The 72,089-nt window shown below is 44.9% G+C and overlaps 1 protein-coding gene and 1 long non-coding RNA gene across 2 annotated transcripts; both read left to right on the top strand.

The window, feature by feature from the left end:
- The first annotated feature begins 9,468 nt into the window (after positions 1 to 9,468).
- Positions 9,469 to 40,075, top strand: LOC144893140 (uncharacterized). Its single transcript, XR_013624207.1, has 3 exons — positions 9,469 to 9,542; positions 29,102 to 29,217; positions 39,941 to 40,075. It is a non-coding gene; the product is annotated as an uncharacterized LOC144893140 (long non-coding RNA).
- Positions 40,076 to 46,603: 6,528 nt separating this feature from the next.
- Positions 46,604 to 53,178, top strand: LOC144893359 (tudor domain-containing protein 1-like). Its single transcript, XM_078783929.1, has 4 exons — positions 46,604 to 47,157; positions 50,772 to 50,908; positions 51,757 to 51,902; positions 53,173 to 53,178. The coding sequence occupies exons 1-4, from the start codon at positions 46,604 to 46,606 to the stop codon at positions 53,176 to 53,178; spliced, it is 843 nt and encodes a 280-aa protein (XP_078640055.1).
- The last annotated feature ends 18,911 nt before the right edge of the window (positions 53,179 to 72,089 follow it).

Here is a 72,089-nt window from a genome sequence, read left to right on the forward strand (position 1 = left end):
GGACACAAACACAACATTTGAGAGCAGGGACCGAGAGACATGGAGACATCGAGAGAACTGTGGGAGGGAGAGGGCTTTGGGGGGGAGGCATGGGAAGGGGGGGGGGGTGGGAGAGGTATAAAACATATGGACACTGCCAAGACTTCCAGGAAAGAAGTTGGAATTTCAAACAAGGTGGATCTGGGGTGAATTAGTGGGGGTAGAAAAGATCAAGGTTTTGGATGGGGGAAGATAAGAGATGGTGGTGAACAGCTGTTTTGAAGACCTGGAGGGAGGAGTGTGATTGAAGTGAGTGTGGGAGTTTGTTCCAGAGGCGGGAGAAAAGAGGAATGAAAGAGTGAAGGTGAGCAGAGAGCCGAGATTTCGGCAGTTTAACCATCAGAGGGTGGCTGGCAGATCTTGTGCGACCTGTAGGAATATTTGGGGGACAGAGCACAGAGAGAGCTGGGGGAGCAAGGCCGGAGAGGAGTCGGTAGAAGACAGAAAGACCACCTACCTGCCTGCGGTGAGTGAGTGAAAGGCCCTCAGAGATAGCTTCATCGCGGGAGATTCCAATGATTCTGAAAGCTTTGGATTCAACAGCGTGAAGCCGAGCCAGGTGTGAGGCAGGAGCACCAGCCCATAGGGGAGAACAGTATTCCATTGAGCTGCGGATGAAAGCCTTGTATGTGGTGAGGAGCTCAGGTGTGCCGAGGAAGGACTTCGCACGACGGAGGATGCCCAGTCGGCGACTGGCTTTGGAGGCCAGCTTGGAAATGTGGTTTTCCCAAGAAAGATCATGGCAGATGGTGAGACCCAAAAGCTTGAGCGACAGAACTTCTTGGAGAGGATTGTTGAGAAAGTAGATGGGAGGGTTGTCCAGTCGATCTTTTCGGAGAGACATAGTAAGAGAGTGAGATTTGTCAGGATTGAAAGACATGTTCCACATGTTTGACCAGTCTGTGATTTTGTCCAGGTCTTCAGAGAGTGAGGAGGCTGCAGACTGCCGATCTGAGGGAAGAGGAATGGAGCGGCAGAGAGTGGAGTCATCAGCAAAGAGATACAGAGGATTTTCCAGAGAGTCGGAGAGATCATTGATAAAGACCAGAAAAAGCACAGGGCCCAGCACACTGCCTTGGGGAACTCCAGCCTGAACGGGAAGGGGAGATGAGAGAAATCCATTCAGGGCCACACGTTGACTACGACCAGAGAGGAAGTCCGCAAGCCATGCATGGAGAATTCCATGGATACCATAGGAGGAGAGTTTGGTGAGCAGAGCTGGGTGCCAGACCGTATCGAAGGCACGTGATATGTCAAGGGAGACAGCTCTGATTTCCTGTTTGGCATTGAGGACCTCCATCCATTGTTGAGACAGCAGAAGCAGCATGTCCAGAGTAGAGTGACCTGGTCTGAAACCAAATTGATGATCAGAGATCAAGCCATTGGAGAAGAGGAAAGATTTCATATCCGAAGCAATGATGGATTCCATGACTTTGCTGATAATTGGGAGCAGGCTGATTGGTCTGTAGTTGCAAGGATCTGTTTTTGCACCTTTTTTGTGTAAAGCGGTAATGTTTGCTGATTTCCAGGATGCTGGCAGATGACCTTGAGCAAAAGATAGGGTGAAAAGAACAGAGAGAGGGTGAGATAGAGCGGCAGAGCAGGATTTTAGGACCCGTGGGCTGATGCCATCTGGTCCAGTTGCAGAATCAGAGTCGAGGTTTGACAAAAACTCCTCCACCTTGTCAGGAGAGAAGGTCACAGAGTCCAGGAGCAGTTTGGTTCGACTGGGAAAGGTGGGAACAGAGAGAGATGGGTTTGGGACTAAGGATTTTGAGGCAAACACAGAGTTGAGGCATTCGGCTTTGTCACGTGCGATGTCAACTGTGTGGCCATTTGAGGTAAGGGAGGGGATGGAGGGGGAACAAACACCAGAAACGGATTTGACCAGACGCCATCAGGATTTGGAGGAAGGAGACAGGTTTGAGAGTTCATTCTTGAGTGAGGAGAGATAGTGCTTCCTGGCACTCCTGAGGGTAGACACACACTTGTTCCGAGCTTGGTGGAAGGAACTGAGATTTCCTTCAGTTGGATTAGCCTCCCCCCCCCTGTTCCTTGGCCTTGTAGCCGAACCTGGTATGGAAGTGGCACCAGGTCTGGCCCGGTGGTGGTTGTCGCGCCGGTTGTGACGACGGTGGTGGGCGGGGCGTGGCGGCGGCCACGCGCGGATCCGCCAAACCTGCGCCGTGTTTGGGAGAATCCGAACGCAATGTCACGTGGCGATCCGAACCACTCGCGCCGTGCGCGGCACTGGGATCCACGACGGCCGTGCTATATGCCGGTCGTGGGCTGCGAAAAACTTGTCCGCCTCCCTGGCCAGGGCGCGCGGTTCCGTAATGGTCGAACCGGCCAGCGCGAGCCGTACCTGTACAGGTAGCTGGCGGAGGAAGAGAGCACGGAAAAGGAAATCCGCGTGGCCGTCGCCGAGCAGGGACAGCATGTAATCCATGCGGGCGGACGGTCGTGTGTCGCCGAGGACGGGAAGGTCCAAAAGACGGTCAGCGCGGTCGGCCTCTGTGAGGCCAAACGTGTCGAGGAGAAGTCACTTGAGCGCCACGTACTTGCTCTCGTCCGGCGGGTGCCGGAGGAAGGACATGACTCGGGCGGCCGTGCCGGATCCAAGGGCCGCGACCACGTAAAAGTACCTCGTGTCGTCCGCCGTGACGCCCCAGAGCTGGAATTGGGCATCGGCCTGTAGAAACCAGGTGTCGGCCTGCGCTTCCCAGAACTCCGGGAGCTTGATCGCTACAGCGTTGATGGCCATGGCGCGTTCGGGGAACAGCAACGGCTGAACCAGTGGGGGTCACCAGTGTGGTGCTGGGCACACACGTTAAACAAAGGTAGGCCACAACGCTTTGGGTTAAGTCGAGCTCTTTATTGGTTGCTCACTCGTCAGCACTGATGTGCTCGGGGCTGCGAGCCCGCGTGTATATCCGGAGGCCACGCCTCACCTGGGGCGTGGCCGACACCCACTGGTGCGCGGAATTATGTCACTGCGCCAGCGAGCCATCGTGTCCGCCACAGTATATAAGTATTCACATACCAATTTATTTTGCAGATCCATGTTATATTATCAGCCATGAAAAAGTAAACGCAGTCCTATTTCCTATTCTTTAAATTTTTTAAAGAATGTTAAATTAATATTGATATTTAATACAAGCCGAAACCCATGGAATATCCACAGAAGGGAGGATGTGGTGTTTGGATAGATTGTACCATTATGGATGGCATAGGGGATTTGCTTGTCCGAGTAAGAGTTAGGAAGAAAGATGAGAATGATGAGTGCGTATATGAACAACGTATTTATTACCACCTGATGAGGTTAGCGTACACCGCGATAGACGACACCGGCACAAATGCATGCTCAGGATTGTCCATTCAGTGGACGGCTTGCTGTCGCCTTCGACTGTCCAATCAGCGGACGGCTTGCTTCGCCTTCACCCAGCAGACGCCAATAAGATGGCGTCGTATCGGCAGTTAATCGGATGCTTTTGGGCCCCAACGTCGGCTAATTCAGATTTTTCGAGTATGGCTGTACGTGATAAACAAAGAGCGCGGTTCATAGATCGTAAATCCATGAGTGCCGTGGGCACCGGGTCACTGGGTGCAGCGTAAAAGGGATAACAAAGTCGAGTCCTTACGCTATTATTATATACATTAATATTATTTAATATTTAATTTAATTTATTTAATTATTTAATATTTAATAATATTATTTATTATTAGAATATTTAATTTATTTTATATTATTATTTATTATTAGAATATTTAATTTATTTAATATTTAATTAGAGGGAATTTAATATTTAATTATCAGCATATTTCCTATGAAAATTCCACCTTCCCACTTTATTTTATTCTATTCCGAATTGATTTTAATCCGTTCCAGAGTTGAAAAAGCATTATTACAGGATTGATGAAAGGCCATCGTACGCTGCTTACGGTTATAAAAACCACAGCGGTCGATTTGAATGAAGAAGAGGAATCACATTGCAGCGGTAAATGACATTCGTTTTGGGGAATCGTGAGGGAGCAAAGATGGCGGACAAATGGCTTTAAAAAAAGAGCTTCCCTTCCTATCCAGTTAAATATACACTCAGCTTGGGGTCTTAATTTAACAGGCTTACCTTTGGTCAGCCTGCATTCAGGTTACTCAGCTTGGGGACTTCATTTAACAGGCTTACCTTTGGTCAGCCTGCATTCAGGTCACTCAGCTTGGGGTCTTAATTTAACAGGCTTACCTTTGGTCAGCCTACATTCAGGTCACTCAGCTTGGGGTCTTAATTTAACAGGCTTACCTTTGGTCAGCCCGCACTCAGGTCACTCGGCTTGGGGTCTTAATTTAACAGGCTTACCTTTGGTCAGCCTGCATTCAGGTCACTCGGCTTGGGGTCTTAATTTAACAGGCTTACCTTTGGTCAGCCTGCATTCAGGTTACTCAGCTTGGGGACTTCATTTAACAGGCTTACCTTTGGTCAGCCTACATTCAGGTCACTCAGCTTGGGGTCTTAATTTAACAGGCTTACCTTTGGTCAGCCTACATTCAGGTCACTCAGCTTGGGGTCTTAATTTAACAGGCTTATCTTTGGTCAGCCTGCATTCAGGTCACTCGGCTTGGGGTCTTAATTTAACAGGCTTACCTTTGGTCAGCCTACATTCAGGTCACTCAGCTTGGGGTCTTAATTTAACAGGCTTATCTTTGGTCAGCCTGCATTCAGGTCACTCGGCTTGGGGTCTTAATTTAACATGCTTACCTTTGGTCAGCCTACATTCAGGTCACTCAGCTTGGGGTCTTAATATAACAGGCTTACCTTTGGTCAGCCTGCATTCAGGTCGCTTAGCTTGCGGTCTTAATTCCGCCATTTTGTCTGCTCAACTCAAGTGTACCTTGCCTCAGAACAGGTTGGTTTCTGTACAATAAATCGTCATACCTACGAATGGTGATTTAGCTGATCTTCATACCTACAAATCGCTGTATTCCTGTATACATCACAATGCTTATAAACGCCAGTGTTTGTGCCTATATTTAATTTTTACAAAAATCGAGAATCAATTCACCTGGACTGAATTTAAAATTTCTAACTGCGGAATTGACCTCAGCAGCAGTTCCGATTATTGAATAAGTATTCATTTGTCTAATTCGGACATTGTCAGACATTCCGGGCATCTCAACAATATTGTCTGTTAAGTTATTCTCTTGAGTTGCTGTTATTGTCATCTTTTCTCCCTCACTTTTCTCCTCCTCCCCCCTCTCTCCCTCCCCCCCCCTCTCTCCCTCCCTCTCTCTCAGCACCCCATCCCTCTCCTTCTCTTTCCCTCGCACCAACCCTCCCGCCCGGAGTGTAGAGTATAGCGACATGTGGTGAGGCTTCACTCCCCCGTCCTTTCTCCCCGCTCTGTCTCCCCCATGCCTTTTTCCATCGCCCTCCCTTCTCCCCTCCCTCCCCCTCCCTTCTCCCCTCCCTCCCCCTCTCTTCCCTTCCCCCCTCTCTTCCCTTCCCCTCCACCTCTCTCTCCCCTCCTTTACCCTCCTTCCTCCTCCTCCTCCCCTCTCCCTTCCCCTCATGTCCCCCTACCCTCCTCACACAACGCCACCCTCCTGGAGTGTACAGTATATAGTGACATGTGGTGAGGCTCACTCTCTTCCACTCCCTTCCCCCCTTCCCATGTTCCTCCCCCCACCCCCCCTCCCTCTTTCCCACATGTTAAATTGCACCATGTCTGCACCTGATAGGTTCTGTTCATATTGGGATCAATTGAACAGCATGAGAGAAGGGGGAAGGCTTATACCTGGAAGTGCAATCCTATTTCGCACCCCAGTACCATTGGTGCTGATAAAGGATTAATCAGTGATTGAGACACACTCATGCCCTGCACCCCAAAGATTGAAAACCAAAGGATTCAACACGGTGAAGATGAACTGATGTTCAATTTAATGAGAATGTAATTGGCCTTGATATGCAAACCATTTCCTATCAAACAAACCCTTTTGGGGTCTGCGTTCGTGCCCATGGACACCTTGGGTTCACTTATTGCTGGTCTGGAGAGGGTTGGGAGGAAAACAAGCGGATCAGGGTCTCTGTTCAATTCCAGAAGTTATCATCAGAGGCTATTACTGTATTCGGATTAATGCTCACTCAGTCACTCTCCTTCCAATGTCAGTGGAAACCACTTTTCGCACTTGTGCTGGCATTGAAAACCACTTTCCGCACTTGAGCTACTGTTGTAAACCACTTTTCGCACTTGTGTTAGTGTTGCAAAACCACTTTTCGCACTTGTGTTAGTGTTGCAAAACCACTTTTCGCATTTGTGCTAGTGTTGCAAAACCACTTTTCGCATTTGTGCTAGTGTTGCAAAACCACTTTTCGCACTTGTGTTAGTGTTGCAAAACCACTTTTCGCACTTGTGTTAGTGTTGCAAAACCACTTTTCGCACTTGTGTTAGTGTTGCAAAACCATTTTCCACACTTGCGCTTGTGTTGCAAAACCACTTATCGCACTCGTGCTACTGTTGTAAACCACGTTTCTCACCTGTGTTAGTGATGCAAAACCACTTTTCGCATTTGTGCTAGTGTTGCAAAACCACTTTTCGCACTTGTGTTAGTGTTGCAAAACCACTTTTCGCACTTGTGTTAGTGTTGCAAAACCACTTTTCGCACTTGTGTTAGTGTTGCAAAACCATTTTCCACACTTGCGCTTGTGTTGCAAAACCACTTATCGCACTCGTGCTACTGTTGTAAACCACGTTTCTCACCTGTGTTAGTGATGCAAAACCACTTTTCGCATTTGTGTTAGTGTTGCAAAACCACTTTCTGCACTTGAGCTAGTGTTGCAGAACTACTTTCCGCACTTGAGCTAGTGTTGCAGAACCACTTTTCGCACTTGTGCTGGCATTGAAACCACTTTTCGCACTTGTGTTGGTGTTGCAAAACCACTTTTCGCACTTGTGTTGGTGTTGCAAAACCATTTTCCGCACTTGTGTTGGTGTTGCAAAACCACTTTTTGCACTTGTGTTAGAACTCTACAACCCGTCACACTCCTCTACAACCCCTCACACTCCTCTACAACCCCTCACACTCCTCTACAACCCCTCACACTCCTCTCCAACCCCTAGCACCTCGCTCTCCAACCCTCGTTCCTCTCCCTCCAACCCCTCGCTCCTCTCCAACCCGCCTCACCGCTGTTGCAGCAGCATCCTGTGCGGTTCTCCCGTCTCGTGCGGTCTCTGTGCGGTTCTCGCTACATCCTGTTCAAGTCTGCGTTCTTCATCGACCGTCGCATTCATTTTGTAAATGGAAGTTTCCACGCTACGCATGAATTGTCACGATCCTCAAGAAGAAGTGTCTCGTAATCATCAAATGACAAGTAAATTACATTGTGAAAATTAAAGATTTCAAATAAACCTATTTAAAGTGAATGCGCACATAACTAATTAAAAAAAACGAAGAAATATCTCTCGGTAATTTCCTGAAACATATTTTACTTCCGGATAATAATGTTGAATGGAATAAGAAAGAACGGAGATATATGTCGTTTTTGTGCAGACTGTCATAAAACGTAAAAGTAATAAATGTTAACGGAAAAGAAAAAGCGAATTTTTAATATATGTCGACATTTTCCCCGACTGTTATTTTAGGCGGTGTATTTTCGTGTAGCATCATGGCGCGATTTTTATAAATATATCTCGGCAATTTCCCGTGTATGCGTGAATATTCTCAATTATTTCTGACGTGAGGGTGACTCAATGAATGGGCTTTATTTAACAGGCCTTTGTGAAATCATTTCGTTCGAAAACGGAAACTTTCATGGGACTCTCTTATGCATGGCATATATATATTTTATATGTATACGCATGACCATCGAAGTATGGCGGGAGCTTTGTGCACTCCTTGTACTCACCTGTGCTTTGTCGACAATACCTATACAGTGCAGATTCTAAGGTCTCGTCCAGACTATCAATCATAACTGGCACGTGCTTTGGTATCCAGAGGATGTTTATTGCAAACCATGTTTGATTGGCTATGATTACACCAGGTGTGCGATAAATGAGAATCACGATGTCCAACGAAATATGTTCGATTCCGTTTGGTGGCAATTGGAAAGGTCCATCTAGAAGTCTGACACGTCCATCTCGAAGTCTGCCACGTCCATCTCGAAGTCTGCCACGTCCATCTCGAAGTCTGCCACGTCCATCTCGAAGTCTGCCACGTCCATCTCGAAGTTCGACACGTCCATCTCGAAGTCGGACACGTCCATCTCGAAGTTCGACACGTCGATCTGGAGGTCCGACACGTCCATCTTGAAGTCCGAAACGTCCATCTTGAAGTCCATCTGGAAGTCGGACACGTCGATCTGGATGTCCGACACGTCCATCTTGTAGTCCGACACGTCCATCTGGATGTCCGACACGTCCATCTTGTAGTCCGACACGTCCATCTGGATGTCCGACACGTCCATCTTGTAGTCCGACACGTCCATCTTGTAGTCCGACACGTCCATCTGGATGTCCGACACGTCCATCTGGATGTCCGACACGTCCATCTTGTAGTCCAGAACGTGTTTCGCGTTGTCCCAAACGTACATTGGGAATTCCGAAACGTGTATTTCGAGAGGCTTCACACCAAGCGAAAGTAATACCGTTTTTCGACGAGAACCGCTTTTGCTCCTATGGAAACGGTTGGGCGTAACTGAGCAAAAAATTTCCCTAACGGTCAAGCAGTCTCGGTGAAAAACCGTCGTTCAAAAAACAACAACCTGGAAATATTTAAATGCACACCTGCAAATACAAGGGGGCCAATGTTGGACTCGAAATAAGGAATGGTAAGTTACTTTCTAAACACCTTGGGAACGAGTGGAAATCCACGTGATCATTTTACACAACCACTTACGGCGATGTTTACCGTGACGTCACGTACCCGATCACGTGACCGCGCTCTTTGTTTTGGTTGGGAAAACACCAGCCATGCTTGCCGTCTCTAAGAAGAAGAAGAAGAAGAAAAAAAATAGGGGGCCGAATAAGAAGACCAAAGAAGAAGAAGTGTCAGGCAACACGGAGGTTCTATTTATAACACCGTGTCAGCAAAGAGGTTGCAGTGAAAAAGAAGATTCTGCAATGTCGGTGAATTAAAAAGAATATTGACCATTTTAAAATGTGATTAAAAGTAAACTTTTAAAATTCGAAACATACTTTTACCAACAAATACTTACGGTTAGACGTGCAAGTTAAATAAATGAGCGAAAGAAGGAAAAACAGTAAGAGGAAGGTTGTAAATTCGTAACAATAAAAAAGTTTTATTCAAAAGCGATTACCAATTTTATTCATTTTTTTTTTTTCTTGTCAAAGGAGCCAGAAAAGTGTGAAAATATGTACTATTAAAAAGAAAACATATTGTGGCGTCCAGGCAGAGAAGGGTTGAAGAATGAGTGAAAAGCGGAAATCGCTGTTTCTTTGAGGAGATTGGGGGCTGAGGCGGCGAACTCCACAAATTAGTGGGAAAGGACAAGGTACGTCAGAACGAGACGCGGGAACGGGACAAAAAAACGATTGAGATCAGCAAAAGATGTGGAACGATTTTATAACGATTATAAAACATCACCAGTTGTTTTAATGTAAAATGTTAATTTTTAAATGGAGTCTCCACACCTATTTTTACATTGAAGGGATATTATTGATGTTTTACGTCATAGAGTTCAACTTGAGTCGATAATTTATTTAAATAATACGATTCTTTGAGGTTGGGATATAATTTATTTGTTTGAAGGTTCAGAGTTAAATTTGTAATATGTTTCTGAACATCGATATTCCTGTGAGCAGCACTTCTTAAATCCAGTAATCCTAAATCAGAAATGTGAACGTCGGGCTCCTAGTCCTAGTTTTTGGGTAGGCCCGAGTTGTGACCCTGGTCTGCCCACAAGGCATTTGATGTGAAAACATATTATGTTTTTGGGGACTTTCGAAGAGGAAGAATGATTTATTAGAACTCGTGGTCCATCTGGGCCAACACTTCGAGCTACGTCGACGAACGCACCTGATCGTAGATCTACTGTAGTCTATATACCTCACAAGGGATAATAGCAGGACCCTTGCTACAGCTTCCATGGAGTTCTTACAAGGCGGTTTTTGTGGCGTTTTCCATAGCCGCTTCTCATTACAAAAGTAACAAGAAAGAGTAGCGTGCTTTTAGTGGTTGTTAAGGCTTTTGGGTTAAAACAAATATGGCGACCGAACCACGTGATATATGACGTCATCATTTTTTTTCCTCCAATTTATCCATAGTTGACGCTCAAGAAATTTCATCTTGATTGGATGAAGTTTTGTACTTATTGAATTATGACATCATGAAGGAGGAACCTATGACATCATCATTAACATATGTGATTCCCATGGAGAGTTCTTTACAATGAGGCATGTCTCACTTTTTACTCCCGCCAGGGAGTAATGGATTCCATCGTGTCCGTCCGTGTGTGTGTTCGTGTGTTTGTGAACAAGATATCTGGAAAAGTTCTAAACGGATTTGGATGAAAGTTGGTGGGATGATCGCCCTTGGGATAAGGAAGAATTGATTCGTTTTTGGTGAAGCTCAGGATATTATTCCGGATCCAGGAATTTTTTGAAGGATTTTTTACCATTGGAAGATAGGGCTCCAACTTGACCCACGGTGGGAGTATGCGCTCTACTGAGTGGCGTTCTAGTTTTTCTATGCAGCGCTTTCGGAGATAGAGGTGCAACGTTTTTCAATTTTTCCAAGATTGTGCCCGTACCACGTGACTTATGGTGTCATAATTATCATTTTAAAAATGTACAATGGGAAGTGCACCTATGGTGAAATGTCCTGTCAATCGGACCAACGGTTGCAGAGAAAATCATATTTCTTTTGTGCGGCAAACAAACTCATATATGAAGCTGCGAATATTCACCATGTGTTATAAGCCCGGTTCGTCTATCACAAATGCAGATGCCATGAGTCGGTTACCCCTTCCAGAATCCGTTGGTGATTCGCCTACACCAGGATCCATTATCGCACTGATGGATCATCTGGAAGATTGTGCTGTCGATTCCGGCCAGATCCGCACTCGTACTCGACGAGACGCCGTTCTGTCCAGAACTGTCCAGGCTGTACAGTACAGCTTGGATGGCATTTGCTACCTGAAGGTGACCCAGCTTTTGCGTGCTTTAAAAGCCGCGGATTCATTGTGACGTGCTTTAAAAGCCGCGGATTCATTGTGACGTGCTTTAAAAGCCGCGGATTCATTGTGACGTGCTTTAAAAGCCGCGGATTCGTTGTGATGTGCTTTAAAAGCCCCAAAAGCTGGCTCACCCTCAGGTAGCAAATGCCATCCAAGCTGTACAGCCTGGACAGTTCTGGACAGAACGGCGTCTCGTCGAGTATGAGTGCGGATCTGGCCGGAATCGACAGCACAATCTTCCAGATGATCCAAATGGCCCAGCGAACCGTGGCATCGCCTACATCTCGATTATACAGGCCCGATTAACTGCAGCGCCATCCGAGCTGGGGCGTAGGGATACCATGCGGTCACGGTGTAGGGATACAACGGTGAATATTTGCAGCTTCATACATGACACAAACAAACAAACAGACAGATAGACAGGCAAACAAACGGACGCAAATACAATACCTCTCCTCTGGCAAGGGTAAAAACAACACATATGATGATAACATAACTTTTGTGATATTAGGAAACAATATCCCACTCCCCAAGGAATCGCTGGCTTGAAAACATAGAAGAAAGAACGAGCACTAGTTTTTGGAAACCAGCTACCCAGGCCCTGGAAAGATAATGAAATTTTAATTAGATGGCATCTCTTTGTTACAAACAAACTAACTGCCCAGATGTAACGCTTATGTGGTCAGAATCAACACGTGGGTGGTTGACACTTTGCCAGATCATCACCATGTATGGTATAAATGACGTCGTTAAAATGGCTGCTATATCTACTCATTGTGACGAATAAAGGGTCATTGAATCGTCAATTTTGCTGATCTTGGTGTGAATCATACATGTGTTAAGGTATCCAACATGGAGTCAGTATGGAGTCAGTCAGATGGTAAAGGAGTCAGTATCCAACAACAACATTACAATCGAACCATGTTTTAATTGCAAAAAATGATATGTGATGCCAAAATAACTATGCAGTAGGCCTATACTCACACATTTGCAAAAATGTCTTCGTATGAATGTTCTCATCCATCATATCCCCCCTATTCGAGTTTTTGAGTTCCACTTGAAGGTGTATCAACAACTTTGCTGCAGAATTGCAGCATTCTTCTGCATCACATCCACAGGCAGGAATAAATATTTGCTGCGATTTTGTACATTTGCAGGCATAGTCAGGTTCCTTGTGTCCATAATCTGACGCTCGCTGGAATATTTTGGAGAGTTGCCAACCCTCACATTTTTGGAAAGTTTAAACAATGCCAAAACAGAAAATCCATGTTTCAGATTTTTAAAATGTACATAACACGGTCAAATAGGTCGTTTTGGGGCAAAAAGCCAATTTTTCGAATTTTAGCTCTGAAAATTCAAAATTACTCGCAAGGAAGTAACTGATGATGCATAACTGTTAACTAGAGGACTGTTCTTGATACAGATCATATATATCTGCACTTTGAGTGATGGTTGCCATGGAAACTGCTTTAAATTTGTTCAAATTAACGTTTTTAATGCATTGCTTTCAGTACTTGAATCAAGTAACGCATGATAGAATATAGTGATCAGTGACAGTCCGAATATGAATTGAGTGCAACTTGGCTTAAAGGTTGTCATGCCAAAAGCTATGTTTGGGATAAAACTCTTATTATATGTATTGAAATAATAGTAGTAACATGATTATTGCATGATGCCGAGAACGTTCCGATAAGCCGATAGGCCGGAGCAGTTGCATTATTCCTAAAACAAACAACACTCAATCATTGAGCCAGACTGTTGTCCAATGCTGGTTTAGAGTTTCAACTATCTACCCGATGCTACGTATTCTACTTTAGAAGAACGACTCTATTGTCATCGTTAAAACAGCTGCCAAGTAATTATGCTAATTTGCCAAAAGCAGGTATGGCATCACTGACTCCAATGTCACTCATCATTGCCATCGTCATCATCGCTATCGTGGTCCTGCCTTTCAATGTTTGAGTCCTCGTCATTCTCACACGAAGTGCTGCACATGCAAAGATCAGTGCATGTTAGGTTCTTGGCCCGGCACGAACATCTCTGTGATGAACATTCAGTCTTGCACTGGCACCTTACCATCTCGATAATTGCCTTTGGTGCAGGGAGAATGTCTGTGGTAGTCGGTTTGAGTTGATCACACGTGTCCTTGTGGTATCCATTCTTCAATGGATCGAGAAATGTTTGCTGAGAAATGGCTGATTGACCCCACACATATGCCTGGATATGTACCCGCATGATATGCTGTCTCAGAGCACCAACAGTTGGTGGTAGCCTGTCGTTCTCAGCCATGTTCTTACAGAAGAGATGCCACCGAAGTTCAGGGATGCTGGAAATATTGACACCTTTTGGACAATAAGCTGAGCAGACAAATCTAGCTAAAGTTGTGTACAGGTCCTCTGACAGTTCAGCATCCGTACAGAGCGTAGCAAAGGCAGCTACTATGTCGTCATCGGCCTTCAGATAGCACTGGAACCACTTTGCCTTTCCAAATCTAGCGAACCGCCCAGTATTATCGGCACCTGTGAAAGCGTGGAAGGCTGGCAATGCCTGGGCTCTCTCCTCACCAAGGGCCTTCCAGATTGGCTCAATTTGGATAACACTAGATACCATTGAGATAGATGTGTGTCTTGGCAGCAGATGATAGTTTGCTATTGCAAGAACTAGGACATCTGTATCAGGTGAGAATATCGTCAGCTCAACATCTCCCTTATGTTGCTGTGATGCGGCTATTGCTTGCTTGATCATCAGCGTGTCGGCCTCCTCAAGGTTATCTGCCTCAAATTGGAGACTCCTGTTGCTTGACGTCCGACCAGATGCTGAGACAACTACCACCTTGGTTGAATCATGGTTGTATTCTAGAGTTTTCTCTGCCAAGTAGTCCGTCAAATCAGCCTTGGTTTGATCATGAGACAGAAATCGGCTCATCGTGATGTGTTCGATACTGGTATCATCCTTGACCTGATACTGGACAGGTGCCTTTCCATGACGTCGTTTGGCTCTGGTTGTGCTCTTGAGGGAATCTTGCTTGTATGTATCAAAAACAAGTATTATGTGTTCGAAGCCCCTGGTCAGACTCAACACCCTATCATTGAAACATTCACTGAGATCCTTCACAGTCACCACCGTTGCTGGTTTCTTGGTCATTTTCTGGACAACAACCATTCCATCTATGACTGCGAGCTTCTTGCTATTGCATGTACTGCCATCGGTTGCAATATCAGTGGACGCTGGTGCCATGTGTGTGGCATCAAGCTCATCTTCTGGAGAAGACTGTGCCTCGTTGGCAAACTTCTCCAAGATGTGGATAAGCTTTGACTTGTCTGTGCAAGAAAGTAAGCTACCGTCTGGTGCAAACAGGGCCCTCGGTGTCACAGTGAACTCAAAGTTGCCAATTGCGTCCTTTTGGTTCACATCCCTGCTGGATCTGGAGAGCACCATCAGTCTACCATACAAATCTTTGGTTTCTTTTAGATCCACTGTCTTGTCCCTAATCTTGATTGCTAGTGTTGCATTGCCAGACTTGTACATTCTGTTCTTCTCCTTCTTCACTGGCGCCCATAGGCTGACATCACCATTGATCCGTTCAGCAACAAACTCTTCATAGAGCTTCTGTCCTGTTTCATCAATATTCAGTATCTGTGGTACAAATTCTTCTGGCACTTAAGCATGGGTGACTACATTGAAGAGCTGGTTACCCTCAACTTCAAATGGATTCCCATGACTAAGTATGGCAGTCTTGATTTGGTCAATTGCATTGTGTTCACGCTTGAGGACACTTGGAGAAAGGCCATGGTGCTCACTAATCTCACTTTCCTTGAGTCCAAACTGTCCCTTAAACTCGCAAGACAGACGTGACAGTTCCGGTGCAGCCAAAAAGAATCGTTGTCTGGCATTTGCATTATTTGATATGCCAATCAGACCTGAGTGAACCTTTAGCAATCTGTTCAGATGCTCAACAGCGTGGTCTGCTCCGATCGATACAAATGGGATTCTTGGTGACTGAGATATTGCCTGCTTCGAGCTCCCTCCATGTCTCTGGATCATCTTGCAACTTTTGGTTGCAACACCAAGGCTCCTTTCTGGGAAGAATCATCTTGGCACAGAACGCATTTTGACCAGTTCGTTGATTCTTTCACCTGGCAGGGATTCGCGTCACTCAGTGGTACCTCATGCATCCTGTCGTTGGTCCTGCAAATATCATTAAAATTCTTTAGCTCAAAACAGAAAATCCATGTTTCAGATTTTTACCCCAAAAGCGTTTTTACCCCAAAACTACTGTTACCATGGCAACCAACAGTTAAAATGCAACATTTCATTATCTTATAAAATCCATTGTTAGCTATTTAAGTGTAATCCATCATCAGTTGGTTATCTTGTATTGTTTAAGAATTCTTCAAATTAAAATTTAGAAAAAATTGATTTTCGCCCCAAATCTGCTGTTTCCATGGCAACCAACAGATTGAAAAAATCTGAAACATCATATTTTTATTTAAATAGATCCTAAACTTCTCAAAAATCTATAGGTTTGCTACTCTCCAAGAAATTCCGGCGAAATTACACAAGGAACCTGACTAGCAGCAGTTTTTCACTTCTTGCAGCTGCAAGATACAAGCTCGACACAGTGGGCACAGCAAGCAGAATCATCCAGGCAACTTCCAGTTCATCTTCTGTTTCTCTCCATTCCCCTGTTGACGATGGCAATCCAACATTCTCTCAATCAGCCTTCATTCAACCACATCTTGGCCTGGTAATTCGCCCTTCCATAATGTAACTGGAGAGCATCCTTCATTGTTGGACGATTTTCCATCTCCTTTTTCCCCTTACTGAACATTACAAACCAAGACCAATGTGCTTCGGTGTCAGTTTTCTGCCCTTGTAGTCAGGTTCAGTATGTCCAGATTTAAAGTTTCGTTGGATTTTTTGGGGGATTTGGAAAACTATATATTTTTGGAAACTATATTGTATAGTCAGTCAGAAAACCAATGTTGCTATTTGCACAGAGTCCTGTATGGCGGCCATCTTGGATTTTCAAAATTGCCGCCGTAGAACTAATTTTTCTCAATATCTCAGCTTCTAAATAACATAGAGCTTTGATTCTAATGGCTAAACATACATTTTCAAGGGCCCCGAATCCAATGGTAACAAGTTCGATAAGCTAGACATGACCATAGAGCTCCTATGTGGCGGCCATCTTGGATTTTTCAAACTGGCCGCCGTAAAACTGATGTTTCTCAATATCTCAGCTTCTAAACAACATAAAGCTTTGATTCCAACGGCTAAACATACATTTTCAAGGGCCCCGAATCCAATGGTAACAAGTTCGATAAGCTAGACATGACCATAGAGCTCCTATGTGGCGGCCATCTTGGATTTTTCAAACTGGCCGCCGTAAAACTGATGTTTCTCAATATCTCAGCTTCTAAACAACATAAAGCTTTGATTCCAACGGCTAAACATACATTTTCAAGGGCCCCGAATCCAATGGTAATAAGTTCGATAAGCTAGACATGACCATAGAGCTCCTATGTGGAGCTCCGATACATCGCAGACATGTATGACCTAAGAACCAATCACCCTAGGACCTGGGAAGAACTAGGAGCTGGCAATCTATCAGTAACCAAGAATGACATCCCGTTTGTATCCATTGGACCAGATCATGCATGTGAACATCTGAACAAGCTGATGAAGATTCACTCTGGACTGATTGGCATCTCTAACAATGCCAATGCTAGACAGAGATTCTTCATGGTTACACCAGAATTATCACGCCTGTCAAAAGACTTCAAGAGTCAGTTTGGCCTGGAAGGTGACAAGATCACAGAACATCATGACCTTGGTCCAAGTGCAGTCAAGAGGGAGCATGAAGCAATCAACAAGATCAAGGCTGCGATACTGAGTCACGGGAATCCATTTGACACTGAAGGTGACAAGCTGCACAATGTGATAACGAATGCTTACATCCCAGACGAGTATGTACCACAGATCTTGAACATTGATGTCACTGGTCAGAAGTTGTATGAAGACTACGTGTCGGAGCGTATCAATGCAGATGTTATCCTCTGGGCACCAGTCAATAAGGAGAACAACAAGATGTTCACGTTTGGGAACAAGAGAACCACTGAAACTCAGAGACAGGACTGTGGATCTGAAGGAGACTAAGGAACTGTACGGAAGGCTCATGGTCCTTGCCAAGTCAAACAGAGACGTCAACCAGAAATATGCCATCGGAAATTATGAGTTCACTGTGACACCAAGAGCACTGTTCGCTCCAGATGGGACAATTCTTCCATGCACTGACAAGTCGAAGTTAATTCATCTCCTCGACAAGTTAGCAAGAGCAGAAATTCACCCCGAAGATCAGCAGCAGACACCAGCTGCAAGTGTTCTTCAAGAAGATCCAATGGACACAAGAACTATGGCATCCACATCTAGTAAACCTACAAGTCGGAAGATTGCACTGGTGGATGGGATGGTACTTGTGCATAAGCTGACAAAGAAACCAGCCACTGTAGTGAAAGTCAACGATCTGGGTGAATGCTTCAATGACAGACTCATGTCTCTAACAAAAGATTGTGATGAGATCATACTGGTCTTTGACACGTACAAAAACGATTCTCTGAAGAGTGCTACCAGGGATAAAAGAAGGCAAGGAAAGGATGCAGAACAGTATCAAGTCAGAGATGACACCAACATCAAACACATCCCAATGAGCAGATTCCTTTCTCATGACAAAACAAAGGCTGATCTGACTGACTATCTGGCAGCGAAAACTCTAGAATACAACAGTCACTCATCCAAGTTGATCATCACGTCTGCTTCAGGGCGTACTCGGAGCAACAGTGACCTGCTCTTCGAGGACAACAACCATGAAGAAGCTGACACCCTGTTGATCCACCAGGCCGTGCTGGCATCCCAGCGAAACCCACATGATGCGCAGTTGGTGTTCTTCTCTCCCGACACAGATGTCCTGGTACTAGTCATAGCAAACTATGACCTACTGCTGAGGAATACATCCATTTCCATGGCCTCTGGAATACTTCAAATAGAGCCACTGTGGACAGCTCTAGGGGTCGAAAGAGCAAAGGCGTTGCCAGCCTTTCATGCTTTCACAGGGGCAGACACCACTGGGAGGTTCTCTCGAATAGGCAAAGCAACCTGGCTGCATGTCTACCTCAGAGCAAGTGAAGATGTCATAGACACCGTGCGAATGCTTTCAGATGCAACTGAAGTGACGGAGGACATGTTGTCCACACTAGCTAACTTTGTATGCTCTGCTTACTCTCCAAATGGCATCCACATCAACAGCATCCCCGAACTACGATGGTATCTCTTTTGCAAACACATGGCAGAAAGTGACAGGCTTCCTCCTACTCTTGGAGCTCTCAAGCAGCACATCCTTAGAGTCCATATCCAAGCCAGAGTGTGGGGTCAGGCAAGCATTGCTCAACAGGATCCTCAGCTGAATCCCCTGCAAAACGGCTTTTACAAAGACACGGATGGACAAGTGAAACCAACCACAACTGAGGAGCCTCCAGCCCCCAAGGCCATCATTCAAATGGTTAGATGTCAGTGCAAAACAGACTGTTCTTCATCTAGATGTTCCTGCAGAACAAACAACTTGACTTGTACAGACCTTTGTCAGTGTGACATCCAGTGCCAAAATGATGAGGACTCTCAAGATGTGATGAACGAAAGCGATGATGAGGATGATGATGACTTTACTCAATGATGAATCAAAGCTCTGTGCTCTTTAGAAGGTGAGTTACATCAGTTTTACGGCAGCCAGTTTGAAAAATCCAAGATGGCCGCCAATAGGAGCTCTATGGTCATGTCAAGCTTATCGAACTTGTTACCATTGGATTCGGGGCCCTTGAAAATGTATGTTTAGCCGTTAGAATCAAAGCTTTATGTTGTTTAGAAGCTGAGATATTGAGAAACATCAAGTTTACGGCAGCCAGTTTGAAAAATCCAAGATGGCCGCCACATAGGAGCTCTATGGTCATGTCTAGCTTATCGAACTTGTTACCATTGGATTCGGGGCCCTTGAAAATGTATGTTTAGCCGTTAGAATCAAAGCTCTATGTTATTTAGAAGCTGAGATATTGAGAAAAATTAGTTCTACGGCAGCAATTTTGAAAATCCAAGATGGCCGCCATACAGGAGTCTGTGCAAATAGCAACATTGGTTTTCTGACTGACTATACAATATAGTTTCCAAAAATATATAGTTTTCCAAATCCCCCAAAAATTCCAACGAAATTACATCGTGAACCTGACTATTGGATGCAATGAAAATAACATCTTGGGCAACGCTGCAGATTTTCGTTTGTAAGTCGTCAGTCGTTTCTTGCTTATCTCATGCCTCTGGTACAGCATTCCCTCCGAATAGAACACACAAAAAGAGATGGAAGCTGTTTGGTATTATCTCTGTGACATGGTCATTGCCGATTCCATGTCATCCTGCATCATTCCCCCGTGCAACTTGTAAATCTGCACGCAATTGCAGAGCAGTATATTCACAATCTTTTGCAGCAAGCGACATGTCCTGCAAAGCGAGATTGGGACATGTTTCATCTGATGTGATGGATGAGATAGCAGTCTGCCATAGCGACCCTCTCTAGTGTATGTGCTACAGCCATGGTCTTCAGGTCACTTGGGTACAGCAGCAATGGCTTTGTTGGGTTCAGTAGATGAACAGTGCTGCACCTGAGGCCAATGATCTTCTTCATGTCATTATAGAAGCTCTGTCTTCTCGATAAATACTTTGGATGGATAGCTTGCCCACTACTGTGACAGATATCCTGATACTGGTGCCACACGTAGGACATATCATTCACATGTCTCTGGGGTAGTCCTTGCACCATATCATAACACATCTCATCCAAGTAAATGCCACCAATGGTTTCAGTGTTGGTTCCTTGGGTTAGGTTTCAGCGAGGCATCGAAAAACTCCAACACTCCAAGTGATATTTACCTTCTGCTGTGCAAAGGTCCCCAACAACTTGTGCCAATCTGACCTGCATAGTGATATAATTTACTGCCAGATCGAGTACTTTCTAGAACATGCTGAATGTAGACACATTTTACATACCATCTTTTTTTTCAGTGTTCTGGCAGAACATAAATAGTTCCCAGTTCATCAGTGACATGGAAGATTATCTTGATTGGCTCACTGCTGTTTGGTCCTGTTCAAAGGCTGAATCTCAAGTTTGTGATTAATCCGTATTTGATTTCTGACGCAATCGTTGAAATGTTGTTTCCGTGGTGAAATTCCCATAACATGATCAATGCCAGACAAACATACCCTCGGACTAGTCATCGTCAGTCAGTTCTGCTAGTTTCTGCAAAAGGTCTGTTGACTAAAGATCTCCTCATCGTATGTGTTCATCTCCAACCTGTCGGTGAAAATACCATGCCATCTATTTATTACGTAAGCAAAAATAGCAGAATTTCCCTCTTCCCCTGCAATGTATTCTCCATACGTGAAAGGTGGTGGACTGATAAGACATTGTTCTACACGGAGGGGAAGACGCATGTGATCTCAAAAATTCCTCTCTCGTGCATATGTAAATCCATTGCCTCAAAAAGGGAACCATGACAATTACAACTACATATGGGCAGGGTACAGCCCGAAGTGGAGATCGGTTTCTGAGGTTTGGGACATGGAATGTAGGGACAATGACAGGGAGATCAGGAGAAGTGGTGGAAGTATTGGTCAGAAGAAGAGTGGACATATGTTGTGTGCAAGAGACGAGATGGAAGGGAAGTGGTGTGAGAATGGTGAAGGGTAGGCAGGGACAGAAATACAAGTTTGTGTGGCAAGGGTGCCTGGAGGGCGTGAATGGTGTTGGTGTCCTGTTTTCTGAGGAGTTTGTAGACAGTGTGGTGAGTGTGACTAGAGTGAGTGATAGGTTGATGATGGTGAAAATGATGATTGGAAAGCTCTTGGTGAACGTCATCTCGGGATATGCTCCGCAGGTTGGTCGAAGCGATGAAGAAAAGGACAAGTTCTGGTGTGCGAAAGAGAAGCTGATGGAAAACGTGAAAGATGAGGAAGTTGTTGTGGTAGGAGGAGACCTAAATGGACATGTGGGAAGGAGTATGGATGGTTTTGACGGAGTTCATGGGGGTTACGGATATGGTGTGAGAAATGGAGAAGGTGAAAGGATTTTGGAGTTTGCTGATGGAGCTGATTTGTTGATTTGTAATACTCAGTTCCAGAAAGAGGATAATAAGCTTGTTACATACACGTCAGGTGGGTCGACGACAACCGTCGACTACCTGATGGTGCGTAGGCGAGATAGGGGGCACCTCCGGGACACAAAGGTGATCCCGGGGGAGGAGGCTGTTTCACAGCACCACTTGGTTGTCTGCGACGTAAGGGTGAAAGGTGCGAGGAGAGCTCGGCGGGTGAAGTACCAACCGAGAATGAAGGTGTGGAGGTTGAAAGAGGTGACAGTAAGGGAGGCATTAAAAGAGAGGCTGAGTAGGGTCGAGGATGATGTGGTTGAGCTTGAAAGTGGTTGGATGTCAATGAAAGCTTGTCTGTTGGGAGCCGTTGGTGAGGTATGTGGATGGACAAAAGGACCACCGAGGCACTCGGAAACATGGTGGTGGGATGATGAAGTTGGAAAGAGGATTGACGAGAAGAGGAAGAAGTTCAAGGAGTGGCAGAAGGCGAAGGGTATGGGAGCAGAAACAGCAGAGCATGAAAGTTATAAGGCAGCCAGGAAGGCTGCAAAGAAAGAGGTAGCAAAGGCGCAGGAGGCATGTCGGAAAATGTTCGGAGAACGCTTGGATTCGGAAGAGGGTCAGAACGCAGTATTCAGGATTGCAAAGCAGATAGCGAAAGAGAGGTGTGATGTGATGGGGGTGAGTTGCTTGAAGGATGAAGTGGGACAAATCGTTGTCGACACAGATGGAATTAAAGGAAGATGGAAAATATATATGGAAATGCTGTTGAATACAGAGAATGAATGGGATGGCAACATAGAGAGTAACCCTGTTTTAGGACCGGCAGAGAAGATAACTGAGAAGGAAGTTGAGGAAGCGATAAAAGCAATGAAGGGTAGAAAAGCGGGAGGGCCGACGGGAGTTGTGGGAGATATGTTGAAGGCAGCAGGAAGTTGGGGTGTGAAGAGAATGACAGAGATCTGTAATCTGGTGGTGAAAGAAGGCCGCATTCCAGTGGATTGGGAACTGAGTACCCTCGTCCCTCTATACAAGGGGAAAGGCGACCCTCTGGAGTGTGGCTCCTATCGAGCGATAAAGTTATTGGAGCATGGAATGAAGGTATTGGAAAGGGTGTTGGAGAGGAGGATAAGGAAGAAAGTGAAGATCGACGAAATGCAGTTTGGATTCATGCCAGGAAGAGGAACGACAGACGCACTTTTCATTGTGAGGCAGTTGCAGGAGAAGTACATGGAGAAGAGGAAGAAGTTGTTTCTTGGGTTTGTTGATCTGGAGAAAGCATTCGATAGGGTTCCACGCAAAGTATTGACATGGGCATTGAGGAAGTTAGGAGTGGAGGAATGGTTGATCAGAGTAGTGATGGCAATGTACAAAAGAGCACGCACAGCTGTAAGGACGAAGGACGGGAACAGTGGTGAGTTTGAGGTGAAGGTGGGAGTGCATCAGGGGTCGGTACTAAGTCCACTACTATTTGTAGCTGTGATGGAGGTGCTGGCTCAGAACGTAAAGGAGGGTTTACCGTGGGAGTTGTATGCAGATGATCTGGTGTTGATTGCGGAAAGTATGGATGGACTGAAGGAAAAGATGAACAAGTGGAAGGAATGTATGGAGACAAAAGGTCTGAAGGTGAATATCGGAAAGACGAAGGTGATGGCAAGTGGTAAAGCATGTGGTGAGGTGGAAAGAACTGGGAAGTGGCCCTGTGCTGTGTGTAGGAAGGGTGTCGGAGTGAACTCCATTCAATGTACAATGTGCGCTGAGTGGGTTCATCAAAAATGTAGTGGTCTGAGAGGGTCATTAACCAGTGTGGCAGCTCGGAGACATGCTGAATGGAGAAGGTGGATCAGACTCGGCAACGGTTGCTCGAGTGAGATGTGCATGGAAGAAGTTTCGGGAACTGGGTGGCGTGCTGATGATGAGGGGAGTGTCGTTGAAGCTGAAGGGAAAGGTGTATGCTGCATGTGTGAGAAGTGTTATGATTTATGGGAGCGAGACATGGGTAATGAACGTAGAGCAGCAACGAAGGTTGGAAAGGGTGGAAATGCGAATGGTTCGGTGGATGTGTGGAGTATCGTTGAGAGAGAGGAAGACAAATGATGAATTGCGAAAGATGATGGGAATAGAGCCTGTGATTGATGCTGTGAAGAGGAACAGGTTGAGATGGTTTGGTCATGTGTTGAGGAAGGATGAAAGTGACTGGTTGAGAAGAGTGATGGAAATGAATGTAGAAGGAAGCAGAGGACGGGGAAAACCGAAAAATACTTGGCTAAAGATGGTGGAAGAAGAAATGCCGGCAAGGGGGTTAACAAGGAGAGATGCAGAAAATAGGGCAAAATGGAGAAGATTGTCATGGGGACCGCAAGGCTAACCCCCGCTCTAGCAGGGAAAATGGTCTTTTTTTTTTTCAATCTTTTTTTTTTGTATACTGAATCGAGGCTCGTGAAAGAGCTAACATTTAGACGAAGGTGATGGCAAGTTGTGGCTGTGATCGGCTACTTTACTACAAATCTACAAACTACATCGGCTACTTTCGGCTACTTTAAAATGCATGTTGTTGTTTGTTGTGCATATGTAAATCGATCTCTATCTGTAAGATTAGTATTCCCATCAGTGAAGCGACGGGTCTTGCCTTCAGGTGCATATGAAATGTTTACATTTGGTATTTTGTCACAAATTTTCAAACGAGAGTGCAAACCGATTCTGATGGGTTTGGGTTTATTACCTGACACAGGTTTGTCATCTGCAGATTCACTTGTGGAAGGTAATACGTTCACAAGTATGGATGTGGGAAAAGACGAGTGAGGATAAGAAATAAAATTTTGTCTAAAACCTTTGTGTCTATCAAGGTGATGTCCTATTCCCTGCAATGTTTTTTGACCTACATTGCAGTCAGTGATTTATTTGGTGAAAAGCTGTTGTTACCCGACTCACTTTAAGTGAAAAGCAATTGGTTCATGTCCATCTGTCTTATCAGTTTATGATCGATGAACGTTTATTTAAATTCATTGTTATATTTTGTACACGAATCGGATCATGAATAGGAAGACAAATTTGCCGTTTTACCATACATTGGCTTTGAAATCGTCCCAATCGTGCATGCACACAGAGGAGTGAGATAATATTTTTACCCTGCCTGTCTGGCAGTCAAATAAAAATTGAAAATCATTCCAAAGAGGAAACTTACTGTTTTTTTAGGGACGTTATAAATGACACAAACAGACATGAACGACTAATGTAACGTGTTTGATAGGGTGATGTAATAGACACTGGGTAAAATATCAGTACGACACGTAATTAATGTATTTATATGCTTTTAAACCTTTATTTAAACTAGTGGGGCCTGTTGGTCCATTGGAACAAATTTTCATTTGTCTTTACAGCCTTGTAGCATAAACTTCCTGCTGTAATGCTTGGGCAATAGCTTGCCTTTCACCAGGCACAGATGTGCTTGGGCCAGGGTAGGGGGAGTGGGATTATATGTTCATTATCAAAGGGAGGTGCAAAGCGCCCCTCCCTTTATATAAGGGATCATTTCTATGTATTCAGCTTTAACGTGGGGATTGAAAATAAATTTCTCGGCTTCTACTGGACGAAATCGGCTGCACATTTCAGAAGTAAATGCTTTGTACGTTGAGGTAATATGTTCCAAATTTCAACAACGTCCGTTTATGCATTCTTGAGTTGTATTTAGAAAACCCTTGAACTTACGTTGGTGTCCGTCCATCCATCCATCCATCTGTCCGTCCGTCTGTCCGTCCGCCCAAAATGTGTTGGTGCTCATATCTCAAGGACTATACATTGAGACTAGCTGAATATACATCGGGCAATAGGTCTGGTTAATGGCTTTCGAAACAAATTCCACCTAAGTGCTATCGTTTTTGCTTTAAAATTAAATGTATATAAATATATAAACAAATAAATATATAAAATATATATACACACTGCTGGCGGACGGACGGACGGTGTGTGCTGGCTGTGCTGGTGTGCTGGCAGCACATTTAATGTGCTGGCCCAATGGCCTAATGGATAAAGCACCAGACTCCCAAGCTGGGGGTTGTGGGTTCGAATCCCATCTGGGTTGAATATATTTTTCCCCTTACCCTTTCAAGTCTTTTATATCGTCTTGAATAATGAACAAATTAACATCTTGTACAATGAGCAAATGCATTGTGTTCGTATTTAAAACGTCATTATTCTTAAACCTGAATTTCAGCGTCATTATGAGTATTGTACCACATCAAATTGCTTAAATTGTATGGAAATCAAGGGAGGTGCCCCTTCATTTTTTTGGGACGGTTTCTCTGAATGCAAATTTAATATGGAGACTGAAAATTTGTTTCTCGGTTTCTACTGGTATATACACTTTATACACCTTACAAATTTTTATTTATTTATTCTAACGTGCTGGCTCAATGGCCTAATGGATAAAGCCTAAAGGAATGAACTTTTCCAGAGCATTACTTGGTTCCTCCTCAGAACACAAGGGTAGTCCAGTGTGCACACGATATTTTTTTGAATGCCCCTTATTAGTCCCCTACCGGTGCACACCGGAGGGGACTATAGGTTTGCACTCCGTCTGTCAGTCTGTCTGTCCGTCTGTCAGTCCGTCATGCAAAGAACAGTTTTCCGGACTTTTTTTTCGAAACTCTTAATGCTCGTGATTTCAAACTTGGTACATGGTTTCCTCAGGTTAAGCTCCAGATCAAGTTCGAACTTCACGACATTCCTATCGTTTTTGACAAAGTTATGGCACTTTGAACTTTGGTAATTTCCCCAACAGTTTTCCGGACGACAGACTGCCGGTAGGGGACGTGTATTGCAGCGCAATACTCAGAATGCTTGTTTTGTATTTGGCATTTTCTACAAGCTATGGAGCCCTGGTGTTGGGCTAGCGGCTAGGGTGCCAGCTTAGGATACCTAGGATCCTGGGTTCGAATCCTGGTCGATCGCTGACTTTAACGCCAGGGGGGTTGACTCAGCCTGTCATACCTTCCGAGGTCGGCTAATTGAGTACCAGTTCACTGGTAATTCCCTGTTTGTCGTTAAAGGCGGCAAAAAGGGTTGGCGTCAGGAAGGGCATCCGGCCGTAAAACATTGCTTCAAAAAGGAGACCGAAAAACAACAACAACCACGGTCCCCAAAAAAGGCCAACCCCCTCTTGCGGGGAAAAAATGGCCTCTAAAGGTGGTTTTTTATGGAATGTCCCTTGTTTTCTATACTTTGCCACATGGCACATATCCTTATATAAAGGGGCCTTTTCTATGCCCCTTGCATTTTACCCAATAATTACTATTATCAAATTATACTAATGTTGTTGTTGTTGTTAATGTTATTCATATTAATGAATTATGCTTTGTTAATGTTGTCATTGTTTTTATTACCCTCGCCAGAGGAGAGGGTATTGCATTCGAGTCCGTTTGTCTGTCTGTCTGTTTGTTTGTCTGTTTGTCCGCTCAGAATAAATATGATTTTCTCTGCAACCGTTGGTTCGATTGACAGGAAATTTTCACCATAGAATTGCAACTCCACCTGTTGAATTTTTTAATGATATAATTATGTCATAGGTTTGGCCGCCATCTTGGAAAAATCAAAAACTTTGCACCTCTTTATCTCGGAAAGCGCTGAATAGAAAAAAATGAGACATGGCTCATTGTAAAGAACTCTCCATGGGGAATAAAATATGTTAATGATGATGTCATAGGTGCCTCCATTATGACGTCAAAATTCGACAAGTACAAAACTTCATCCAATCAAGATGAAATTTATTGAGCACCATGTCAGCATAAACTGGTGGAGAAAAATAATAATGATGACGTCATCGGTCACGTGGTTCGGCCGACATCTTGGATAAACCGAAAAACTTTGCACCTCCATATCCCCAAAAGCGCTGAATAGAAAAAAATTGAGACATGGCTCATTGTAAAGAACTCTCCTTGGGGAATAAAATATGTTAATGATGATGTCATGGGTGCCTCCATTATGATGTCATAATTTGACAAGTACAAAACTAATCCGATCAAGATGAAATTTCTTGAGCATAATCTAGGAATAAATTAGTTTAGAAAAAAAAATGATGACGTCATTGGTCACGTGGTTCGACCGCCGTATTTTTGTTTTAATACAAAAGCCTTAAAAACCACTGAAAATACATCCTGGCGAGGGTTTGCAATCTCGGATTGCTCTTTTTCTTGTTTATCTTGTAATTAGAATACCATGCCATGGAGGCCCTATTAATCTGCTCTATCCACCTTAACATGGTGCGCGCGTTTAGAAACATTGGAATTTTCCGGATTATTTGTAGTTAATTATGAACTCAGGCTATCATGACGATCATTTTGGTGTATCACAATCCACATCAGAAAGCTCTAGTAGAACTCCACAAAAAAACTTGTCACACACACACACACACACACACACACACACACACACACACACACACACACACACACACACACATACACACACACCTCATCCATTCATAGTCGATTGAACTATATCCTTGAACATTGTGGAACATAAATCACATTCATAATACGTACTTCCGAGAACCTCCAGTTTATCAATACGTGGACATGTTCTATACCTATAGCGTGGTGTCTAAGGGAAATGAATAAGACTGCTTCAACAGCGCTAAACTTCCGGATGTATTTAACGATCTTTAAAATCATGTGTTAAAATTGAAGTACTGTATATCTATCTATAATTCCACTAATCTCTGTGTGTATGTGTGTGTGTATGTGTGTGTGTATACGACAACGATTTCTCGACAACTACCGGTCCGATATACTTGAAACTTGCCAGGTATATTGCTGGGGACCCGAGGATGTGCCTTTTCAAGGTTTGAAATTAATCGGACAAGTACTTACCGAGCTATGGCGATTTAGCCGTTCGCCGTTCGCTTTGGCGTTGCGAATGGACCAAACCATTTCATGTAAATAGAGGGGGGGGGGGGGTTCTGTGGTCGTTGCGAATGGACCAAACCATTTCATGTAAATAGAGGGGGGGATTGTCACTGTACTCGCAAGCCGTTCGCCGTTCGCTTTGGCGTTGCGAATGGACCAAACCATTTCATGTAAATAGAGGGGGGGGGGATATAATTTTAGATAGATATATAGTAATCTCTGTGTGTGTGTGTGTGTGTGTGTGTGTATGCGACCGCTGTTTCTCGACAACTACCGGTCCGATATACTTGAAACTTGCCAGGTATATTGCTGGGGACCCGAGGATGTGCCTTTTCAAGGTTTCATATTAATCGGACAAGTAGTTACCGAGCTATGGCGATTTCTTTACCAAACTCCGCAAGCCGTTCGCTTTGGACCAAACCATTGCATGTAAATAGAGGGGGGGGGATTGTCACCGTACTCGCAAGCCGTTCGCTTTGGACCAAACCATTTCATGTAAATAGAGGGGGGGGATTGTCACCGTACTCGCAAGCCGTTCGCTTTGGACCAAACCATTTCCTGTAAATAGAGGGGGGGGGGGGGGGGGATTGTCACCGTACTCGCAAGCCGTTCGCTTTGGACCAAACCATTTCATGTAAATAGAGGGGGGGGGATATAATTTTAGATATATATATAGTACGGGCATGCCCTAGTATACTTAAACTGTGCGAGTATCGTGTTTCCGAACGATTTAATTTACTCTGTGACTGATTTGTTCTCCTTTGTGCTCATTCGCCCCTTGTAGACATTATGCCGAATTCCCTTGACAGTAAGTGGAAAAATAAACTTATGGAGGAGTTGGATGAAATAGAATTGATGAAGGAGCAACTTTCTGTGAACCTGTTGAAGTTCTTCCAATTTGTGAGTAATATTGTGGGAGAACTCAGGCTTCGGATGTTTGCAAAGTTATGTCATAATTTTGGTTTGTGTGATTATGTATTGTGAATGTTGGGGTTGGACATCATGCGCCTCCTCACTATGCAGGTCAAAGTACAGACTCGCAAATATTAGTCAGCTATTTATTTAGTAGGAGCAAAGGTACCCGGCATTGCAGGGTGACGCAGGCTTGCTTTGTGACGGGAATATTAAAAGAGGGGCAGAAAGAGAGAGGGGAGGAGGGTAGCAGAGAGAGCGGGGAGGAGGGTAGTGGGGAGAGAAGGGGAGAGAAGGAAGATTGAGTGAAGGGGAGAAGGGAGGAGAAATGGGTGGGGGAGAGAGAGGAAGGGGATGAGGGGTGAGTGAGGAGAGGAGGGGAATGGAAGGCAGCGTGAGTGAGGAGATATGTGGAATGGAAGGCAGCGTGAGTGTAGGGGAATGGAAGGTAGTGTGAGGAGAGGAGAAGGGAAGGCAGTGTGAGGAGATGGGAATTCAGTAAGGGGAGGAAGGCAGCTGGAGGGGAGGGCAAGGGAAGCAAAGGCGGCATGAGGAGGGGAGGAGAAGCCAAGGCAGTGTGAGGAGAGGAGAGGGGAGGGGAAGCGAAGGCAGCGTGAGGAGAGGGGAGGGGAAGTGAAGGCAGCGTGAGGGGAGGGGAAGTGAAGGCAGCGTGAGGAGAGGAGAGGGGAGGGGAAGTGAAGGCAGCGTGAGGAAAGGGGAGGGGAAGCCAAGGCAGCGTGTGGTGTTGTTAGGGCCCAAGGGGCACATACAATTATTATTTTGTGATTAATACTGTAGTACAGCACAGTAATGAGGTTTTATAAGCACCCCCCTTTTTTGTAATTGTACAATCAACAACTCCCTCTTTTTTGTAATGGTACAATCCACACTTTGAATCGGGAAGCAGGTAAAATGAAATGCGCCCTTAACTTCACGGACGTAAGAATAGCACTCAATGTTGAACATCAAAGTCAAAAGACAAATAAAAGGTAAGAGATAAAAGGTAAAGCAACTGAAAGGTAAGAGAAGGGTGAACAGTGGGGTGTTCCATTACCAAGCTGCTTGTTGTAGAGCGCTCGCCAAGTGGCTTAAGCACCTTTTGGTTCTTTGGCCAAGTGGCTTAACAAAAAGCTTTCTGGTTCTTTTTAATTGTTTTATGGAAATGCCCTTAATGTGTCTGTTGTCGTCTATATTAACGTTTCTATTAACGTTTTGTAATACTAATCCTTTTACTATTATTATTATTTAGATTATTATTTTACAATATGGTACTGCAATGTTAATATTATTATGCTATTATCATTACTCTTGTTATTACTTTCGCTATTTGAAGTGACCTGCGAAAAATTCCATGATAACGTGCAACGACGCTCAAGCTGCTACATATTTATACACCTTCCCAAGGTGGAAAACGGCATTAAAACATGGAAATTCCTCTGGATTTTTTGCAATCGAGTCTAAAACGAGTGATAATAGCATGGAGGGAGTCCTCTTAGTTGTGATACAATTGAAGGTTCTGAAGCATCACTCATAATACCCTCTCCCACCACCACCGGAAGCAGCGCCAGACAATACACGATACACGTTTACAAAGACAATATGCGTGGCTCTACCTTCGGAACTCCACATGAGGGGAGCATTTGAAGTCGCTACAACCTTTGCCTGACCTGTAAGCCCCCTTGGCAAGTTTAGTTGATTGAGATTGCATCATGATAAGTATCGACCGAATACATCGATGAAGATGTATCAAATAATTTGACACAAGTGTCCTCACGGGCCACCCAGGACTAGGTTTTGGTGGCCCGGCGGAGTTTTTGTTGGCATTCGGCACCGGGAACACCGCTTATTTCGAACCCTGCATGTGGACAAAGAGGTTGTTGAATGTATTGTTGCGGATATGAGATTGGCCTCCATCCATATCCGCTTGTAAATATTCCCCTATTTCCCCAATACTTCCCAACTATCCCCAATCCCCCATTCCCTAGTCCCATTTTCTGTAAACAACACTCTGTAGACCCGACCTTCCCCTATTTCCCCCATTAAATGTCGCATCCAGGTCCACCGCATCTCACGTAGACAACTATAGGACATCTTGCTAGTTATTCTTAGTCTATGTCAGTTAAGGACTCGTTTCCATTAATTCTGACTCTTCGTTGCACCAGAATGTGATTGTATGGCACCGTTAGAAAGTTTAGGACCTCCCAATACCTCCCCGCAGCTCTTCCTCATGGTACAACAACAACAACAACAACAACAACAGCGGCGGTGGCGCGGGGAGTGTGCGTCCTCACTCCGGCTTGGTTAGCCGCCATTGAACATGTGCTCCGACGGGGTTACCACGCAGGGGCTCGCTGTCAGCTCCTCGTCAAGGGCGGAGCCCGGTAACCCCCCGCACCCAATAGAAGCGGCGGACCGATTCCATCTGGGGCGGAGCCAACGAGCCGAGGGCGTGTCACTCCTCGCTGAGCATGCGCAGGAAGAGGGAGGTGACGTCAGATGCGCCCTCAGCTTGGAGAGAGAGGACGCCACCTCCGAGCGCGGCAATACCTCCCCGCATCTCTGGACTGGACCGAGCTGTATCCTGTCCCTGAGCCAAGGTGCACCTTGTGCTATTGACTGCCTGTCCTTCCCTGCCATCAATCGCTGTGTAAGTCAGTCTTGTTCCGTTTGTCTGTGGTCTGTCGGGGATAAGATAAGACTGTGTCTAAGTGCCCATATTTTCTGTGCTTTACCTCTTACCTTGTAATCTACCCCTTTTCTGCATCACCAATTATATCCTCCTCCGGAGGTCTTGAGAACTGTACCCCCTTGTGTCGTTTCATTTATCCCAGCCGTTGTGTCCTTTCCTTCATTGATTTAGCGTAGCGCGATTCGGCCAACGTTCGAGTGGAATCGGGCGGGATCGGGTTCTAATCGGGGAGTAACTGTTCGGACGCGGTAATACACCACCGCTCGGTCAATATAACATCTGTCCGCGATCCGTAACAATTGGTGTCGGGAAGTGGGATTGGACCCGAAGCGCGCTTCACGCGCTCGAAATTATTAACGGCGAAATTTGATTTTGTTTTACAAAAATAAAAACCCGAATTTTGAAAGTCGCGCTATGGCGGATCAAGATGGCTGGGTTCCAGTAGAGGAGAGTGAGGCAGGGTCGATCCAGGACCAAATTGAGGGACAAGAGGAGAGCGAAGCAGTGAGGGCGGCAGGTTCGCAAAATGGCGCCTCGCACATGGCTGCGGCGGCCGCACCCGCTGCACAAGTGGGAGGGATGGCCCAAATGCAGGCCCTCATGGAGCAATTTATGGCGCAAATGCAGGCGTCCCTCAACCTGCAGAAGGACGATATGAGGGCTAATAGTGAGCAAATGAGGGCTGATAGTGAGCGATTGGGTGAGCGATTGGAGGGCCAAATGGGGGTAATGGGGAACCGGATGGATGCTCAGGGTGAGCGATTGGAGGGCCAAATGGGGGTAATGAGGGACGAAGCGAGGGGTACCGGTGAGGGGTTAGAACAAAGGATGGGGGCCCAGATCGGAGGGTTAGGGAGTAGAATAGAGGGATTAGACAATAGATTAGGGGAAATACAGGAGGGGTTAATGGGGGTAGAAAACAGAATGGCCGCTCAAGAGAATCAAATGGAAGGGATGCAAAAGGGGTTAGAGGGGTTAGAAAACAGTATGGAAGGCAAATTGAGGGACATGAGGGACCAAGCGGAAAGGGAAGTTAAACAAATGGGGCAGCAGATAGAGGGGGTCAGAATGGGGGTAGAAACTAAATTGGATGCTCACAGGGAGGAAATGGAGCAGATGAGGGTGGCATCTGGGCAGGAGATGCAAGTGATGGGAGAAGAGATCAGAAGAGGGGTGAGTGAGGAGGTCGGAGGAGTGCGCGAGGAGGTGAGGCACTGTAAGGAGCGCATGGAGAAGGAGGTGAGAAAGGGGACTGTAAAATTGCAAGGTGGTATAGAGGAGTTGACGCTGGGAGTAGAACAGCTGACGGAGGGACAAAAAGAACTAACGGACCAGGTAAAGAAGAACACAGCGGTAATAGGAGGGTTAAAAGCGACACAAAATGACCTAAAAAAATGACTTGATAGCGACACAGAGGCAATGTCAGATGGTACGTGAGGGACTGACAACGAGGTTGGACGAGGTGATAGAGGTGATGGAGACGAAGGACCGGCAGGTGAGGACGCACATGGAAACGGTCAAGGTAGCCTTAGAGGACGAGCTTGAGGAGACGTACCGGGACATAAAAGAGGTGAAGCAGAAATTAGAAGAAGTGGAAGAAGGGGTGAGCGAAATTAAGAAGCGACGGAGAGAGGATAAGAAAGAGATAAAGGAGGAAGTAAAAGAATTGGTCCAAAGTCTGTGTTCGGATCGTGATGATGTGCTCATTAACCGGATGAGGGATTCGCAGGTGATGGAGGAGAAGCGAAGAGAAAAAGGACCTGGTGTAAGTGGTGACCAATATGGTCGTGCGTATGATGCGCCAGGTGATTTAATAAGCTTGGGGGTCGAGATGGACCCGGGTGTTCGTGAGAGGCCGTTAGTGAAGTGTGCGACAGGTCTGGTGTGCGAAAAAGGAGGTGTGCGAGAAAGTCCGACTCTGGGGTGTGTGAGGAAAAAGTGCGTGCCAAGGAGTGAGGGTGCTGTCGAGAGTGAGTCGGTCGTAGCGCGTGTGCGAGGGAGCACATGGAAGCGCGTAGTGAGGAGTGTTACGGAGGGTGTAAAGGGAGAATGCACGCCTGTGGTGAGTGTTACAGAGGATGTAACGGGAGAGGGTGTGCGAGAAAGATGTGTGACGGACAGGTGCATGGGGAAAGAGTGCGCTGTCAAAAGTAAGGAAGAGTGTACACCTGTGGTGAGTGTTACAGAGGGTGTAACGGGAGAGTGTGCGCGAGAAAGGTGTGTAACGGACAGGTGCATGAGGAAAGAGTGCGCTGTCGAGAGTAAGGGTTAGTGCGCTGTCAAGAGTGGAGGTGAGAGTAGTAAGAGTGACACGGAGCGTGAGTTGGTTGTGACAGGTGAGAAAGGATGCACACCTGGAATGGTAGAGCGTGTGTGGGAATGCACGCTGGAATTGGTAGTGAGGCACGTGGTTGGGTGTGCGAGTGAAAGCACACCTGTGATTGTCACAGAGGAGGTGACCGAGGAAGGGGCGCGAAGAGGTGTGTTGGTGAGGTGTGTGACCAACGAATGTGTGCCAAAGTGTTCGGTGGTCAGGTGTGTGACCAAGTCTGTGAGTGGAATGAGTGTACCTGGGTGTGTAAGGAAAGGTACGAGGAGCATGGGAACGGCTGGAGGTATGAGCAAGAAAGGGGTAGCGTATGCATGTAAGCATGCAGGTAAGGCATCGACGGTAACCGGGTTAGCGGTTAGAGCGACTTATAGCCGAATCGGGCCCTCGGTGCGTGCCGGGCTTCGCGTGCCGCGAGAACCAGCGGGGATCCGAGCCACGGCGGGTTCGAAAGGACCGCCGTACGCGATCCACGCTGGGCCTCGCTTTGAACGGCCGCGTCCGTGCTCCACTAGGCGGAGCGGGCAGCCCGATAGGAAGGGTCGTCAGGGCGACCACCTTTTGTTGAGGCATTCCGGCAGGTCGAGATCGGGCCATGGGATGGCTCCGTGCCGAGATGGTGCGTGGGACCTCGGCCCGGGTAAACCTCCTTCCCTGCACCGAATGCGGGACGTATCCAGCCGCTGGCACCAAACAACCCGCATTCATGGCTTGGCTGTACGAAGCCGGGCTGTAGACGTGAATTGGCGCACCGAGAGGCATTAGTAAGTAGACTGTAATGACGAGGATAGTGTTTTGGCCCCGAAATTAGAAAAACAAAATTTGATGATTGGCAAAGGATTGGCAGTAATGATTGGCAGATGATGGGTAGTGATTGGCAAATTTTTGATTTGTTGAAATTTGATGTGCAAAATTGGTAGTGGGAGATGCCCGATGTGGTGGGATGGCAACTCTGTCATCCCTCACAAAGGTGGGGCAAATGCGCTATAGTTTATGGGGTTGATGGCAGTGAAAACTAGCCCGGGTGGGTTAGGATATATCGTGTGTAGGGATCTAGCGAAGATGACATTAGGTAACGTTAAGTTTAGATAGTGACTGATACCTGTAGAGGGGACGCAGGTAGATTAGAGTGGATGGATAATGACGAGGGAGCGCAATAGTTTAAAGGGACGACTGGGAAGCGCAAGTTCCAGAGGGGAGTAGTTAGATGAGATGATGCTGTGTGAGAACTGGACAGGTGTGTGGAGCAGTGTATGAGTAGTGAGTGTTGTGGATCAGCGCGAATGCGCTTGGGGGAGAGAAGGGTGCAGGCGGCACCAAGTATGAGAGCACAGGTGTGCAAGTACAGGTGTGTGGAATACATGGAGTAAGTGGTACGGAGTGGTGTGCATGGTGCGAAGGTGTGGATGGGGGAAGAGTGGACCCCTTTCACGAGTACCCGGGGCGGGTAGTGTAAGTGTTAGGTAGAGGGTAGAGGTAAATTGTGGTTGGATATTGGCATTTGTGGTGCGGTTGCAGAATGGTATTGTGGATGGGTGCATTAGTGTTGTGGAAATGGCTGGGCGTGTAGCCTGTTAGTGTGTGTAGTTGGTTTGGGCACTCCACCACTGTGAGGATGTTGGCCAGGTGAGGCCGCAGGTGGGCTCTGGGAGCCGTTAGTGTCAGTGGGTGCCTGAGGATCCCGGGTGTGGATCGGGCAGCCCGTGCCAGAGAGGGCACTGAGGGGGTGAGAGTGCGAGAGGGCCTTCCCCAGTTAGTTAGGTTAGGGTGAGGAGCAGGTAAGCTCGGGTGGCAACTACAGTGGTGGAGGTGTGCAGGTGGGTAGACCTGCTGGGAGAGCTACACGTCACAGCCCAGAAATTGTGCGAGGGCACCGGGAGATGAATCGGGGGAGTGAGACCCCAAATTGAGAAGCACCACAGTTTGGGCAATGGGAATTGGTTTTTAGAACCCATAGTGTAAGTTGGCCAATGGATTGGCAGGGAAAGACCCCGGGTAATGTAAAGTTGTTAAAGTCATTTAGGAAATAGTTAGGATTGATGAACCTGTCGCACCATACGCAGCCACTTACCTGTGGTGATGATGACTCCACACCTGTGTTCCTTTGTTCTGTGTTGCAGGAAGGGAGAATTGCTGTGTGGATTTGTGAGACGCATCACGACGTGGATGAGACATTGGGGTGATTCCATCTCTCCCTCCTTAGGAGGGACTGATGATGAATTGGTGATGGCAAATTTTGATGTTGAATCGGAGATGGCAAATTTTGATGAGAGTTGGAAATGGCAAATTTGATTGGTTAGGAGGGAGAGAAGACGAATTTGGTTTTTGGGAGGAACGGGGAAGACAGTAGGGACGTTTGTTGATGTGTAAAGTAGATGTTTATGGGTAGTGTTGTGTTTTGTGGATACAGTAAGGGGTAAGGGAGGGGCAATGTAGGTTACCTGGTGGGGGGGGGGGGGGGCGTATGGTAGGAACGTACCTGTCTCACCTGGTTCCCATGTGCCCCTAGTGTGCATTACCTAATATTGCGTGCACTTTTGCGCCCTTACCACCTTACTCACTTGTCTTTTTTTTTTGTCTCCCACCTCCGAGGATCTGGCTTTGGGGCAGAGAGAGAGGAGAGAGAGGTGCTGGCTCCGCAGTTGTGGGCCTGTACTTTCGCTGCTTGCTGCCTGGATCGATACACCATATGGACCGCAATTTTTGTGGCCGCCCACCATGGATCGCAGTTCTTTTGCGGGCAAGCACCACCCGTTGATGGTCCTCTGGGTCAACGTGGCACCTATGCCATACAGGTGAACCACTTATAGTTGGCCCCCCTGACGGCCACAATTTAGAAATGGACGCGGTTGGCGCCTTTCTTTATTTCTAAGGAAGCCAGAAGGCCAAGTGCACTCCAGGAAGGCAAGACCAGCGGCAGAACATCGGCCGGCTGCGACACCACCGGTGATTATGAACACTTTATTGGTGCACCGGATGGTGCTGACTGTGTGTATGGGGTGGTGCTTTTGGTGCTTGGACGGGGTGCTCTGCACATTATTAAAGGCCGTAGGGCCACAGGGCACTCGTGGGTTGGTGTATCGATGCTGGCATGCGTGCTCTCTCGATGCATAACATCTGCATGTGTTCCTCAAAGAACAGGTCCTGGATCGTAGTGTAAATATCAGTGTAGTCTTGTGTAAATAATGCTCCCTACCGGCTGTATGTTTAGTTTGAGGATTCTTTCCGCGATTCGGTTATCCTGTGGGTGTGTTTCTGTGAGGAGAAGGGTGCAACGTCGCAGGGGGACATATTTACTAATTTGTGAACATCTGTATAACTGTCGCACTCAGGTTTGAGTTAATAGTAGAGGGAACTACATCTGAGTGCCACACTAAAGTAAGTAAAAATTTATCGGGTCGGGACGCCCCGAGGTAGAGAAGAGTGCAATGTTGCGGATATGAGATTGGCCTCCATCCATATCCGCTTGTAAATATTCCCCTATTTCCCCAATACTTCCCAACTATCCCCAATCCCCCATTCCCTAGTCCCATTTTCTGTAAACAACACTCTGTAGACCCGACCTTCCCCTATTTCCCCCATTAAATGTCGCATCCAGGTCCACCGCATCTCACGTAGACAACTATAGGACATCTTGCTAGTTATTCTTAGTCTATGTCAGTTAAGGACTCGTTTCCATTAATTCTGACTCTTCGTTGCACCAGAATGTGATTGTATGGCACCGTTAGAAAGTTTAGGACCTCCCAATACCTCCCCGCAGCTCTTCCTCATGGTACAACAACAACAACAACAACAGCGGCGGCGGCGCGGGGAGTGTGCGTCCTCACTCCGGCTTGGTTAGCCGCCATTGAACATGTGCTCCGACGGGGTTACCACGCAGGGGCTCGCTGTCAGCTCCTCGTCAAGGGCAGAGCCCGGTAACCCCCCGCACCCAATAGAAGCGGCGGACCGATTCCATCTGGGGCGGAGCCAACGAGCCGAGGGCGTGTCACTCCCCGCTGAGCATGCGCAGGAAGAGGGAGGTGACGTCAGATGCGCCCTCAGCTTGGAGAGAGAAGACGCCACCTCCGAGCGCGGCAATACCTCCCCGCATCTCTGGACTGGACCGAGCTGTATCCTGTCCCTGAGCCAAGGTGCACCTTGTGCTATCGACTGCCTGTCCTTCCCTGCCATCAATCCCTGTGTAAGTCAGTCTTGTTCCGTTTGTCTGTGGTCTGTCGGGGATAAGATAAGACTGTGTCTAAGTGCCCATCTTTTCTGTGCTTTACCTCTTACCTTGTAATCTACCCCTTTTCTGCATCACCAATTATATCCTCCTCCGGAGGTCTTGAGAACTGTACCCCCTTGTGTCGTTTCATTTATCCCAGCCGTTGTGTCCTTTCCTTCATTGATTTAGCGTAGCGCGATTCGGCCAACGTTCGAGTGGAATCGGGCGGGATCGGGTTCTAATCGGGGAGTAACTGTTCGGACGCGGTAATACACCACCGCTCGGTCAATATAACATCTGTCCGCGATCCGTAACAGTATGTATGAGATGGGTCATTTTCAGAGGAGTGGAGGACAGGGTTAATTGTGCCGATGTGGAAGGGGATGGGGCATGTTCAACATCCGGGAAAGTACAGGGGCATCACACTCCCTAGTCATGTCATGAAGGTGCTGGAGAGGGTTCTGGATGGGAGGATAAAGAAGAGTGTGGAGAAGGAGATCGGAGAAGAGCAGCATGGGTTTAGAAAAAGGTAGGGGAACGACAGATGGGATGTTTCCACTGAGACAGCTGGTGGAGAAGAGGTTGGAGGTGCAAGGTGAAATTGGCATTGGGATTTGTGGATCTGGAGAAGGCCTACAACACTATCCCAAGAGAGGTGATGGCGACACTGAGATGGATGAGAGTCCCAGAGGCAAAAGTTAGGTTAGTGGAAGGGATGTACAAGGGAACGAAGGAAAGAATTTTGGTTGGTCCTGCGATGTCGGGCGAGGTCAATGTGAACATCAGTTTGAGGTAAGGAAGCATTCTCAGCCCACTTATGTGGAGCTGGTAAGCAGGAAGGTGAACATGAAAGATATTCTGGGGAGGATATGGTATCCTGGCGATCTGGTTGTTGTTGTGGTGGAGAGTGGGCAGAACATGCAGGAAGTACTGGGGGAGTGGAAGGTCGCATTTGAGAAACATTGGCTGAAATTGAGCATGAAAAAGACGGAGGTGATTTGTGTTGGGCAACGGAGAAAAGAAATGAACGGAGAGATCGGTGACATCCAAACAGACCTTAAATATTGGTTGCCCAAACTAGGATGGGAGAAGAGTTGCAGCTGTTGGACAGGGTGGTGGCCTGGGGCGGGTTGTGGTGGGATGCAGGTATGGGCCAGGATGGTGCGAGGTGTGGGCACAAGACTCCTCGGTGTGTGTGGGAGGTGGGGATGTGTGAGGGGTGAATTTTAGTTTAACAATTTGACAGGCCTTTCCCCCACATACCAGTGGTGGTGCTGCACTCAAAGTGAAGATCTACATTCCTCCCTGCCCATGCTTCCCACTCATAGCTCAAACCCATTAGAACACCCAGATGACCATAATGAATGGTTTTGTTCATTTCCTCGTTTTTCAGAACTGTGCTCTATCTAGATTTGTTGTTTATATTATTTCCTTAAATATAAACAAAGAACTTTTAATCATGTTCATTTGTCTTTTCGCCTTTTAGCTAAAACGGGATGTGCTTGTGGTGCTTGATAAACACCAACCAAAATCCCATAAACATCTGGAAGGCGTCACAGCAAGACTGGAGCAGCATTCTCGCACTCTGAGCTTCTTTTTGAACCTTTTGAACTCTTTCAGGAAAAGTGAGTCGATTCTAGATTGTTTTTTTATATATATATTTATTTAAAAAAAAATTTTTTTTAAAGGAATTGGTTGATTAGTTGTAGAACATAGTTAAAGGTAAAACTTATCTCAGAGATGTAGTGTATGAGATGCACAATAAAACACATGAAGTGCTCAGCTGCTTACTTTCCCAAAATTTAAATTACCGGTACAAATTTGGTAATAATAAAAATTGTAGTGGCGTGTAATAATTTAAAAAATCATAATAATAATAATAATAATTGGCCCTTTTGTGTAATTGAATTTGTATACATAGCCCTTTTGTGTCTGGATACAAGGAGCTGAAAAATAAAATTGGAGGGATTTAAGTTGGAGGAAGGGAGGGTGTGGGCGTTATTAGGGGTGGAAAGGGTTGAAAGAGCAAACGGAGGTGCTGCTCATGAGGCATTCGATCTACAATGCACTTTTTAAAGAGCAATTCCAACTGCACAGCCATTCGTCACATACCTGTCTCCAGAGATCCATCATCATAGTTTTTTTATTTATTTATCATTTGGCGACCTCACCGGCGACACCTTCCATGACTGGTAATGGTCAAAGACGGGGACAAGCCCACATCATCATCATCATCATCAATATTGCTATGTTTGTAGGGGGTAGTGATAACTTAAAACCAGGTAGATTTGCATTAATTAGCATGCACTATGTTGCGATAAAGAAGAAGAACCACCATGTAATAAGTACTTGTTTAGCCGGGATGTCGTGTAAGGTGTATCTTCGTTCGCATCATGAGGGGTGGAGTCATGTTAATTAGTTTAGGGATTATGTTAATTAATTCCCTGTGTGTCGATGCCTCTGTAATTTATACTTTTGTTCCTTATGATACCGCACTAGACATTAGCCAAAATCGCCCATTAAACGATACTAATTAATCATAAAACTAACTGGAAACTCAGATCGAACAATACAGCTGGCGCCGCAGCCGCATCACCACAAGGACAGGCAGGCCGAGAGCCACGCCCAGAAGAGTGGTGATTGGGTGGGGGAAATTGATTGGCACATGCCCGGGTAACATGGGACTTGCTGATAGGAGCAGAGATGGACTACAAAGAGGTGGCACATGCTGATTGGTGAAGCCAGCACGGATGACGTCAGAGCGGCGTGTACAAGATAGTTGGAGCGGCGGACATTTTTCCTTCTCGTTCTGGACACCAATAGTGAAGGGTCGTTGTTGCCGCTCTTGCCCCTTCTGATTTGGACGCTGTCACGAGCGGTCGTGTTGGGAAATCTTGCTGGTGGTTGTGAGGAGGAAGAGCCGTCGGTTTTCCAAGCAAGAACAACGAGCGCTGCTTACTCGCTGCAGCGTAACGAGGCAGGAGTGAGTGGACGCGCGGTGAGACCTCGCAGTGAGCAAACAAGCGTTGCTTGCTCGCTGCAGCATGATGAGGCCAGGAGTGAACGGACACGTGGTGAGGCCTAGCAGTGCGCGAGCGCATTTCCCCGCCAAGCCATCAGACGGGCCTGGACGATTCTTGACGAGATACCCCAGCCGATTTGAGTTGAGTCCCCTACATAAATGACACATAATTATTTTCCAGTTATTTTTACCTTTGTCTGTGTTTAGGTCGATTGTGGGGACGTCCCAATTTAGGAATTATAGTTTTATTTTGCCACGTTTTATTTTGTAACCTACATTTTCTAAAAAGCCGGTATTTATTTTTGTACATCATAAACTCGTTTTCGTTTGAGTTTATTTATTGCAGGTTTGAAAACTGCCCTTGGGATCCGTAAAGGTAAGCTCTTCATCTCCCCCCCCCCCCCCCCCCCCAGCACTTGCTCCCATGAGTATTCTCTGCTATATTTTTGAACTCAACGCTTCGGAGTGTTAAAGCTCGTTTGGTCCTCCGTGCTACCCTACGGCATTCACCAAGGGTAGTCACACGACAATATCATCATTTTACGAACGTTTCAATGCTTGCATATGGAAAAGCCCACATGGCTTCACTTATCTCCATGGTTAGCCTTGGCTCGTGGAGTATCGAGGGCTTGGGAAGAGAAGGTATCATAAAGGACAGTATCTCGCTGCATCCATCCTTTTCGACAATTTTTTTTTTTTTTTTTGGGATACTGAATCGAGGCTCGTGAAAGAGCTAACATTTATCACACAAACAAATCAAAAATACAAACAAAATATATAAAAAGGGAGCGATAGACGAGATGGGGAGAGAAGGGGAAGCACACAAACACAACATTTGAGAGCAGGGTTATCAGGAGATGTGTGGGAGGGCTTGCAGTAAAGAAGTTGGTATTTCAAAAAAGTGGATTTGGGGTGAAATTCAGACCACTGAATTCAGACCAAAATTCACCCCAAATCCACTTTTTTGAAATACCAACTTCTGTCCTGGAAATCCTTGGTGTCCTTGTGTTTTATACTTCTCCCCCCCCCCCCCCACCCCCTTCCCACGCCTCCTCCCCCCAAGCCCTCTCCCTCCCACACATCTCCCTGCTCTCAAATGTTATGTTTGTGTGCTTCCCCTTCTCTCCCCATCTTGTCTTCCGCTCCCTCTTTTTATATATTTTGTTTGTCTGGTTGATTTGTTTGTGAAATAAATGTTAGCTCTTTCACGAGCCTCGATTCAGTCGGTATACAAAAAATAATAATAATAATTAGCGGGCGTAGAAAAGATCAAGGTTTTGGATGGGGGAAGATAAGAGATGGTGGTGATTATAGAGGTTATAATTGCAGGTTATAGAGGGATAACAAAGGAGCTTCGAGGCAACCATTACTCTGCAGATGACGATCCTGGTTTGCAAGTGCAAAGAAATCCCTTCACACACACACAAACTCGAGAGTCCGCCATACTTCTAATATCATGCAGATGCTTGTGTACAACCTGAAAATCTGCAAACCCAGCCACTAGGAGCCAAAGGAATTTTTTTTGCATACAAAGTCCATGCTCCTGGAAGAGCTAGAGCACTGAATGGATCAGGACACATCAGAATAAGAGGAACAGTAAAAAGAGAGCGCTAAGCTAGGCTTTTATGGTGGTGTATTCTTCACGAATCGATGAGAAGCGTTGTATTATTTCAGAAACATTTCTTAATTTTAATGTTATCGTAATAATAATAGTGTAACGTTAATAATAATCATCAATTCGTAACATTTGTTATGTGGGCGTATAAACGTATAAACTAACGTGAGACGTATAAACAGCACGTTTTTTCTGATGGACCTGGTGTTGGTTATGGATGAGTTGGTTATGTTTTCACCCCTGACTGAAAGTGGGCTTAGGTTATGTTTTCACCCCTGACTGAAAGTGGGCTTAGGTTATGTTTTCACCCCTGTATGAAGGTGGGCAGAGGTTATGTTTTCACCCCTGTATGAAGGTGGGCAGAGGTTATGTTTTCACCCCTGACTGAAAGTGGGCTTAGGTTATGTTTTCGCTCCTGGCTGAAGGTGGGCAGAGGTTATGTTTTCACCCCTGTATGAAGGTGGGCAGAGGTTATGTTTTCACCCCTGACTGAAAGTGGGCTTAGGTTATGTTTTCGCTCCTGGCTGAAGGTGGGCAGAGGTTATGTTTTCACCCCTGTATGAAGGTGGGCAGAGGTTATGTTTTCACCCCTGACTGAAAGTGGGCTTAGGTTATGTTTTCGCTCCTGGCTGAAGGTGGGCAGAGGTTATGTTTTCACCCCTGTCTGAAGGTGGGCAGAGGTTATGTTTTCACCCCTGTATGAAGGTGGGCGGAGGTTATGTTTTCACTCCTGTCTGAAGTTGGGTGGTGGTTATGTTTTCACTCCTGTCTGAAGGTGGGCGGAGGTTATGTTTTCACTCCTGTCTGAAGGTGGGCAGAGGTTTTGTTTTTACCCCTGTCTGAAGGTTGGCAGAGGTTATGTTTTCACTCATGTCTGAAGGTGGGCAGAGGTTATGTTTTCACCCCTGTCTGAAGGTTGGCAGAGGTTATGTTTTCACTCCTGTCTGAAGGTGGGCAGAGGTTATGTTTTCACCCCTGTCTGAAGGTTGTCAGAGGTTATGTTTTCACCCCTATCTGAAGGTGGGCTCAGGTTATGTTTTCACCCCTGTCTGAAGGTGGGCGGAGGTTGTTTTCATTCCTGTCTGAAGGTGGGCAGAGGTTTTGTTTTCACCCCTGTCTGAAGGTGGGCAGAGGTTATGTTTTCACCCCTATCTGAAGGTGGGCTCAGGTTATGTTTTCACCCCTGTCTGAAGGTGGGCGGAGGTTGTTTTCATTCCTGTCTGAAGGTGGGCAGAGGTTTTGTGTTCACCCCTGTCTGAAGGTGGGCAGAGGTTATGTTTTCACCCCGATCTTAAGGTGGGCTCGGGTTATGTTTTCACCCCTATCTGAAGGTCGGCTCGGGTTATGTTTTCACTCCTGTCTGAAGGTGGGCGGACGTTATGTTTTCACTCCTGTCTGAAGGTGGGCAGAGGTTATGTTTTCACCCCTGTCTGAAGGTTGGCAGAGGCTATGTTTTCACTCCTGTCTGAAGGTGGGTGGAGGTTATGTTTTCACCCCTGTCTGAAGGTGGTTGGTGGTTATGTTTTCACCCCTGCCTGAAGGTGTTCTCAGGTTATGTTTTCACCCCTGTCTGAAGGTGGGTGGAGGTTATGTTTTCACCCCTGTCTGAAGGTGGTTGGTGGTTATGTTTTCACCCCTGCCTGAAGGTGTTCTCAGGTTATGTTTTCACCCCTGTCTGAAGGTGGGCTCAGGTTATGCTTTCACCCCTGTCTGTATGTCTGTTTGTCTGTCTGTGAACTGGATATTTCAAGAAGTTGTGGACGGACTTGGACGAAACTTGTTGGACAGGTTGGGTGTGTGACAAGACCAATCAATTCGATTTTGGTGAAGTTTTGAATCCGGATTCGAGTTTTTAATTTATTTATTTATTTGTTTGAAGTGATTCTTCATCATTGAGTAAATGGGGCCAAAAACCTATACACTGAATGAATGAATGAATGATAATTTTGAGGCCATTTTCCCCGTTAGAGTGGGGGTTAGCCTTGCGGCCCCATGACAAGCATGGTTCCCTGTTTGAGGCAATGTTTTTATGGCCTGATGCCCATGCTGATGCCAACCGTTAGTCGCCTCTTACGATGCGCAGGGATACGGTGTACCTATTCTAAATCGGGGTACACACCGGGATCATTCATCCCAGCAAGCTGGTACTCAAATTTGCCAACCTCAGAAGGATGACAGGCTGAGTCAACCCCCCTGGTGTTAATTTAGCGATCGACCGGGATTCAAACCCAGGATCCGAGGATCCCAAGCCGGCATCCTAACCGCTAAGCCAACACCAGACTATAGCACATTATTTCCAAACTTTGTGTACGAGTTATGACAAAACTAGGTGGACAGGTTGGTTAGGTGACGAGAACATGCAGATTAGATTTTGGTTCAGGTCCGCATCCAGATCCGGCCTATCAGTGGGATACAAAACATAAACTGGTCAGCCTGGCGGAGGTATGCACTCTACCGAGTGACGTTCTAGTTGTCACTTTTGTTCACCATTATAAATGAGAACAAACTTGATATATTTTGCAAAAAAAACAAAAAGACATAGCATCTGATCCCTTGTAACATAAAACGAATTCGGAATTGTTTTTTGTTGAATAGGTGTGTGTATTACTGAAATTAACGCTGGGTTATTAGCATTAAACAAAATATTCCTGGAATAAAAAAAAGCAAATATTGACTGTCAATAGATTGTATCACTTTAGTGTAACATATAGAAGTTATGTTGAACTACTGTCAGTGAAACAACTTGTTTAATGCTAGTACATTAAAAAGGAGATAATTATGAGGGGGTTTGATTGGTGTTTAAGTTAATTAAGGGTATGGAAGGAATAAGTGAGGAGTCTTTTCAGCAGAATGGACAGTGATAGGATCATGGGCCACTGCTTGAAAGTGAAGAAAAGGAGAGTTAAGACTGTAGTGGGGCAACGGTCTTTCACTCAGAGTGGATGATGCATGGAATGTTCTCCCTGGCAAGTTAGTATCAGCATAAACAGTAGATTTGGTTTAAACTGGAATTAGATAGATACCCAGAAGCATTGGAGACTGAGGAATACATGCACATTTGCAGGAATGGTATGTGTCTTGGTTATGGATCTGTGATTGTGTGCATGTGTAGTGATTGTGACGTCTGTGAGAGGGTCTTGTTAAAAGGTGAATGTCCTGCTACCTGTGTTCATGCCTAAACTCTACAACTCGCTTCACTCCCTCTCCACCCAAAATAAATAATAGAAACCCTGGGGAAGTCTCCCCACCCCACTGTTGTGCCCTTCCTCACCCCCCTGGTCCGTTCCAGTGATATTAATTTGATGAACTGATAGATTTAATGAATGTACATTGATGGGCCAAATAGCCTCTTCCTGTGTCCAAGTTCCTTGTGTATTCTTGTGTGTAATTGATTTTTCTCGTTCACATTTTGATAGTATTGCATGTAATTGCCATGAAATTAATAATTTACATTTGTATGAATATTTTTTTTTTTGCATAATTGCCGTTATTTGATGCTAGGTTGTTCAGTGATGCCGAATGAAGAGGTAGAAGAAGAAGAAGAAGAGCGCGCTGTAGAAATCTCTGGTTTGAGGGATTTGCAAGCCAATCCAGGACCAATAGTTTCTTGCAATGCTGCTTTGTATTCTGCTGAAGACGATTCAAAGAAGAAAAATAAATGTACTTTTTCTCCCCAAGCTCATCTTGCTCAATGCCTCGACTCCACCAGCAAGCTTGAAAGCACGATGCATGGTTTGCATGAAAATTCTGTGAAGGACCAAAATGATGTCCATTCATTGATGGATATTGAAAACATTAGTCAGATCAAGTCACCTGAGCGCAGGAAAACAAGCCTGGACTTGCCTCCAGTTGAAGAGGACACCAAAGTTCTGTGGAGTCCGTCCCTGACTGAGACTGAGGAAAGCAAGCTTTTTGCTTGCAATCCCTCGAGTCTGATTATCCCTGAACTGCCTGTGAAGGACCACATGGAGATGGAGACGACTGTGACGCACGTTGTTAGTCCAACGTGTTTTTACCTTCAGCCGCTCTCGTGCATTGAACTTTACGAAATGATGTCAGCCTTCAAGTGAGTGCACTTTGACTTTTTTCTTTTCTTTTTGCCTTTTTCATGTGCAACTTCATGCCATGGACAAGTAGTGCATGTAGGCCCTCATCTTCTTCAAGCCATATGTTGCTGTAGTAATGCCAGGTCGTGTGAGTGATTGTGGATGACATTGTATAACTATCATTTGTAACCTGCAGAGTTATTGAAATCGAGAGTCCTGTGCATCAAACAATTGCTTATCCTGTTAATGACAGTGCTGCACTGCATGGTCTTGTGGGTTGCTACAAAATATGTGATGCTTTTGGCGGTTGGGGAGGGGGGGTGGGTATTGTTTCCCAGAGCATCAGTGTGTCAATGCATCAGAGGGGTGGGGAGGGAGGGTGTCAGTGCCGCAATCCCGTGACTTCAAATACATGGGGCAGCCATCTTGGATTTCCCTTCACCACGACAGGACGGGTCAATTTATAACGACTTTGCTTTCGGTTGAATTCGTCCAAAAATGGCAGATGTGATGTTTAAATCATTAATTTGAAGCGATGAGAGGGCATTTCCGAAAAGGAGAACATAGGAAGCTCAACTAGAAGTTTGTAAAATTTGGATGGAGCTGAGGAGCAACACTGTCTCATTGACTGAGCTGTCGGATGTCACCGATTAGTCATTAAAAAACTATTTGCAGAAAGAAAGCTGATCGAAAGTTTTTAAATGCAACATTACTCTCGGTCACAGTGACACTTCTTTTTCGGATGGAGGCTGAGGAGGGGGTAAGGTGTCAAAAAACTGCCATAAAAGAGTGACATGTTGTGTGTACAGCCCTAAAGGCCGAGCCAGTGCTTTACAACCCTCTGGAGTGCTGCTTCATGGCAGATTGCAATAATATCACCTACAGATTCAAGTAGTGTTGTTTAAATAAACTAACACCTGCTGGCCTGGCCATATAACATCGTACCGTGTTAGATAGCCAGCTGGTGTTATTTTCTTAAAATATTGAAGAAATTTCGCCAAGAGGCTGGGGCAAAAATGGCACAGCTCTTGCACCTTCTTGCATGTGATGATCATAACTGCAAAGTTTGGTGAATTTCAGCCCAACTTTTGAGGAGGAGATGGCGTGACAGACGGACGGACGGATGGACAGACAGACGGAACTGAGTATAATATCTCCCGGCTTTATTTCAAAACAGTGTGGGGACAACTATTTTTCATAAACTTTATTGCTCTATGACATTTGTTACACAGATTGCAGTGTGCATCATCTCCCAATTGAAAGGCAGCATCACACTGTATTATGAACCTGCGTAAACCATTGTTCATCCATGGTTTATCATGTATCCAACAATTGAATGATATTAAATCAAAATGCTATTTGTACTCGGTGTTAATGAGCTGAGAAAATTGTTGAGCCATCCCAGTGGGATTGTCACTCTGCCTCAGTTGGTTAGTTCAGTCCATTGTCTATTGAGTCTCCACTTTATAGTCCAATCAAAGTAGCTCATTTTTTCATGTTCTCGGAAAAAATTGCAACAGAATTTATTTTACCACAATGCTTTTCTATAAGGTCCCTAGAACAACAAATTCACTAAAAGTCCCAAGGAATCCTTGCAAGGGACATAAGCTAAATTTGCAGAAATCCAATATGGTGGCCAAAATCCCAGATTTTCATATACCTTTGCATCTACCCTCATATAGTAAGTCAATGATAATTAATTTTTTTCTAAAAGTAGTTTTCTGAAATAAAAACATCAGGAGACAATATGAAGTGGAAATAATTAATATACCTACATTTGTTGTGCTTTTTCAGTCACATATGCAAGTGGCGATACTGTGAAAATAGGCAATTAAGGGGTAGGGTTGAGCACAAGTGCGACCTCAAACTGGTATCAGCATATAACACTCAGTTAGACATTTAGTAAGGCGACAGGTGTTCTAAATACAGCAGTTTTTAAATTTGGTTCATATCTCTTATATTTACTGAGCAATTGCATTTTGTACACTGTCGTTCACTGGTGAAAGTTCCGATATTCAGCATTTTCATAGCAGAGATCTACCTACATAACAGACACTGTATAATAAGTTTGTGCACTTGTTGCAGATGTTAGACTGGTCAGTATCCAGACAATTGGTCTTCTATCAGATACCTCCTCATGATTGACCTGGACCCAAATGACCTATCCTGTATCAATTCCACCCTCAATACTCTGATGGACCAACAACAAGAGAATGCTGCACACATGAGATGCACAATGACGCCAGGTGTTGCAGTTCATTTTTCTGGTGACATGGTTATTCAGTCCAAGAAAGATGATATCCTGAAGAATCAGCAAAACAAAGAACGATGTATTCATCTTCTCAGTGACAAGCTGGAGCATGCTGGGTGCCACACTGACCATGCCAAACATGATGCTGATCTTATTGTGGAAACAGCTATAGCTTCAGCAAAGGTCAAAACCACTATTCCAAGAGGGGACGACACAAATGCACTCGTTTTCCTACTTTTATGGTGCCAAAATTGGATCTCACGACCTGTTCATATCAGAGCGCAAACAATCCTCTAGGAAAAGGGTGTGGTGCATCAAACCATTTAAAGCTTGCCTCGGCCCCTCTGTTTGTGAAAATATCCTCTTTGTCCATGCAATCTTGGGTTGTGAAACTACTTCTCATCTGTTCGGCTTGAGCAGGGGTCTGGTCTTGAAGAGAATCAAGACTGATACAAACTTTGTTGAACAAGCCAAAGTTTTCAGCAATTCAGAACCAACCAATTATAGAAATGCGTTGTGGCAAAATTAATTCTGTGCAATTTTTTTCTCTTCCAAATCATTTTTTGAATGGACTATTTACCCCACAACCCACCCAAATGCCAGCCTGATGAGGGCCTGACATTTGAATATGCATTTCCATGTCTGGTTCATACTCGCTGTTGTAGTTTGAATGAACCCATCTGATTGGTAAGCTGGTTCAAAGAGGGACTTAAAGGTGTGCAATGTGTGAAGAGACCAGTGGCCGCTGGAAGATTCGGAGAGACGTGTGCGGGGGACAAGTGTAGACCTACGTACAGCTTTTGAAGTTGGTTCGTCTGGAGCTTTACGTTCGCTGACGTATATGTCTTTATCATTTCTACAATTCACACATGATGTGCGAACACCTGTGTGCATATATTTATTAATAGCATATATTTTATAGCTCTGCCATTTAAATAACATCTTGAATGCCGTTTCTTTTTTGTTTTTGCTTAATGCTGTTCCACGTATCATTTTTGTTTGAACATATCATTGGTTTTGGAATGTTTATTATGTTTAACACCAAGTATATATGGTACAGCTGTTCTCTTCCTGCTTGTTTGTGAAGCCCTTTCTACTTCGGGTCTAGCTGTCCCCTCCCCATCCCTCAGACCAAGTTAGCTTTTGTTCATCTTGGTCTGTTCACACGAGGCAGCTTGTAGAAGGATGTCTTCGTCATGATTCGACCTGGCTTCGCTCACACATCTTATGATGGGAAAACCTTTGTTTTTGTATAATATATTCACTTGCATTTTCTTGTTTATGAGCTATTGTAAAAATAACTACACCCTAGATGGTGTTAATAGCCCTTTAAACTGCATATCGTGTCTAAGAAAGATCGGTGCTTTGACGGTTGTTCTTCAGTTGGGAGATCAGCAAAAGGAAAGTGGATTTTTTCCTGCCTTCACTGGGATCATTTGTTTGGGCCTGCTTCACGGAGGATGAGTACTGGTACAGAGCTAAGGTGCTGGACTTTGATGATGATAACGATTTGTCTTTTGGTGAGCCTTATCTTCATTGGATGATCACAATCGGTTTGACTGTTTTCAGTACTTTTATTTTGTAAAAGTGAACTCACCCATCATGTTCCATTGAATAACTTCTGATGATACGATGAAAGTGATGCCGTTAGATGACGTTTCATTGACTTTTGACAGCTCGGTGTAGCAGGCTTGCTTCTTAATCGTCTCCATTACCTGTTTGATTCCTGATGCTGAATATAAAAAACCATTCAAATTCATATAAAACCATTCATATAATAAACCATTCATATAAAATTCCATTCAGTTTATGAAATTGATCAATTGTGTTTTTTTTCTTTCATTATAAATGGTGCTGTAGTTTATTTGGAGGGGAGGTGGTGGGGGGAAAGGAGGGGGAGGTGAGAGGTCAATGTGTTAACTGGTGAAGATTGTGATGCCCATTGTTAATCTCTTTGCTTTGTATAACCTTATTAAGGGGTGTATGTGCTGTTGGAAACAAAATCACACAATTGAATTTGAATTGATGACATTTCTGTGAAAGGTCGTGCATCTCTTACCCGACTTGGCCTGTGCGGCTAACAGGTGGGGCCTGATAATTAATAGTCCACATCGGACTGGATGATTTGTACCAGCCTGTAGTTAAGGCCTTGCCTTTTATTATGCCACGTCTACGTATACAAAATGCAAAACTCTTCTTTGCCAGTGATCTTCAAGGCTGAAGGTTGAATGTATATTGAAGACTTGAATGACCGAATATGTGCAAATCACTTCACTGTTGGTTGGTATAATCCCCACTCCCTTGATCGTTGTCCATGCTGAGATCATTCACAAGTTCTCAGCTCATGTACTTGTCTGTGAGGATGCAGATGAGCAGAGCCTGCAGACACTCAAGGTGCACGTAAAGTACATAGATTATGGAAACCTGGAGTGGTTGCCACTGAGCCGACTCTGCGTCTTGGAGGCCAAGTACGCCAAATTGCCTCAGCAAGCTATCACCACATCTCTGGCCTACGTGAGCACCACTTGGAAGGCCTGTCCCTGTTTATCTGCAGCAAATAATAATAATAATAATAATACATTTATTTTATATAGCGCTTTTCAAGAAGCCCAAAGACGCTTTGACAGAGTGCAAAAACAAGTGCAAAAAGACAAAAATAAATAGGTAAATAATCAAAGCAAAAGGAAGGAGAAGGAGAAGAGATAGTCAGGGGTTAAATGCTGTGGGTTAAATGTTAAATGCAGTGTTGAACAGGTGGGTCTTGAGTGATGTTTTGAATGTGGTGAGTGAGGAGGAGTCTCTGATGGTGTGAGGTAGTGAGTTCCAGAGGGTGGGAGCAGCGATGGAGAAGGCCCTGTCCCCCCAGGATCTGAATTTGGTCTGGATGGGGGGGGGGGGGGGGGGACAGGAGGCTGGCGCCAACAGAGCGGAGGTTTTGGGTGGGAGTGTGTCTGGAGAGGAGGTCAGTCAGGTAGGATGGGGCCAGGTTATGGAGGGCTTTGTAGGTCAAGAGGAGGATTTTGTACTGGATTCTCTGGGGGATAGGGAGCCAGTGAAGCTTATAAAGGACGGGGGTGATGTGGTCACGGGTCCGGGAATGGGTGAGTAGACGGGCAGCGGAGTTCTGAATGTTGGAGTTTATTGATGATTATTGAGGATGAACCATAGAGGAGGCTGTTGCAGTAGTCCAGACGGGAGGTGATGAAGGCGTGGATGAGGGTTTCTGCAGCCGTGGAGGAGAGGGATGGACGGAGACGGGCGATGTTTTTCAGGTGAAAGAAGGCTGTCTTTGTGATTTGTTTAGTGTATTTGTCGAAGGAGAGGGTTTGATCAAAGATGATGCCAAGATTCCGGATGTGAGGGGAGGTGGATACTGGGAAACCATCAAATGTGTCGTCGTGATAGCTATCATACATGGTACTGAAGATGTAATGATATTATGTGGATTTTTTATCTTCTCTTCATGGTGACAATCTATCGTAATCACATGATCATTGTAAATTCTTAAACATTTTATGTGAGGGCACTGAGGCCTCCCCGAGATCATATATATATATATATATATATATATATATACATGCAAGTTGCCTGATTTCATCTGATTGGCACAAACGTTGTAATCACAACACGTATAATGCTGAATGATACCTCGTTTAATAGCTCTTGGGTCCAGGCAGTGCATACGGAGGTTTACAAATATCGATATTCATGCAATTTCGAGTTGTACACATTTTTGTTGTGCACATGGTGTTTTTGCTCAATTGTTTGTTTGCACACCCACCAGAAGTAAAAAAGAAAAGAAAAACAAGATACAACACCAACTATTTGGTCAACTCTGTCAACGTACAATAATTACCTTTCTATAAATTTACTTTCCCGAGAAACCTTATCAGTCTTAACAGTTAGTGACTATTATGCTGTTAAAGGAAAGTCATGGTGAAAAAAACAACGAATAATTTCCTTTTTGTCCATTTTACTTCACTGAGAAAACTTCATTCTTTTGGACACTAACTAATTCTCCTACAAACAGAATGTTGCACCCCTTAATAATTAGTCCGTGGCAAGTTGTATATGATGAAAATTTAGTTGGTACTGATCGAAAGCGAGTTTTTATTTTATTTATTCGACATGATCGGAAGTGAAGTGATGATGCGCATGGAATCCTAGAGGGTTGTGAACGGCACCAAGGTGAAGGAAAGCTCCTGACGTCTTACAGCCTTGTAAATTGTCCTAATACCGCAAATAATTGGGGTTTTAGGAGAACAAATGAACGAAATAATGAAAAACTGAAAACTAAAGTAGATGAAACGAATGAAAAGTGGAAACCATAGTGATACCATCCATATTGGCTCCAGATCACTACAGCTCTAATGTGTGTCACTCCTTGCGAGGGAGGGGCAGAGATGCAGACTTGGACTTGGAGTTGGGAGGGGCAGGGGAAAGGATGCTGAGTTATGAAGGCGAGGGATTTGGAATTGGGATAGGTGGGGGGGGGGGGGGGGGAGGGCGGAGAAGGGGAGGGGGAGAGATGCGGACCTGAAGAAGAAAGGTGTTGAGGATATTACGCTGTCAAAACACATTCATGTCACCTCCCTTAAATATTCCACACTATTGGAAACTAATTCCCTTACAACAGCCTGGTAGAACCGGGTTACCTGCTAGCACTATATATAATTTAGCTTGTTTATTTATGAGTGTGTGTATTTGTGTTTGACTTGCATGCACTGCTAAACTGCGACTTCTCAATGTAAATGTGGACGTGTAGCTCTGCTCCTGGTATTGGAGTTATTACAAGTCCCAGCTCGTTCTAAAATACATATAATGTATACGGACAATATACGCAATGGTGGCCATCATATCTGGTATGATGAAAACTATTGTCATCAGAGATGTGGAGAGCATGCATTGAAATGTACGTGTTTGCTTGTTTGTTTGTTGGACAAAATGTGTTGAAGCATGGTGGTTGGACTAGGGCTGTGCATGGGAATATTCTGATAAGCTTGGATGGCCATTTCCACCTTGTATTTTTACCTTTTAAGTGAAAGTATGGACTCGTCATAAGAAAACCAAATATATCATAGAAATAGGTGAACTATCATACCTGCTCGTCCATTCCTGCACCAATGGGCAGTCACTTGAAAACTAGATGCTATCTTGAAAAAAATAAGTCAAACTCTTGGAAATTATACAAATTAATTTTAAATGAGGGCATTCTAGAATGATTTCCCCCTCCCATAGGGAGCAGGCGTTTCCAGTCTCGTAAATTCTGTATCATTCCTTGTGCGTGCAGAAGAACTTTAGTTTCATTTACTCTGTAAATTATGTTGTTGGTTTTTTTCCTTGTTTAAAATCCATTGTGTGTGGGGTTACCCCACATTGTGTGTAGGTTACCAATTGAATTATTGTGATAGCCTCACCCGTTTCCGAAGGGATGAGATAGGCTATTATAATCAGTCGGTGAGAGATTGAATGTTTGATTGTGAGTCTGCACTTGGATCTACTTTAATATAGCTTGTTGCTGTAGTTCTATGGTAAGCTTCAATTTTTGGAGTTTAACCAGGAGGTGAGTGGTAGCCTGTGTACATCCTTGAGGAGCTATGGTCGAAGGGTTAAGAGAGCAGTGGGAGCTAGACCGGAGGAGAGCCGTAAATAAAAGTGGCCGATACCAACCTGCCTGTGATGTGAGAGCAACAAGCCTTGTACTTCAGCCTCATCGTGGATTATTTCATTGACGTTGAGAGCTTTAGATTCTGCAAATTCCAGATAGACATGAATGACTTGGGCACCAGTTCATAGGGAGGAGCTGTACTCCATTGATCTACAGACAAAGCCCTTGTGTCTCTCTGATTTTTCAAGGAATGACTGTCGTGTAGCTCTGGATAATATGCTGTTTTTGATAAGGAGAGCTAGAAAGATGCGATTAAGTGTGACATACTGTCTAAGGTTCTGGAGAATATCTGAAAGCCCTTTTACAAGAGGTGCTTGTCCACAGCTTGATTGCTTATTGCACAAACCAGACTAGTAATGGTGGCCTTTTTTAATGTGCATGAACGAATGACCACAAAATAGAATCATCACATTATGCAGTACCAGTGAATGTTCCTGATGCATTACATTGACAATCACAGAATTGAACTGTGGACAATTTATTTGAAAATCGTTTTCAAACAGACCATTCTGAGACTTGCGAGCCGTGTGCGTTGCAGGTGTCTCCACCACAGGAAGTGTCTTGGACGAGGCAGCAGGTGGAGTGGTTCAGAAATAAAGTGCTGAACCATACCATTTACGCTGTTTTCCACTGCTTACAAGATGCACGTTTCGCCACCCTATATAACGAGCCCAAGGTGGACGGCTCGTACAGGTTTGTCAAACTCGTGTGTGATGATTATTTTAGGACCTTCTGAATACTCATGTGTTCACTCCTTTCACTTTGTTCTTAGAGCGTACAAATTGGCAAGCAGTGTTCAGGTTTTACTTTTGAAAGTTTTACCTGCACTCTGGATCACTCCACGAGCTTTGATCGCTCGCCTTTGGATTAGATCACGGTTATGAAGACACTGCGACCGAGACCGACATGCCAAGCACCACTCAAACTTTGCTTTTTGTTTGCCAAATGTTCTCAATAGTCAAGAAAATTATATGCAGAAGGATTATAGTAAATTACAGTAAAAACAAGAACCCAACTCGTTTCCTGTCATAATCATACATTTCGTACTGACATCGTCTGGCCAAGTGAAAATATACGAGGCTCTGTGAGACGTGTGCTTTGTTTGTTGGAGCAGCAGCTCACAACCCAGAATGGCTATTTTTACTGCACCACTCAACACAGGTTACGTGCCAGACACAAATAATCGACAGTGATGGTGTGATAGTCTGATACCTGTTGTGTCAGCATAGACCACAGTTTGCATGCCCAATTCCAAATGGGCGTGAAGGCTTTAAAAAAAAAATCTAAAGTTCATGGAAAAGCTGTGGTATGTTGACATGCACATTTAGCCTATTTACTACTTTGCTATGGTAACATCTATGCAAGGCTAGACCATCTCTACTGCAGAAACATCAATGGTTCCGAACACTTATGCCTCTTGTCGGGATGGAATCCCTAAAAAAACAACCAAACAAGGTCGGAAGGAATGACAAGGTAGGAATGACCACAATACTACACCACAATCCTTTTTTGGATTGCCATCACAACATATTTTGATATTTTTGTTATAGATGGCAATAGGAACAATTATTTGAAGATTTCTATGTTTGAGGTAGTTGTAGATTTGTCTTGTGGGTTGGTGTAATTGATTTGTGTGTTGTATTTTTTTGTGGAATTGAGATGGAAAAATGTCAAAATAAGTCATGGTGGAAATCCGTAAAAGGATTGTGGTGGCATTCCTACCTTGTCATTCCTACCTTGTCATTCGTATCTTGTCATTCCTTCCTATATTATTTGGTTGGTTTTTGGTGATTACATGTCTACTTGTTTTTTTGTGCCTCTGTTGACGAAGTCGCCGGAGGCATTGTTTTTGGGTTGTCCGTTTGACCGTGCATCCGTGATAGGTTTACACTACCGCGATAATTTGAGAATGGCTGAAGGGATTTCAATAACACTTAGATCAAGTATGTACTATGATGGAGAGATGAACTGATTAGATTATGGGGTCAAGAAGGCAAAGGTCCCGTTAGGTACAAATTATGTTACCAAGATCATTTGTGAACCAGTGATGGGATTTTGAGCCACCTTGGTACAAGTATATTATTATGATGAAAAGATGCACTGATTAGATTTTGGCATCAAAGGTCAGAGGTCATGCCAGGTAAAAATGTGATATTTGAGAACAGCTTATGGGATTTGAATCGAACAAATTAGGTACAAGTATATATAATTATGTAATAATGTTGGTGGAGGCATATCGGCGACGTCTTGGCGTTAAACATTGCCGTTCCAGTTTATTTTTATGAAACGTTTTTCTGACTTGTTTGACTTTATTTTTCCCAATCTGGATGCCAATGACGTCATCATCTAGTAAATTATTTTGAGCGGTGTTTACATGGGGAACTCGCCGACCCCTTTCCCCTCAACGATATGTCTCATGCAAGTCCCTTCCCTAGTAGACACAGGGCCATAGGGTGGATATCTATTTTTTTTTTTGATTTCATGACCTGAACCTAGGGATTTGGCAAGAAGGGTGTGGGATGAAGCCTTATGACCTCCAAAACATCTTGTTTTTTTTCACAAGCGATATTGTGGTACGTTACCGAGAACCGCTGCCCCAAAACACCAGTATACACCAATTGTATGTTACATTTGAAATACCCATTTACACAGTAAAAAAAACAACACAAACTATATGATGTCATGTTCACATTGGTCTTGGCAGCAATATTTATTAATTCAGACCCCCAAAAGTAGTAAAAATGTTGTTTTAACGACTTGGTAAAATAACATGCTGTTGATGCATTTATCAGAAAGTCATGTTTTTGGACCTTAAAACCTGCATAATTTTACATTTTTGTTTAAATTAAAATAAAAACTCTCGTATCTGTATCCGGATTCGGCTCTTCACCAAATTAGAACTTTCACCAAAGTCCTTATCATGCACCCAACCTGTCCATCAAGTTTTGTCATAACTCGTCCACAACTTTTTGAGATATCATGTTATATATCGGTTTTAGCCATCAATCATGAAAGTTGTCTAATTTAACCGTGATTAGTTAAGAATGCACAGATTCTGTGCGGCATCTACAGCCACAACAAATCATGTTTCAAGATGCTATTTGTAACATTTGTCTCAGGCCTTGCAGCACACCTCAGGCCTTTGGCTCGACTAGTATGCCCAGGCAGTCGTGGTCATTTTTCTAGCTGGCGAATTGAGCTCTTAGTCCGAGGTGGGCTGCAATGCCTAACGTCTCGAGCAGCGCATGGTGATACAAAGTTGTCCGGCTTGTTCTTGTAATGTATTCTGGAAAAAATCGTCCAGGAGATATTGAATGTTGTTCAAAATGAATAAAAATAATATAAAGGGGTAGGCATATCTGCTGGCCTGGTGGGATAGAGTGACGGGAAATCTTTTTGCGACCGGGCGCTTTGACATCCTCTCTGGCACCCCGCTGCATTTGAAGCTAATGAACATCTGAGTTATTGAAGTCGCATTTTATGGGTTTGGTTTTATCCATAAGCACGTCGGCCATGTGAATCATTTGGCCTTGGGGGTAATTATTTGCCATCAATCTTTCCTCTTTTGCAAAACAGTTTTTGTGGATAAATCTGTGCCTTAGTTGAGCGAAGATTGTTTTAACCTGATCCAGATATTCTTCGGTTTCTCTTACAGAGTGCAGTCGTCATGCATCGCTACCATGATGCGAAAGGAGGGCCTGGCAATTTGCAGTTTCATCCTGAAATACTCCGGTTTGTGCTGCCTTTTCCCACCCTTTGTTTATATACTATACATTACATGGTTGAACCGGAGTTTTTGTCTCGTGCTTCACACGAGTCGGTCTCATTCATTGTACTCATAACTGTTAGGTGGGAACGTCTTCATCCTTTGGTTCCCTGCTACCTTGTACACCTTGGTGGTGGTTAGCAGGTTGTTCAGGTGAACAGGCTGATTGAGTCTGGTAGTGAGGGCCCTTAGGGATATTTTGGGGCCGTTTGGTTCAAATTCTTCCAAAAGCACAAAATTTGGCCCAGATGTTGCCCATGCCATACTCTTTCGATTTTTGACGGGTGCCAAGACGGGCGCCCCCCCCCCCCCGGGGGGCCCATATTGGCGAAATACTAAATGGCCACCACCCGGATTGGAGGAAAATCAGTTAAATAACCAAAAGGGTTGGAATCATGTATGATACCACTTTTCAGGGGTTTTCAAGGTCGAGGAATCCAATTATGATGTTATTTTGATGATTTGAGGTCAAGGTCAACCCTCAAGGTCATCTTAAATGTCATTTTTGAGTCAAACATGTCGGTTTTTGAGTTTTTTGTCGAGATTTACGCGAGGTTCACCATTTTATGTTTCTGGGTTGGGTAATCGAACTCTGACCTTATTTTTGACAATTAGAGGAAATATTTACATGTCTATTTCCTAATTTTCAGGCATATGCAGTTCATCAGTCGAATTACAAAGGTACGGATTTTGATGTTTTATGAACTGTATGCTATATCCTTGTGTTTAATTTTTGTGCGATCATGATCCGGGTTCATGTATACATGATTGTATACATGTCATAAATATGACGTCATAGGTCACGTGACCTGGCGGCCATATTGGTTTTATGAAAACCTTAAAAATAGATCCCTGCCTTCATTTTTCGATCGATTCATTTTGAACTTTGACCACTTGTAGTACGCCATGTGATTGGATGCATATCCTAATTATGACGTCATAGGTCAGGTGACATGGCGGGATGGACCGGTATGGTCCCCGGATCATACCGCCCTTGGGGCCCGTCAAAAATCGAAAGAGTATGGCATGGGCAACATCTGCACCAAATTTGATGCTTTTGGAAGAATTTGAACCAAAATATCCCTAAGGACCCTGACTACTGGGCACCTGACAGGGTAATCAGGCGTCTGACAGTGGCAGCGTAATTATCACGTCAGATACCTCAGTTACATTGTGTGAACACCACTCTTGCATAACTGCACCCAGTCACCCATTTTGGCCGATCATGAACACTTCAAATATGGATGCCTCCTTGGAATCTGAGAGGGTCAGTCTCATGTGATTGATTTGACAAAGAAAGACTGACGAGCCGTTTGGCTTTTCCAGTTCATTTCCACAATGATCAATCAAATGAACCTAAAATTGAGCATTAACATTCATAAGAGGCTGAAGGATGCAACTTGGTGTTGTTCACACGTAACATAACAAATGACATCATCAAGGAATTACCCATAATCCCTATATCGAGTCGTATGTTTAATGTCACGAACGCAATGTCACAAGAATCCCACATTTTGCGCAGATCTTCAAAGCAAGGAGTTTGAAAAAATAAATATATTTATTATTCCTCAAAACTTCTTTAAATACATCATTAACAAAGTGATATGCCAATTTGCTGTATATTCCATAAATCTCGGGAGTACAAAAGTCATAGCAAGTTCAAGTGACGACTTAACAACAACCATTAGGACATCCAGTATGAAGCAGTATTCCAACTTGGCGTATGTTATGGTGTAGAAAGCCTAAATTGTCCACCTATCCTCGTGAGGACATTTTGTATGAAGCTTTTGACTTCCTTTTGCCTTTAATCAACTGTATAACAATGAATTGCAAAACCTCAAGTAACCAATCTACACATGGGTTCCAACTTCAGTCTGTCCATCTCCACAACGTTGAGTCCACTGAACATGAAATACAATGAGACTTAGTAACTATGACAATACTGTCGCGTGACTACCCTTGGTGAACACCTTAGGGTAGCACGGATGACCAAACGAGCTGTTACTCCGAGGCGTTCAATCAAATGGCAGATAATACGCGTGGGGAAGCAAGAGGGAAGGGGAGAAACCAGAGCACTAACCTTCACGGATCCCACTCGACATCTCCACCTGTAATAAATAACTTAAACCAACACAAAATTAAAATGTCCAAAAATACCGGCTTTATTGAAGAATGCCGGTAACAAAATAAAACACGGTAACACTAAAATTTCTATATGGAGTGCTCCCACACACAGAATCAAATACGGACAATGGGAAATAGAATGGTAAAAGAAAAACGGGTTATTTAATTGCACTTAGCTCGACTCGACCAGCGTCTCGTCAGAACTCGTCCAGGCCTTCGCGGTAAAATGCGCTCGCTCTTTGGCGGGAACCGCCCGTTCGTTGGCGGGAACCGCTCGTTTGTTGGCGGGAACCCAGGCCTCGATGTGTGTCGCACTGCAGCGAGCCAGCAGTGCTCGTCCACCCATCGCTCTTGCTTGGAAAGTCGTGGCTCTTCCTCCTCACAACCACCAGCAAGATATTGGCGCACGGCTGCCCGTGATGAGATCCTAAATCAGAGAAGAACCAGAAAGGCATTGATGTGGAGAGAGATAAAAATGTGATCGTTTACCAACAAAGTTCAAAACGAGCAGGTGCAAGAGGGAATCGGTCAGAGCGAGGGACCAAGGAGAAGAAAACAGAATGTCCACTAGCGCGTCAAGCCAAGAAGAAGAACGAAGAGAGACGTTCTTTTACGTTGCCACGTTCTTTTATCACCCAGGCTCTGACATCATCCTGATCCTAATCCAACCAGTCCGTGCCAACTCACCCGCTCCAGAACGTTCTTGCTGACGTCATCCTTCCACCAATCCCCAAGCGCCTCGCACTCCCACTAACCAGTCACTGCCCTTCTGGGCGTGGCCCTAGGCCCGCTCGTCCCGTGCGCTTCCAAAGTCAGTCATCCGCGGCAGCGCTCAATGTCCTGGTTTCTGGTAGGTTTTTAATTAGAGTTTAAATGCGCAATTTCTGCTCGCGTCTTTGATGGGGTGCCAAAAGGGACATAGGAAATAAATTACAGAGGTTTCGACATACAAGGGATAATTTACCCATAATCCCTGAGCTCATTAACATACCCCACTCCTCGTAATCAGGACGAAGATACACCTTACAATACATCCGGGCTAAACAAATTCCCTACTTATTACATGGTGGTTCTTCCTCTTCACGACAATCGGAGCATGCTAATCTATACACTCTACCTGGTTCTAAGGTAATCACAAATACTACCCCGTACAAACGTAACAATACACGACATCCGGGCTAAACAAATTCCCCATTTATTACATGGTGGTTCTTCTTCTTCATGACAATCGGAGCATGCTAATCTATACACTCTACCTGGTTCTAAGGTAATCACAAATACTACCTCGTACAAACGTAACAATACATTAGCTCTTAAGACCATCTTGTAATGTTCCCAGGTTCCAGTATGTCAGAGAAGTCTCACTAGTTGACCGTCCCTCCGACTGTCCATCCGTTATAGGTTTTCATTGCTGTGATGACTTGAGAACGGCTGAAAGGATCTTAGTCAAACTTGGTGCAGGTATCTATAATGAGGTAAAGATGGAACTGATTCGATTTTGGGGTTAAGAGGTCAAAGGTCATGTTCAGTAAAAATCCTGTTACCGTGATAACTTGTGGACCAGTGATGGAATTTTGCCCAAACTTGGTATAAGTATATATTATAATGCAAAGATGAACTGATTATATGTTGGCATCAAAGGTGAGGAGTGAGTTGATTTTGTGATTTTGGTGAGGTCAGAGGTCATGTCAGGTAAAAATGTGATACTTGAGAACAGTAGAATGGATTTAAAATCAAAGTTGGTACAAGTATGTATCGTGATGTAATAATGTGGGCGGAGGCATATTGGTCGACATTGTGAGGTCGATGAGTGTCGTTCTACTTTTAAAATGTTTTATGTATAAAATGTATTGTCGTGTGGACGGCTCTCAGGTAAGACAGAGTGTCCATGGATGGAATCGAGCTTAATGAGGCGTTTCCAATTGATGGCGGATCATACATGTGAAGGGGGGTTTGGGGGATAATGCCGTGGCTTACCTGACGGCCCCGCGTAGTCTTCATCTGCAAATTAATAAATCGAACAAAATCGGAGTTGCTGTACAAAAATACGCCGCTTTATTGCCGGACTCCGAGAACAAAGGAACGCGCCGGTAAAAACTAAATCACAAACCTTGCCTGAAGTGAAAGGCACTCTTACACACAGACTTCGACCACACGACAAATGGAAAGGATATGAAAATAAACGTTTTGTTGTGTTCTGTGGTGCGTCTTAGCTCGATCAGTAGTCTGCAGTCGTCAAGGATGGTCCGGCTCCGAGCGCAGTCGTCCGACCGCGGCTCCGATGTTGGCGGGGAGTAAGGCCTCGATCGATGCGTCCCCGTTCACCAGGCCTCGATACACCCTCTCGCGCCAAGCGAGCAGCGTGCAACCCGTCTTCACAACCAGGCAATCTCCTCCCGGATTCGGCACGATGCTGCGATGCACTCAACGTTTGGGTCGCAAGGGAGAGAGTCGAGGTGAAGGAACGCGTAAGGGTAGGAGCGAACAAGGTCCAGGCACTCACGTCTCTTCAACGAGCAGGGACGAGGCAAGGGTAGGAGAACAAGGGCAAGAAGAAAGGTTGAGACAGAGGTCCGGGCAGGATCAATCCAGGGACGGGAAGCTGGAAAATGTCGGCACACAACCGTTCACCACCAAAGTCTGGACCAAAGAGACAAAATGTCCGCCGCTCCAAGTATCTTGTCCGGGCTGCTCTGACGTAATCCGGGCCTTTTCCCAATCCACGAGTCCCCTCCCAACAGCCGTGCGATCCGCCCACCAAACCCTCGGTGTCAATCCATCGCGCGGTGGGCGTGGCCTCAACCTGCCATGGCGCCGTTGTATCCGGCCGCTTCCTGTTGGTCTTTTCGATCATTGTGGCGGCGAGGGATAAATTAATGTGTTGTGCTAATGGGCCTATCTAATGTCTATGGGATGTATTGCCATAAGGGACACCGGGATGTTCACAGAGGGAACGACACACAATGGAATTGGCATAATCCCTACGGTAGTTAACAAGCCCCGCCTCCTCATGGCGGGGACACATGCCCAACTTATCCGACATCCGGTCTGGACAGGTCCTCTACTTATTTACATCGAGATGGTTCTAGCTACCCACGACAACCGGAGCATAATATCTATACAGATCTACCTAAATCTATATATGCCCTACCCACCGACAGAACAGTATAATGTATTTTATGCATAATAAAAGGTATGTTACCATTTTAATATGTATAATAAAATACATTTTATACATAAGAAATATATTATATAATCAGTTCATCTTTCTTTTTCTTTCATCTCATAGCAGATTAATTCGTCAGCTAAAGCTGCAAAATAAATGAAACAATTACTACATTTACCGGTTGTTGTTGATGTTGTTTAATGTAACGCAATTACTGTTAGAGAAATCTTTAAACTGAGGTTGGACTAAAATGTTTTTTATAGTGACTTACACCACGTCAACAAAGGGACCGTGTACACATTTATCAAAATACTTGGATATGCACAGGCCTAGTCTGAAGATAAATTTTTGTTTTTGTTGTTTGAAGATGAATTTTATCATGATGGTAACTGTTCAATCTAATGTGTATAGGCTCTTCCTGGCATAGGAGTTTTACAAAAGAAGAACACTCAGATTCAATCTCCAAAAACCCTTGCTGGTTGTGGATCTTTGTAAAGCAAGAAAGTGAATTGCAAGAATGTCTACGGCACAATGACGATCACACATCTCTTGAGGGTCATGTTATGGCATCCCTGGCAGGTGGTGAAAGTTTTCAGGAAAGTGAAACTTCGTCATCATGGGGACAGGACTGCTTAGTTCAAAACGGTGATGATGGGATCAAAGTTGGGCACACTTCACCGAGTGCTCCTGTCATGGTAAGTGTCATAAAAGGGCACCAGTACACCATCCCTTTTTTGTTTGTTTGTTTGTTGTACCATTTTGAGGAAATGCAATGACCGAGGCATATTTTCAGTTATTCAAAGGTTTGAAGCCCCTTAAGAAGTACATGGAAAGCTCAGCAGAGAAATTTTGCTTCAAAATGATTCTCGGGCCGAAACATTTGTGTTGCGAATGTAAAGGAACCAAGAATGTTGTCATTTTTCATCAGATTTGGCATCCCAAACTTGTGTGTTTTCAGAAATCATGAAGGCTGAGGTAGATTATTTGCAAGTCCAAGTGATGCAGTTTAGTTTTACAAATAGACAATGGTCAATGAAATGTCACTTTAGATTGTATCACATTGCTAAGATTTTTTTTTATTGTCGTAATTATCAAAAGTATAACTTGCTTTGGTATGTTGAACAAGATTCTGAGAATGACTGGCATGTTTTTTTTTTCAGTACAAGATCGAGGCTCAAGGTTGAATAGAGGGTAAAACTAGAATGGCACTCGGGTAGAGAGCATACCTCCACCATGCTCAACAGTTTGTTTTGTATCCCACTGATAGGTCAGATCTGGATCCGACCGGAACCAAAATCTAATCGGATGTTCTTGTCACTTACCCAACTCATCCACCAAGTTTTGTCATAAGTCATCCACAACCTTTTGAAATATGCTACATATCGTTTTTGGCCCGATCAATGGTGAATAAAATCAATTTAAAAAAAATTCTCGTATCCGGATCTTCACCAAAATTTAATCAATTCTTTCTGGTCACACACCCAACCTGTCCACCAGGTTTCGTCCGTATCCGTACACAGTTCTGAGATAATTATGCTATTCAGTATATAGTTTTTTTGCCCTATTTCTCAATGGTGAAGAATCACTTTAAAAGTTCTCAGATCAATGTGACATTCTCCCAGTGATGACCACTCTTCAATTCATAGCCCCTTCCCCAGTTCTCTTTCAGGTTTAGAGTTAAGGCCACACCTTAACTGGTCGCCATTTGGTGGTTACCTTGTCAAACGCTGCAAGTCTCGGTGTATTATATCAATTAAATGCACTTCCTTCATGTACTTAGAGTGACTTGGAGAATGACAACACATTTGTTAAACAAGATATTGATTTAGTAAACCCGTAAACCCTATTTAGTTTAAATGATTACATTTATCTGAGTGGTTTCTCATCTTGACAGGATCTCGCGAGATCACGGCGAGGTCACGTCTTTTCGAAGCTGTTCCATGCGCTCACGCTTTCGAAGCTAAGTGATCTTTCACAATTGTGTTTTTGTCGAGACTGTATCTACCTTTCGGTGTATGTACCTATAGCGTATCTTTTGGAAAATTTTCGGTGCTAATTTTTCGTACATGTATACACAATCGTCGGTTAATGCGTATCGAGTATTCTGAGGCCTAGTACTCGTAGGCTTCGGCTACCGTACCGTCTCCGACCTTGTGGTTTTGTTTTTCTCTCAGTGGTTCGTCGAATGCGCTGCATTTATTTTCGTTCTCTGTTTCGTCCCAGTCGTTCACCCCATACCTCCCTGTTTAATATCTCTACTCAAAAAAAAAAAAAAACCCAAAAAATATTTCCTTCTCAGGTCTTATTCGTTTATTTGTTGTTCTTACTTGTTCGTTCGTTCTTCGTTCACGTTGTACGCGATCACGTGGTTAGAAATGTATAATCTCTCCCCTGAACAACTATTTTCTCTCATATATTATAACACCTTTTTCTTCTTCTCCTACAAAAGGATGCTTTCGTCTTGCTCACCAAATCTATTCATTCCAAAAAAGAATAATAATACCATCTCTTACAGTTCCTCCTTTCTACTTTCCCTAAACTATCCAGAACTCCACCCCTCCTTCAGTGTCCTCAAACGTATTTTTGACTCGAAGGTCTCAAACTCATTTTGCAAAAAATGTTAGTTTCCCATGAATCGTACACTTTTCAAAATCCAATCTCACCCCTCCCCTCCAAATCTTCCCCATCCCCCCTTCCCTCCAACACTTCCCCATCACCTATCCCTTTCAAATCTCTCCCCCTGCCCCTTCCCTCCCCTCCCTCCTAAACTCCCCCCACACCCCTCCCCTCCGAGACTCTCCCTCGCTCCTCCCCTCCGAGACTCCCCTCCGACCCCTCCTCCTCAAAGCATCCTCCCTGCTTCTTCCCCCTTCCAACTTTCACCTTCATCTCCCCCAACCTTCTGCCTCGCTCTTCCCCCTCCTCAAATAACACCTCACTGTGCCTCACCCAATCTCCATCAAACCTTTTGTCCGCCCCATTCTTCCCTTTCTCCAAGCTATTCTGAAATCTCTGAAATCTCTGACACACCTTCAACAGCTCTCCCTACCTCTTCCTCCTCTTCCACATCTTACCCTACCCCTCCCCCCCCCCTGTTCTGTACCCGATGCTCCCCCTTCCTCTTCATTAACGGTATGGACCTCAAACATCCGGGGCCTTCGCTCAAACTTGACTGATCTCTCCATACAGGTTGCTTCTGACAAACCAGATGTGATCTGCTTAACAGAAACTTTCCTCCTTCATGATGTCTCTGATGCCTTGGTATCTCTCCCAGGTTACTCCCTCCTCCGGTATGATAGACCTGAGCCTCGTCCTGGAGGTGGGGTTGCTATCTTTATAAAAAACTCTCTTCCTCACTTGCCCTCCACTGCCCTCTCTCCACCTCACCCCCAGGAATACCTTTGGCTACGGCTTCCCCTTCGCTCCCACCTTTTGTTCATATGTGTGTTGTACCGTCCACCAAACAGTGATGACTCCATCTACATCTCGCTGTCTGATAATATGGACCAACTTCTATCTACCCATCCCAACTCTCTCTTCCTCATATGTGGTGATTTCAATTGTCACCATGCCAGTTGGCTGGGTGTGGGTACCTCTCTCACCAGCCATGGCTCTTCAGCAAAGGACTTCTGCGACTCACTGGGACTGACACAATCTGTCAATTTCCCGACCCGGATCTCAGTCAACGGAGCATCTTCTCTTCTGGATTTGGTTATGACTAACTTCCCTGAAAATGTCTGCTGCTCTTCTTCTGCTCCAATCGGCTCATCTGATCATGTGCTTGTCAAAGTGGACATCTCTCCGACCATTCTCAGAGAGCCTCCTCAGCGTCGACGAGTCTGGCATTTCACTCAGGCCAACTGGCACGGTCTTCAAGCAGCCATCAATCATCTGGACTGGTCTCCCATCTCTACCGCCTCTGACATCAACTCATCCTGGGAATTCTTTCAAAGTAAATTGCTCTCTCTCATGCACAGATTTATCCCATCTCGTCTTCAGTTGTCATACCCTTCCTCCCGTCCATGGTACACGGAAACTTGTGGTGAGGCTGTTGCCCTGAAACAACTTGCTTTCGTCTCCTGGAAAGCAAATCCAACGGAAGGAAATCTCATTTCCTTTCACAAAGCCCGAAACAAGTGTGTGTCCTCCCTCAGGAGAGCCAGGAAACAATATCTCACCGTTCTCAAGACCGAACTCTCTTATCTGTCTCCCTCTTCCAAATCCTGGTGGCGTCTGGTCAAATCTGTTTCTGGTGTTTGTTCCCCCTCCATCCCCTCCCTCACCTCAAACGGCTTAACGGCTGACTCCGCACGTGAAAAAGTTGAATGCCTCAACTCTGTGTTTGCCTCTAAATCTTGTGTCCCAAACCCATCCCTCTCTGTACCCACCGTCCCTAGTCGTACCCAGCTGCTCCTGGACTCTGTATCCTTTCCTCCTGACAAGGTTGAAAAGTTTCTGTCAACCCTCGACTCTGATTCTGCAACTGGTCCTGACGGCATCAGCCCACGGGTCCTAAAATCATGTTATTCCGCTCTTTCACTCCCTCTTTCTGTTCTCTTCACCCTCTCTTTTGCTCAAGGTCATCTGCCATCTGCTTGGAAATCAGTCAACATCACCGCTTTGCACAAAAAAGGTGCAAAAACAGATCCTAGCAACTACAGACCAATCAGCCTTCTCCCAATTATCAGCAAAGTCATGGAATCCATCATTGCTTCAGATATGAAATCTTTCCTCTTCTCCAATGGCTTGATCTCTGATCATCAATTTGGTTTCAGACCTGGTCACTCTACTCTGGACATGCTGCTTCTGCTTTCTCAACAATGGATGGAGGTCCTCAACGCCAAACAGGAAATTAGAGCTGTCTCCCTTGACATTTCACGTGCCTTCGATACGGTCTGGCTCCCTGCTCTGCTCACCAAACTCCTCCTTTGGTATCCATGGAAATCTCCACACATGGCTGGCGGACTTCCTCTCTGGTCGTAGTCAACGTGTGGCCCTGAATGGGTTTCTCTCATCTCCTCTTCCTGTTCAGGCTGGAGTTCCCCAAGGTAGTGTTCTGGGCCCTGTGCTTTTTCTGGTCTTCATCAATGATCTCTCTGACTCTCTTGAAAATCCTCTCTATCTCTTTGCTGACGACTCTACTCGCTGTCGCTCCATTCCTCATCCCTCAGATCGGCAGTCTGCAGCCTCCTCACTCTCTGCAGACCTGGACAAAATCACAGACTGGGCAAACAAATGGAACATGTCTTTCAATCCTGATAAATCTCACACTCTTACGATGTCTCTCCGAAAAGACCGACTGGAAAACCCTCCCATCCACTTTCTGAATAATCCTCTCCAAGAAGTTCTGTCACTCAAGCTTTTGGGTCTCACTATTTGCCATGATCTTTCCTGGTAAAACCACATTTCAAATCTGGCCTCCAAAGCCAGTCGCCGACTGGGCATCCTCCGTCGTGCGAAGTCCTTCCTTGGCACACCTGAGCTCCTCACCACATACAAGGCTTTCATCCGCAGCTCTATGGAATACTGCTCTCCCCTCTGGTCTGGTGCTCCTGCCTCACACCTAGCTCATCTTCACGCTGTTGAAACCAAAGCGTTCAGAATCATTGGAATCTCCCGCGATGAAGCTATCTCCAAGGGCCTTTCACTCACTCACCGCAGGCAGGTTGGTGGTCTTTCCGTCTTCTACCGACTCCTCTCTGGCCTTGCCCCCCCAGCTCTCTCTGGGCTCTGTCCCCCAAATACTCCTACAGGTCGCACAAGATCTGCCTGCAACCCTCTTATGGTTAAACTGCCAAAATCAAGACTTTCTGCTCACCTTCACTCCTTCATTCCTCTTTTCTCCCGCCTCTGGAACAAACTCCCTCACTCTCTTCAATCCCACTCCACCCTCCAGGTCTTTAAAACAGCTGTTCACCACCATCTCTTATCCTCCCCCATCCAAAACCTTGATCTTTTCTACCCCTGCTAATTTCGGTCCCTTTGTGTTTTATACCTTTCCCCCCCCCCCCCCCCCCTCCCACGCCTCCTGCCCCCAAGCCCTCTCCCTCCCACACTTCTCCCTGCTCTCAAATGTTGTGGTTGTGTGCTTCCCCTTCTCTCCCCATCTTGTCTTCCGCTCCCTCTTTTTGTATATTTTGTTTGTCTGGTTGATTTGTTTGTGAAATAAATGCTAGCTCTTTCACGAGCCTCAGTATCCAAAAAAAAAAAAAAAAAACTTCTCCTCATCTTCCCTTTATAATGGGTGAGGTCCAATGACACCAAGCTGCTGCCCTGCCTCAGCCATGATACTCCACCACCATCTGATCCCTAATCGATGTTTCAAATATCTTCCGTCCACTATCGAAGTTGAACTCATTGTTGAGTAATTACCTGCGCCAACGAAGGTGGACAGTGGTTATGTTTTCACCCCTGTCTGTTTGTCTGTGTGCAGGATACCTGAAAAAGTTGCAGACGGATTCGGACGAAATTTGGTGGACTGGTTGGGTGTGTGATAAGGACACATAGATTCGATTCTGTTGAAGAATCGGATCCGGATACGACAGTTTTTTTATTTTTCAAGTGATTCTTCACCATTGAGAGATGGGGCCAAAATGATATACCTGTATAGCACGATATTTCAAAAGGTTGCGGATGAGTTATGACAAAACTAGGTAGATGAGTTAGTTAGGTGACAAGAACAGGCCAATTTGATTTTGGTTCAGGTCCGGATCCAGACCCGGCCTATTAGTGGGATTCAAAACCTAAAAGGCCGAATTTACGAAAGGCGCTTAGCGAGTGTCTTGCTGACACATGCCTAACCCTTAAATGGTGACAAAAAACCTCGTTGTACGCACGCAGCTAATCGCCCGTTGAGATAGCAATTTACAAAGGGAGATAAACAGCCGATTAGTTGTAAAAGCCGAAACAGCCGATTAATTACCTGCACCTAAGTTATGATTCAGTGCTTTTTAAACATTTATTTTGTTCATTGCGCCATGTAAGAAGTTACTTAAACAATTCACCGTAATGACTCTGCATTGGCCCTGCTTACGTCAATTTTTAGTTTGTGTGTTCCAACAATGACATCTAGGGAGAGAAAAGATGGGACAATTTTTCATTGGAGTAACAAATGGGTTTAATCGAAGTAATCATGGTTCACCAAGAAACAATCCAATGCAGGAGAAGAGACATGGGTGCAAGCAAGAAACATAGGGGCAATACCCCTGGTGCCCACCTGGTGGAATAAACAGTATACTTCACTGACCAAAGGTATTTTAAACCAATTTCAATGCTTGCTAGAAGACAGGGCAGTATGTAGAATCATACTAACATAATCATAAGACTTTATACAAACAAACAAAAAAATACCTATTTTGGAGGCAATCCCACCTCCAACCCCATGTACCTCCTTCGACCCTAATGTTTCCAATGCCTTGAACAAACATGGGTACATCACGGGTGATGAAGGTTGTGGTAAAGTTTCATCGAAATAGTGTGTGTAGTTTCAGAGGAAAAAGCAAATTCCTATTTGGGGGGTCAAACCTGGATCCACTTTGACCCACAGTAGACCCCTTAAACTCCAATATTTTTAATGCTGCGAATTTTTTTTTAATCACAACACAACAAATATCATTTGTGCCAAATTTGGTTGCAATCCCATCAGCGGTTTCAGAGAAGAAGTTTCAAGTGTTTACGGACGGACTGACGGACGGACGACGCGCCATCGCATAAGCTCCCCTGAACTTAGTTCCAGGTGAGCTAAAAAGCAGCTCGCTTGGGAAGACGTTGTAAAAAGGAAGGTGGCCCATTTCCCAGAGTGCCCAAAATCCTCTGCCAGGGACCTCTGAGAACTCTGGAGAAGGATGAAGATGAAGGCAAAGGCACACAAATTTGATATTGTCATACCTCTCCAGAGGATTGCATCTATCCTCAAAGATTCTTAATGCACATCGGCGAACTGCCCAATTCCTATCCTCTTTGCCTCCTGAGATACAG

The sequence above is a fragment of the Myxine glutinosa genome, chromosome 8 (assembly GCF_964187855.1).
Source record: "Myxine glutinosa chromosome 8, kmMyxGlut1.1, whole genome shotgun sequence".
NCBI classification, from domain to species: domain Eukaryota; kingdom Metazoa; phylum Chordata; class Myxini; order Myxiniformes; family Myxinidae; genus Myxine; species Myxine glutinosa.

Bases quoted from the DNA above. Each gene is read 5' to 3' on its own strand.
- LOC144893359 (XM_078783929.1), top strand. From the start codon at position 46,604: ATGCCGAATGAAGAGGTAGAAGAAGAAGAAGAAGAGCGCGCTGTAGAA. The intron at 47,158-50,771 runs GTGAGTGCACTT...GTTGTTCTTCAG, and splicing joins GAAATGATGTCAGCCTTCAA to TTGGGAGATCAGCAAAAGGA. The intron at 50,909-51,756 runs GTGAGCCTTATC...GTGAGGATGCAG, and splicing joins TGATAACGATTTGTCTTTTG to ATGAGCAGAGCCTGCAGACA.